The sequence below is a fragment of the Cryptomeria japonica genome, chromosome 5 (genome assembly GCF_030272615.1).
Source record: "Cryptomeria japonica chromosome 5, Sugi_1.0, whole genome shotgun sequence".
NCBI lineage: Eukaryota > Viridiplantae > Streptophyta > Pinopsida > Cupressales > Cupressaceae > Cryptomeria > Cryptomeria japonica.
In genome coordinates, this window is record NC_081409.1 from 350,152,788 (window position 1) to 350,224,876 (window position 72,089).

The following is a 72,089-nucleotide window of genomic DNA, read 5'->3' on the forward strand; positions in this document are numbered from 1 at the left end:
AAAATGGGGTAAGAAAGAAAATGAGATATATTATATGTATACAATACTATCATACCTATTTTGGTATACTACAAAGTAGTTTAATAGATATATGATAATTTATACTATACACTATCTACTATTATGAACTAATATACTATACACATTCTTGTTCTATATTTCGTCAAACTAATCTATAATTAACTACACAAGTCTAATATTCTTCTTACCCATCAAATTTACATCTCATCTAGAGAGTGTTATCAATTTTTTCTAGGTATTCAAATTATGGTGTTTAGGCTAGCTTAGGTTCCTTTGATAATTCAAAATTACTTTACAAATCTTTATGCTATCTTATGATGTTAGATTAAGTGTTATTATTGTTTTTATCATTAAATATATACTAATACTATTAGTTTAGTTAAATTATTCTACTTTCAAAATTTATTGTTAAGAAACATGTTTCATGAAATTTTAGGGAATAAGCTTAAAACTTATTTTTTCAATTTATAATTAATATCTATAAATTAATATATTAAATTTAACTAATTATTTTATGAAATTCAGTTTATAAAATTACTTTTTACTAGACAATTATACCTTATTGGGTCTTTAAGATGCTAAAATGCTTGTTTATGATTATTTACTTCTTATCTTCAGTTTTGAGTTTCATTTTTTATTCTTAATAAATTGTTATATTTTTATTGTTATTAACAAAAGTTATGGATATGGTTACTAACCTTAAAGAAACATAGAGAACCACTTTAGAGCACTTTGTATCCTTAGGACCACATTCAAGTTCGTTCTATATTTTAAATCATTAATTTTCCAAATTTAGGATCTTTTAGATACTCATGTGGTCTATGAAGTGATTCTCACTAGGAAAAGGGAAAGGCTAGCACAAGATTTCCTATATGACTCATATTATCAATTCAATTAAAAAAACAGAAATATAAATGTTATTTAAAACAATAAAAATAATACACCAAATACCTTTTCGCTATAAATAAAATAATTTATTAAAATATTTTTGAACCCTCTAAAAAAATATTTAATATAATTTATTTATTTTATAATCAAATGAAATCATTTTTTATTAATATAACTGAAATTAAATTTCTTCGTCAGAGTGTATCCATGCACAAGAAAATCTTTTTTAATTGTTTTATTCCATAGAAAACAATCTAAAAATATATTTAATATAATTTATTTATTAATAATCAAATGAAATCATTTTTTATTAATATAACTGAAATTAAATTTCTTTGTCAGAGTGTATCCATGCACAAGAAAATCTTTTTTAATTGTTTTATTCCACAGAAAACAATCCAATGTAAATATTCTAGTTTATTTAGTTTATAGTTTAGTTCTAGTTTGGGCGGCGAGAAACATGTTTATGTTAATTTTAGAAAACTCGAAAAGAATCATAGACGATGTAAACTAATGCAATGCTGGAAAAGCGAAAAACAAACAACCAAGTGTCGTAAAGTTTTAGGAACTTAACTGGGCTCATGGTATTTGTCTCTACTATTGAAAACCAAGTGTTGAAAATATCTGATATACTATAAAATCATCTCAGATCAGCATTAATTGAAACCTGCTAGATTCTCACTCTCTTACCGACGGAGTTATGGATTTTTAACTTGTCTGTGATGTTTACGGGCGTCGATCTTTAAGAATTATATTTGACGGACGACTCGAAACCCATTCGGGGACATATTTAACCTGTCTGTGATGTTTACGGGCGTCGATCTTCCATACTACACATCATAAAACGGACATCCCTTGTTATAACTCAGCCCAGCTTTCAAACTCCCTTAAATTATTAGTCCGAGAAGCCCATACCCATTTTGTAATTTGCCCACAAAGTTTTGCAATCGTTTGTCATTTCTCAAACTCTTTTTGTATATAAACTCTATCGCTCTGCCATTACAGAGCAAGTAGATTTTTGTTTTTTCCTTTGAATTCAAAGCTCTTGGCCAAACAGTTTCAGACATCAATGGAAAAGCACGCTGGAAAACGTGAGCGTTTTGAGGAGAGCGATGAAAGCGGGACGTTCTGTGAAGAACCAGAAGTCAGCCCACCTAAGCGGCTTTGCAAGGGTTCTAATATAGATGTTGCCTGTGAAGTCATGAGTAAGATGGATAATGAGGACCTGAGTTTGGGTTCTGAAGAAATAGAGGAAGAGATGGTTTGGGATATGATGGAGATGTTACAAGAAGAAATAGCTCCAAGCCCTTCCTGTAGTGATGATACACGAACAAGTAGTAATGTATCTGATGAATTAGAGTGTAGTGGGAATGAAGAATGTAGTTTTAATGCTAAGTTTGATTATTTGTTCAATGGCAATGATGATGAACTGGGTATTCCTGTTAGCCTTTCCGTGAACACTGTGAATGATTATTATTACGATTCATGTGGCTTCTTCGAATGCCTTGAAATGGAGGAGGCTGAACGGCAATTATTATTGCAGATTTGGCTGGGGTATGGTGATAGTGTGGAGCAGGATGGAAGTGATCTCTTCTCTGTCAGTTTCCAATCAAATTGAGTCTGGGTTTTGCAAGAGTTGGCATATGTAAAAAATTTGCTAGAATGAACCTTTTTTTATAGGACGTCAAATTTATTCCCCAAAGAAACTTGTACATGTTTATGAGGCATTTTTCAGCTATAACTTTAAGAATGATTAATATATAAACAAATTGTTGACTTTAACTTACTTTTGAAATGAAATTTATAGTGCAGCCAATTTCGTTTCCTTCCTCTCTCGTGCATGGACATCAAATTCAAACTAAAGATAAACTATTGACAGTTAAATTAGATCTTGTGAATTTCTTTCTCATCAATCATTGAACTATAATTTTATTATTAATATATTTTTAATTTTTTGTGGTTCGAGTTTGATATTATTATTACAACGTGAGAGTTTTACCTTATTACTTCCAGATTGACATTTTAGACGGTTTGATAGTTTTGCTTCTATAACAGTTTATAACATTTTTTCCCTACCAATTAGGATCTATCTTTTGCTCCTGTCAATATGCATTGTGAAGATTGAAGATTACAATGTGCTCAGAAGTTAAGTAAAATTTTTGGAAGGCTATTATTGGCCTCTGCAGAATGCCAGGGAAGGATTGCAGTTTTAGAGGGAAGATAACGCACATAGAACTAGGAATCTGTCACTGTGTTGCAGACTGTCAGAATACAATTAAAAAAGATGCCAGGTGCAGACATATTTGATTTTAGTTATTGATTCTCCCTAATTTATTTTTGACAATCGTCCACTAGATGATATGGTGAAGGCAGGGAACACTTGAAAAGTCTACGAAATGCCATCTTGGAAGCTCCATAGTGGATACTCCCTTTGCCAACGTCAGTTCCTCCTGGGATTTGAAAGATGGATGCAAATATGACGACTGTAGCTGTCTCTCATGCTATGTCCAATGCACTCATGCCTTCACCGTTTAGGGCATTTATATTTGCAACTGAATCTTGCATAAGAAGATCCAGTAGCTGCACTCACAACAAAAGCATGTTGTATTACATCTCTGATCATTCGAATAGTCCTCACAAGAACGAGCAAAGAATCGCTTTAGCTTAACCGGGGGATCCATAAAAAATGCTGTATACCTAAGGTTGGAAGGGAAACTAAAAACGGAGAGAAGGCATTCATCAGCGGGATCAATCAATAGATCATCGTGCCTTGCGTTACCCTATTCAACCAGCAGATCACACCCTGTACTATTAAAGAAGCACCTGCTATATATCTAGATCAAGATCCATGGTGGTGGTTGAACTACCAAAAGTAAGGGATGCGGTTAATTTCGTTTCAAAATGGTTGAGGGATGCGGTTAATTTTGTTTGGCACAATTGTGACATTTTCTGAACCAGATTTACTAAAGTCAAAAGCAAAGTTACTACATTTCTAAAATCTTATATAGTATAATAAAATTTTATATTAGAACTAACCAATTATAATTAAAAATAAAAGATTATAACAATAAAAAACATTTGAAATTTAAAATTTTTAAATATTTTATTGTAACATTATTTAAAATTTATATAGTTATTTCATTGGTCTTAATGATGGGATTATAAGTCTATTTTAAACAATGTCTTAATAATTTTGTAATTGATAAATGATATAATTTTATTGAAAATCAAACCTATTTTTATACCACATTTGCACATATTATAATACATTTATGTCGAGTACCTACCTTTCAATATTTTGATTAAACAATGCCCAGGGTATACTTATTTATTAAGATGTATATTATATGCTTTTAAATTCTAACAATTGATTAAATATTTTCTTTATTAATATTTGTAATCAAAGACATTATATGCTATAGACATTGTACTATATTACATGTCTAAGTGTATCTTATGCCATTGTAAAATACCTAAAGGAGTTAATGACGTCTTTGAATGTGTAAGACAATATAAGAGGGATGTTACATGGTATAATTGGCATGCTAACCAGCTTATAATATGTAAATATGGCATATCATAATGCATAGATAATGGAACAAAAATAGAGCACCAAACCGATAAGTTCATAAATTAGTTCTTATAGAGTTATGATCGATTATGACAATATAAGAATATCTACTAAAAATAGTATGATGAACCATCGTAAGACAAGACCTTGGAACATGATCCCGTTATTTGGGTATTATACTTAAGTCTTTATTTTTGCTTATGGTTTCTAATTTTTGACTACTAGAAATGAGGAAGGAAATACTTTCTTACTTGAAGTTGCCATTGGACAAGACTACAAGGTAGTAGATACTTTATAAAAGCATCATAGTGAAATGACAAATCCAACCCAGTTGTCCCACTTTTTTGTGATCTTATATATCTAACCAAAAATACAAAAACAATATTATCTTTTCTTTTGGAGGAATGTAGGTTAGTAGGTGAAAATTGAAGTTGTATCTATGCTTCTAGTTGAACCATTAAAGAATTGGTTATTTCATCTTATTTTGTCTTTAAAATATAATTATTTAACTTTATTAGTAATGTTTTTATTGCATAAAGTGAGAAATTTGTGTATAGGTTTCTGTGAAAGTTTTCTAGTATAAATTATAAGTTTAGCAATAAAATAGAATGGTTTATGCAAAATTTTAATCAAATTATATTATCAAATTTTAAAGTTGTTTTCCATTTGGTCACATATTTTGATCTTCTTTATCTCTATGCTTGATTGAGGAGGTAGTTCCACTTGGTTAACTATAATTAGATGTCGTGGTTTGTAGAATGTAATCATTTTTAATGTATAGTTTCTTTCTTTGTTTCTTAAATTTCACTTTCATGTTTCTGGATTTAATATGCTTTGTGTTCACAACATCGCCTTTTGTTTATAGTTTATTTATAGCAGGTCATTTCCCTATTATGAAGATCACGTGCGCCTATTTCGTATCTTCTTAACTTGAGGCTTTTCTTTCACGAGATTATTTTGTAATACATAGCTTTGAGTAGAATTTTTATGTAGTCTTTACTTCTCTTGCATTAGTTTTGTTTTTTCTTCCTTGATATAAATCTAGCTTTGATTTAATATTTTTTATGTTTTGGTTTAGAGTTATTTTAGCTTAACTGATTAGTAAATGTGACATTCTGTACTTTTAATTATTTTTTACCTGCTTGTGCTATTTTAGGACATTAGTATAATTAATTTCTAATTGAGGTCCAAAAAACCTATCCTAAACAATAGAGACCACAAAATTTCTCTTAATATAACACCAACTTAGAGACAAATTCTTTACAAAAGGTCATAAATGTATAACAACACAAAAATTCCAATCACAAGCCAAGATGAAAATTGACATTTTCAAGTAGCAACAACCTTCTAAGAGATAAGAAAGAATTTGAATAAAAATATTATCAAATGAAATAAACAATGAGTTTGTTCAGGGATTAAATACTTAATTTTTCTAATAGACATAAAATAACATGAAAAATATTGAAATAAATCATCTCTAGAAATAATACTCCCTCCATCATCCACAGCCACAAAGGCAAATGTATTAAGGCCCTCCACATCAACCTTGGTATAGCATCGAACAATGAAGCCGAGATGGAAGCAATTGTCGAGGGGTTAGAGATGTGCATAGAAGAAGGTGTTAGTAGTTTCCCAAAAGATGGAAGTCCTTAAATTTTAGGTTTGTAGTTTTACGTAGGTGAAAATGGGGCAGAGCTAGAAATTGCCCCATCAGCTTAAAAATATTTTATGCCATTTGTCAACTATCTCAAATTTAGAAAGAAAACTAAAATTATTTAGAGCCAACTTGCTTCAATTTAAACATTTAAACTTAAGATGGGACTACCAACACCCTTAAATTTAGGAACTTTAACTGTTAAGCTGAAATGCAACCTATTGGATTACAAGAACACAGACATTTTTAAGGAAGCTAACATGGCTGCGGATGCTCTCACCAACTTGCGTGTGGAAAGGAGTGGAATGAAAAATTCAGAGGATCCCTCTAGATTGAGCTTCGATGTACTGGACATAATTGAGCTAGACAGAGCCTTGGCTAGGAAAAACCGTGAAGCGATCAGTTGAACTTCTCAAACTATGAGGACAGGTCGGGTTCAATGGTGAGTCGTAGGACACTTTGGATACGAAACATATTCGACTGAGATGGCTACGCCCTTTCATGGGCTTTTGGAATTGGCGGCTCACATGTTTTCTATTTGAGCCTATAAATTCTGGCAGAAGAGACCTGAGGGGCATCCTCCAACGTTGGATCTCGGCTCATACTCGAGATATCCCCTTGGTTATAGGAATGATTTTAAGAAGAACCATCATTCCATTACTTTTAACAAGGTCGAGAGTGTTTGACGTACTATAAATGGCCATCACTATTCTGTGTGCAGACCAGCTATTGGAGAGTAGTCTCGCTGAGACTGGGTTGAGGACAGAGTGCAGAATGGGTTTTTCCTTCGGTGTTAGGTGCATTTGTTGACCGAAAACACTAGCAAAGTAGTTTGTTGGCTGTTCAGATGTTAAAATGGCGGCACCAGGAATGCTTTGAAGATGATAATGGAAGCCTGGTTCGATGGAACGTACCACCTTCATGATGAACAAATCTACACTGCTCTCTTCACAGGCATGGTCCAAACTTTGGGTTCATGGGAGAAAGGCTTTACCATCAGTAACGAGTTGTTTGTAGAGTACAAATGGCCCGTGGTGGCCAACGCCTTATTTTGAGGTGAAGTTGGGAGCTCTGCCATGTACTTTGACAATAGTAGCTCGGAAACAAAAGCTGTTTGGGATGCTTTCTGCGTGAGTGTTCAAAAGGAAGACTTTGGTTAACTCCTGAGCACCTTGAATGCCTAAACGGCACCGTATTCAGACAATAGTAAGAGGAGAATTGTGAACTTGGGCATCGACTCGATTTTCTTCTGCACACTACTTTCCCTGATGGTCGTGGTCTTATCGTTTGATATACAGATAGGATATCTAAAAGACATAAGGTTGTAATATAGGTTTCTCTTTCTTGTTCTTGCTTAAGAGGGGATAATTTTGTAAGCTAGATTTGCCAGGACTTTCGATCCCCAAGCAGTGTGGATATGTTTATGTAACTTCTGATTAAGAATATACGGAGCTAGCCCCATAAAGGTAGGACTTAACTTAAAAAGAGAAGTAACTAGCGGCTGGAAAATTGAAATGTCTTCTAATACATGTGCAATGGAAGAAATTTCCTTTAACAAAAAAAAATCCAGTAGTGTAGGTGAATCAATCATAATGAAAATTAATAGACATATCTATTTGTTACAGTAGAGTGTTTTACAATGGGTAAATATGTACATATAGGCGAGGGAGATCTATTAAAATATTTTTTTATTTAGGTGGATTAATTTTGAGAGCTTTTGAGAAAATTCAATATGGAATTTAAAAAAAAAATATACAAATCAGTTTTTGTAGATTACAAGATATATTGAGCATGTCTTGGAAATAATAGTAGATTTATATGAATGATGATATTGAATATAAAAATCCATTCTTGTCACCAAATTCAAAACCTTTACACTAGAGTCTATTAATAGAAGAAGAAAATCTCAAGTAAGTTCTAAATAGATATATTCATTGCAAGAAAAATGAATATATACAAGTTACCTATAATGAGTGTAAATAGGGACAACAAGGAAGAGGACACATTGATAAGTGTAGAAGAAAAGAGGTAATAGAAACAACAATGATGGAATATGAATAAATGAGATACATGGTATGTAATTCAAATTGTACTATACAAATAAGAGAAATAATATCACCTTAATTAACATAAATTAAAAAATAGTTTAATATTTATGCTATCTTATGATAGATATTATTTATCATTAAATGTATGGTAATTCCTCTAGTTTAGTTAAATGATTGTACTTTCAAAATTTATTGTTAATAAATATGTTCCATGAAATTTTAGCGCATGAGCCTAAAACTAATTTTTTTATGTTTATAATTTATATTTGCCAATTATTATCTTAAATTTTTTGAATTATTTGATGAAAACCATTTTATTAAATTACTTTTCACTAGAAAATTATACCATATCCAGTTTTTAAAAGGCTAAAAGTCTTGTTTATGATTATTTATTTCTTATCTTGGGATTTGAGCCTCATTCTTAATTCTTAATAAGGTTGTAGTATTTTAGTTAGTGCTAGAAAAATTTTTTGATGCGGTTACAAATGTTAAAAAAATATAGAGAGCCATTATTACTCTTAGGACCACATTCAAATTGGTTCTCTATTCAAGTTCATTAATTTTTCAATTTTAGGACCCCTTTTAGATACTCAAATGGTCCATCAAGTGACTCTCACTAGAAAAAAGGAAAAACTTAACACAAGATCTGTTTAGCGACCCAAATTATCGATTTCTTTAATACCAAAAAAATATTTTTTAAAAACATAAATGAAATTATTATTTAAAATACCCAAAATTATTACACCAAATTTCTTTGACTATAAATTAAATAAATTATTAAATTTTCTTCTAAAAATGATTTAATATAATTTATTTATTTTAAAATAAAAAAATGAATTTATTAATAATATAACTGAAATGAAATTTGTTATCAAATAATAAAGAAATTAGAGTATATCCAAGAACAAGAAAATCTTCTTTAATGTATCCAATGTAAATATTTTAATCTATTTAGTTTGTAGTTTAGTTCTACTTTGGCGGTGACAAACAGGTTTATATTGGAAAACTCAAAACAGAATCATAGACGATGTAATGTAATGCTGGGTAAAGCGAAAAACAAAGAGCTAATTGTCATAAAGTTGTGAGAACAAAAGTGGGCTCGTGGTATTTGTCTATTGAGAAGGAAGTGTTGAAAATATATTCTAAAATCATCGCAGATCGGCACTAATTCAAACATTCTACATTCTCTCTCGCTAAAAGACGGCGTCCTGGATGGAAAACAGGATATATTGAAAACAGGATATACATTATGTCTCGTGAAGCGGAAAAATCTAGGCGCTCTGAACCCAAAAAGGATGTTTTCGAAGCGCGCTTTTGAAAACATACCATTGGCAGCTATAAAACGTTAAAAAGAGTTTGCTTTATGTGTGTCTCGTTTCACATTGTTGCTTACGCTAAAGCGCATACAAAACCTCGCGTCCCCACTGCTTTAACGGACGAATCGAAACACATTTGGCTTACATTTCTAACTTGTCTGTGATCTTTACAGGCGTCGATCTTCCATACTACACATCATAAACAGACACGCCATAGTGTCTTGCCTGCCGAAATCCCTTGTTATCTCAGCCCATGCTTTTAAATTTCCTTTAAATTATCACAACGACAAGCCCAAAATTTATTTTGTAGTCGTTTGTCATTTCTCCAACTCCTTTTGTATATAAACTCCATCGCTGTGCCATTACATTCCATTAAACAACAGACAATGAAATAAAATCATTACACTTGAATTCCTCTATATTACATTATTCTTACAAATATTATTGGAAAATATTATACTTCTGGATTAGTTATTAGTTACTTTAGATTAATAAATTGCAGATTGGTTATCTTAGTTATGTAACAATTTTGGCTTGCTTGATTATTTTGTTTCATCAATTGTATGATCCTTTTAAAGGGGGGAGCTTCACATAGAATTATTTCATGTTTTCACAATTCTCTATCATATGGTATTAGAGTACGTTATAATATCTATGACCTTGCATCAAAATTTGCAATGATTAGAGTATTGAAATCTTATGCCTGTGCCTTAGAAGGTTAGGTTGTATGGTTGATGGATTGCATCATTCATCCCTTGCATAGAGATTTCAAAATTTGAGTATTTTGAGTGTGCAAGCAATCTTTCCTAAGTGTCATACATGAAAAATGACACTTTAATAAGTTCTATTTTTTATGTGTCCACAAGCATTTATCAAGTTATTAATGATCACTAAATCAATAGCAATTGAAAGATCTTGCATACAACTATAAAAAGGTTGCTATCATTATGTTGGGCATTTGCAATATTATCTACCAACACTATCTGGGGTTGATTAATGAAATGGTGTTAGAGAATGCAAATGAAAAAGGCAACATGATGCTAAGTTCTATGAAGTTTGTTTTGGGCAATTAAAACCTTACCAAGTATATAAAATCTGTTAGGACATAATATAGTTTAAAGAACCACTGAAAGTAGGTGTAACTTCTAAGGAGCATGCCATGAGAAATACATTTCTATTATGCCAAAACAAATGAAAAAATTTCCCATTATCCTCATTTCAATTTTGACAGTGTCCCATGAAATGTTCTATTGCAACATAAAAGCAATAGCACTAGATCGATGATCATTAATGTAGGGCAAGAGAAATATTCATCATTGCAATTATAGAGGATATTTAAAATACATGTAGCCAAGGATAATGAGTTAGCCAAGGAATTACAAATAGATATTTCTTTTTCAAGGGAAAAGATAAATGATTGATGAGTAAATATAGAGATGGGGTCTTTAATCTCAATAAATTTATGATAATGAAGAGAGTGCCCCTCATGTCAAACACATATTTTCCTCTCATAATGGTCCCACGTTTACAGAATAAATTAAAATAAGTAATGGATCCATTCATGGAGGTCAAAAGTTGGCCAAACTACAAACACAATGAATTTATATATGATGCTTTAATTGAAAAAATCTATGAAAGCAAAATATATGAAGATAGTATTTTTATTGTGCATTTGGTGCCTCTTGAGGTTACTATTATTGACATCATTATTCTATTTTTCATGAATGACTATTATTCAAAGGCTACACATATTGCTTGTATCTTTGAGAACTTTAATTTTAGACTCGATAGGAGTTTGAATGTTCTCAAAGCCTGGCATGTGGAATCAAGTGAATACACTATAACAAGATCATATCAGAGGATAGAGGCAATGAAGGTAGAAAGTGTTTTATCATCCCAAGTTGGTTTCTCTCTTAGGAATTATTCATTGTATGACAAAAAACCTATGTGTGTCTATCAAGAAAGGAATAGCTTGACATTATGTGTCCCTTAAAGACCAACGGGGGTTACATTTCTTGTGGGTACACTTGGTGTATTCACATTTGGTTGGTGATTTGTACAACACTTGAGGAGGCATTAGAGACACTCGAAGGAGATGCAAACTTTTGGAGGAAATATGTCTCATGTGCAGATGTTTGGTTGGTGATTTGGATAGCAAATGAGGGATTGTTTCCACAACAATCAAGGAGGAATTAGACACACTCAAAGGACATGTGGAATTTCCAAGGAGATGTGTCTCATTGTACATGGAGATTGGGAACACTTTTATGTTCTCTCATACTATGTAGATGGTTGCACGTTCTATAGTTAGGATATCCACTAATGTAGTTAGTTTGATGTTTCCTAGGTGAGCAAGGAGGATTGATGATGGTGCTTCATCAAAGTATCTAGAACGGTTGTGTTCAACCCTTTTTGTGTTCCACTCTTGTTCATATTAATGTAATAACGAGTGAAATGTTGGAGAATATTACATTTTTAGGTTAGTTATTAGTTATTTTAGACTAATAAATTGTCGCTTGATTGGTTATCACACTCATGGAACAATTTTACCTTTGTTGTTCTATTTGGTCAATTGTATCGCCATTTTAATGGCAAGAGCTTTGCATCAAATAAAATTAATCTTTTATGATTCTCTATCAAATACACTCTGGAAACAACTCAAACTTCACCTTGCCAAGAAACTTAGAGAGTATATCAAACATCTAAGAATCTATCAAGTAATTTTGGAGCTGAATATGGTGGAGTATCACCTATTGTCTAATGTAATTAGATTCAACCACAATGTGCTTTTTCCTCTCATTAAAAAGTAAATTACTCACAAGATTCTACTAACCAAATCACTTCACACATAGCTCCTCGCACAAAATGATATTCAATCTCAATTTAGATTTGACAAAAAAAATAAGATCATGGTTCTTATTAATCCACAAAATAGGTCCACATCCAAGATGAAAAAAATACCCTATCATTGATTTCCTATCATCAACAGATCCAACCTAATCTGAGTCACCATATCATTGCAAGAAGAAATAAGTTTTCTTCTTATATTCCAAACCATAATCAAGTGTATGTCAAACATATCTCAAATATTTCTGGTGTACAATCCAATAAAATTTATTTTGATCATGCATAAATCTTAATAGTTATCTAATGACCAAACATATATAAAGTTTGGTATAATTCATGTAAATGAGTCTTGAAAAAGGTACCTATAGAGAGCTGCATAAATTTGATGTGAAACCAAGAAGTGAGAAAGTTGGAAACCTTTCTCCATTAGAGTACAAGTAGGCTTACAATCAAATATTTCAAATTTTTTGAGGATCATATTGGCATATTTTAAAACTAAGGAGGCTTCTACTATATCTCCAAGCCAAGATAATAGTGAAGTAGCACCAAAATTTATGATGTCAAAGGATTTATTCAAATCATTCTTGATATTTTCAATGATATTGTTTAACATCCTTATAATAATAAGATCATCCACATACAATGCACGAGTGATAATCTGCATATTTTCCTTCTTAATATACAAATTTGAATCTAAGGATCAACAAGTGAAACCATGCTAAAAAAGGTGACCATCAATTTTTAGTTAACATATCCTAGGGACTTGCTTAAGCCCATAAAGTGACTTAATTAGATGGCATACCTTGTGAGGATGATTTTCATCAATGAAGCCTTATAAATGGATCATGTACACTTTTTCTTCTAAATCACCATTTAAAATATCACTCTTGATGTAGTTCTATTGAAGCTTACAACCTTACTATGTAGCTAATGCACAAACAACTCTTATAGTTCATCTTTGTAGTGGGTGCAAGGGCCTCCTCATAAACAATACCCTCATGCTAAGAATATCCCATTGCAATTATTTATGATTTATATTTGTTGATGGATCTAGTTACCTTGTATTTTCTTTTGGAACCTATTTGTATCACATGGGTTTTCTTCTGACAAGAAAATCAACAAGATCTTCTTATAAATACAGTAACTCTTAACTCCCGCTATCAACAATATCTCTTCCCTTCAACAAATATCTCTCCCCCTTTGATCTCAAGGACAAAGGCTGCATAGATACTCATCATTAGTCCAAAATTTTTATTTCTCCCATTTTATCATTATATTTCTATAATAGCAACAAACCAACCACCTATTCCCACTATGAGTATCACACAACATCAATCCAAGAATAAGGATATATCTTTGAATTATCACCCTACACAGGTGCACCAATCTATGCATGTTAGTTGGAAGGAGGGGGAAAAACCCATAGCTTCTATCAAAGATACTCAAAGGTATACTTTGGGAGTTCCTTAGTGAATATATCTACAATTTGACCTTTGTGGGCACATAATCTAATCTAACTTCTTTTCATACAACTCTCTCCATAAGAAGTGACTCTTAATAAAAATATGCTTCATTTTTTAATGTATCACAAGATTCTTTGAAATATTTATTACACTAGTATTGTCACACATAATATGAATAGACTCATTATAAACCACCTTGATATCTTTCAAATTTTTCTTTATCGACAACACCTGAGTGTAGCTAGAGATTGCAACAATATAATCTACTTTAATAGCAGATAGGGAAAAAAATATTTCTTCTTGTAGAACCAATGAATTTATCTCCCTCCTAACAAAAATGCATTACCATTGGTACTTATTTTGTCATCAATACAACAAACCCTATCAACATCTATGTAATCCATGAGAGATAAATCACTATCCTTTTTGTAACAATTTCTATAATTAGAAGTCGCTTTAAAATGTTCGAGTATCCTTTTGAATGCGACATCATGAGATTTCTTAGGACTTTCTTGATATCTAGCAACCATGCATTTTGCATGTATATATCCGGTCTAGAAATAGTTAAGTACAACAAACCACCTATCTTAAATCTATACTTAGTTTGATCAACCTCTAAAGATTCATCATCATTACTTAGATGAAAACTAATCACCATGGGGGATCTCACTAGTTTAGAAATCTCCATCCCAATCCTCTTTAACATCCCCTCAGCATACTTTGCTTGATAAATAAAGATTACATTATCTAACAAAATAAATTGAAGGCCAAGAAAGAAGGATAACTCACCAATCATTGACATCATAAATTCCTTCTACATATCTTTTGCAAATATTTTGCTTGCTTTATATTTTTATCTAATGATGATATCATCAACATATACAACTATTATCAACAAAATACCACCTTCAATTATGAAAGAAGGATTTCTCCTAGTTGTAACTCTCTTAAATTCTTGTTACATTAGATACTTGTCCAATCTAGCATAGAAAACCATAGCAGCTTGCATGAGAACATATAGTGAATTTTTCAATTTGTATACCATGTCTGGATGATTTGCCAATTTAAATCCAACAGGTTCCTCTATTTGGACTTACTCTCATTCACCATTGAAAAAGATGATTTGACATCCATCTATAATACCTTTAATTTTTTTGTCTAGAAAAGTATAAGACTATTTTGATTATATCTATTATATCCATTAGAGAAAAAGTCTCCTTAAAACCAATGCCTTCAATTTGTGAATTTTCTTTTACACACCAATTTAGCCTTGTTCTTTGTCGCTTTCCCTTCTTCATTCAATTTGTTCTAAAACATCCACTTCTTTCTAATGAAATTATTATAAGTAGGTCTAGCAACAAGTTACCATGTTTGATTCTTCTCAATTTGATCAAGTTCTGATTTCAAATATCTCTTCCATCCTTCCTCCTTACATGCATGAAAAACAAATTTAGGCTCAACTTCAACTACAAAATTTATATTTACCTATTCACTTGTCTTGGCAAGTCTCCCCTGGGTCTACACACAGTCATCCTTGTCACTAATAATTCAATATCTTTAGATCGATTCTTCTGAACATGTCACGTGGGAGTCTTATTAGTATTTTTTGATTTCTTTTCCTCTATTATCTTTTTTCCTTCTCGTATTTCTTCTTCTTCCTCTTCAATGCAAAGAGCAACATCAACTCCACAATCCTCATGTACTAGTTTAATAAAATCGCACTCTTCATCTTCTCTAACATATGCACTTTCAAATACCATTTGGAGTCTTTTATTGAAACATTTTTAGGCCTTTCTTCTTATTGAGTATTCAAGAAAGATTCCTTCACCAACTCTTGTATTAAACCTTCTAAGATCAAAATCATCTATTTTAATAAAACACTTACTTATAAATATTCTAAAGTACTTGATAGTAGTAGCTCTTTTATGCCAAAACTTATAAGAATTATTTGAATGATTAACCATCACCTTCACTCTATTTAGAATGCACATTGTAGTACGCACAAATTCCTTCCAATAAAAATATAGTAGATTAGCATCTTTTAACATTGTTCTATCCATATCTTGAACAATCCCATTTTTCCTTTCAACATTTCAATTCTATTATGGTGTACTAGGAGTAGAAAAATGTCTCCTAATTCCATGCTCTTCACAAAACATTTCAAACTCATTTTATGTAAATTCACTTCCTTTATCAAACCTTAAGCATTTGATCTTAACATCCATTTCATTTTTAATCATGGATTTGAACACTTTAAATCTATCTAAATCTTTTGATTTATCCTTTACAAAAGTAACCCATGTCATTCTAGAATAATCATCAACAAATATCATAAAGTACCTTTCACCATTTAGTGCCCTTATCTTGGTAAGTCTGCATAGATTGGTATGAATCAGCGCCAAAGGTTTTGAAGTAGAAAACTCCTTCATCTTGAATGTTGTCTATGCCTATTTTCCCATCTAACATTCCTTGCATGTTGTGTTTGTAGGTTTGGCAATCTTCGACAAAATCTCTAATATCTTGTGTGGAACTAATTACACAAAGTTATCAAAGTTTATGTGCCCCATCCTTTTATGCCAAAGCCAACATTCACTACTTTGAGAAATTAAATAGTTTCCAACTATAGCTTCCTTCGACTAGTGAATATTTCCATTAGTTCTTGTTCCTTCTATAATCATTCTTCTAGAGTTGCCTTTTTGTTGGGAAAATGGTGTCTCAACCTTGTATTTACATGAGGTTACTATTTATAGTCATTTTTTGTCTGAGCATGAAATGGCATGAAGTTTTCCCCAAAGCTTCAGATTGGATAGATAAGCATGCCAGTTAATTTTCGTTGTAAGATCATAAATAGTTTTGAAGATAGTGAAGTTTTTGGTTCTGAAAGTTGTAATGAAAGGTTTAAAATTAGTTTTGTTAATCAAACACCTGGTTCACAAGTTATGCCCTCTAGAAGTTTGGACTCTTGAAATAAGAAATATAAAAATGCGTCAAAAAGATAAATGAGCTATAAAAGGGAGGTACATTGGTTTTGGCACATCATAAGGAATCTAGGTTAGAGATAAGGTTGGCTCTACTTTATTGGGTGGTTTCCCCTCATGGTTTTTGTTGTTTAATAGATTTGACATTTGAATTTTATACTCTTTTACCCATGTTAATGACAATCTAACCAACTATTGAGTCACTTACAATGGTATTTGCAAGTGCTCTCCGCTTATTTTACAAGGTGCAACTACCTTCAAATGATATGCAATGAACGAAAACATAGGGTATGCTTTTCACCATAAAGTATAAAAGGCAAACTAAGACCTACCCATAACCATGAAAGAAGATGCGAAGGATTTTTTTTAGAATGAAGTGAATGTAGACAAACAACACAAAGTCTACTTATCCCACACTAACAACTAATATCCTGGAAAAGAAGAACATCAGACCCTTTTCAATGGATGATTTAATCTAAATTTAAAGCTTCGGAATTAAATACATACATAGTCAGATATAACAGAATGACACTGACAGTAATTACAAAGAAGCATAGTTCATTACAATTTTAAAAAGATATTAATAAATTCAAACTCATAAATATTCTCCTTATTCCTTCAATATCAAAATGTGAGTTCACAGACTCCACACATGTGTACAATAAAACTTTGCTAAAAAGAAAACTATTCTGCCTTTCCCTTTTTTTTCTTTTTTCTTAACAATTCTCTTAATTACATATTTAAAGAATCTTCAATCAGTCCTTTTCAATTTCTCTAAATGCTCCTTTTTAAAGAATGAAATAACCCTTTCACATTCCCATGAAATTGCTGCTCTAAAAATGATTTAAAACATCTTAAAATGTTATAAATAAACTATAGAGAAATTGAGAAATTTTTAATTTCTCCTGTAGCTACTTTTGAGTGAACTCACTACAGGTTAACTGGGCATCTTGGGATCATGAAAGTTTGCGAGTAGTTATTTTAAATAAAATAAAACATGGGTTTTTAACTGTGTTTGAATAACTCACAAAATTAAGGTACTTCTTTTATAAACTAGACATGCCAACCATGTCACTCCATAGATAAAATATTAAAATAACATATCTTAAGAGCTTGTATGGCCATAAAATTAAATCTCAGAGCATTTATGACCAAAATATTAGGTAGGTTGTCTTTAGATTTAAGAAATTTGTAACTTATTGTCAGATGCATTTTTAGACTTATGAATCGGTGCTGTTGAGAAATTGTAAAATTTTGGAAGTGTGAAAGTTGGAAAATTTTGGAAGTTGGGAAGCTGACCATTTTTATAAGTTTGTAAGTTGGGAAGTTACCATTTTTATGTTTGAAACTTAAAAACTTGAAAAAGGCCGACTATGAACTAGGACTTTGAAAGTTTAAATTTTGCCAAGTTAAAAAAAAGACCAACAAGAGGCTCTAATTGGGGACAATGAAAATAAAGGATGAATCAAGGGACCTATAATCTCAAGAAAGACCAGTGCTTTATCCATTGGGCAACATAGTCAAAGGAGTAGAGGACAGGGAGTTGCCTTGCAAACAGGTGGAGGAGAACTGGGCACACCAAAACCGGGAAGCCAAAACTGAAAGCAAAACTCAAACCAAAACCACCTAAATATATACATGGCCATTAATACCCCACCTCAAATCATGCCCACAGTGGATTAAGTGAAGCCATTGATGGGTTGGGAAAAATATTCGTCGGTGCAAAAAAGTGGCTGGTAAGCAAAAAGCATCGTTTTAATCTACTAGCTCGCAACTACGATGAAGAAAGACCTGGCGACAATTATCAACAAATTTTTTTCAAGTAAAACCTTTAATCCAAAGAACCATTCTGCATCATAAAGTTTTGAAACCAACTATAATGTGTCTATACCCTGATGGGCAGGCTGGTCTGAATCTACATTGAGAATCCTAGCATCATTTGTGTAATTATTTGAACAATAAATCAACCTCTAATAGGGAATCCTTCTTAAAGAATGTGAGGATGATGTGCAGGGACATTTTTATCCCAGTTCAAAATTGGATCCTTTGAATGTTTTCTCTCAAAGAATGCATCATCAAATTCATTTTCAAAATAAAAAGATACTGATATGGGATAGTTGCTAAATTATTTTAGGAATGGCCTGTCTTTGCAAACTTCATCACCAAATTTGAATACCTCAAAATCTGGTTGCATGTGGAATATTTCATCATTGGTGAATAATTCATTGCCCCTAACTTGTTTTCCAACATTTTCATAACTCCCCAAGCAATCAACCCATAGGAACTCTTTATTATGGCTACAAGCAAATAAGAATGATTCATAATCCATTTGCATATCATCACAAGAAACATCTCCTGGTTGTTCTTGATTACACATTTCTTCTTCATATTAATCTCTTACACTTGCCTGATTAAAATCATTTGTTGGGATGGCATCAAAAGTATCAAATGTGAAAGATTCAAAATTTGAAGAAAAATAATTTTCTAACAATTTTTTGTTTAATTCTTGATCACGCATGTTATGAAAATTTTGTTCTGCACTAGTTGAAGCTAGGCAAGTCACTAATTCCTCTGGTTGTGTAACACAACCACCTACACCTCTAGAGGAATCACTTTCATTATTGTAAAAATGATAAACTCTTGCACCATCAAAAGTGCCAACTTCATGTACAGGAGACACTTTAAAATATTTTTCACTAAACATCATTAGATCTTGACAGTAGGATATAGGTGACACTATCTCTTCTTTTTTTGCAACAAGGATTCTTTGCAAAGATTCATTTTTTGAATAAAAGTTATGACTTTGAAAGAGTACTTCGAATTCCAATATTTTAATAGCACTTTTATTTACATATTTCATTCTAGTTATGATCATATCATCCTCTATTTTGATATCTTCTTTTGTGCATCTCTCAAATTTTGAACCTTCATATGTTTCAACAAGAAATTAATCTTAGAATGTAATGCAACAACAAATATACATAACTGATTATTTTCAGTTAGTTGATACTCTTGAGGGATTTTTCCAAAACACCGACTAAATCTCTCAACAAAATTCCTAATAGGTTCATCCTCTTTCTTTTGTATTTAAAAGAATTTAAGAAATAGTTCATATGTATCAACCAAAGGTTTAAATCTTCCAAGAAACATTACCTTCAAATCATCCTAGCTAGTAATGCATCCATATTCCAAATTGTGAAACCATGCTGGAAAATCTCCAATGAGGCTTTCAACAAACAATTGCACAAAAAAATCTTCCTCTTGCACTCCAAGAATTCTTTAGATGAATGCTTTAAAATGATCTTTCAAATCTTTTGTTTTGTCTCCAGCAAATCTTGGAAAATGTTTTCTTGATTTTTCAAGAAAAGCTAAGTATTGAGGCAAAACCAAGGGTCCAATCTATGCTCCCCATGGCTGGGTTGCAACCAAATCCATAACATACACTAGAGTTATTCTATCAAGCGATTTATAAAGAAAAGATAGAGTCACTAACCTCCATTCTAAGGGAGGCACCTTCAAATTTCTAGGAGAACAAAGCACTAAACTTTCATTTCCCCAGTAGAACCGCTAAAAATCTATTGATTAACAAATTTGTCACTTCAATTTTATACACTTTTGCTGATGTTAATGACAATCTTACCAATTGTTGAGTCACTTGCAATGGTATTTGGAAGTGCTCTCTACTTATTTTACAAAGAGCAACTACGTTTGAATGATATATAATGAATGGAAACACAGGGTATGCTTTTCACCAAAAAATAGATGCAAAGGATTGATTTTAGAATGAAGTGAATGTAGACAAAAAACACAAAGTTTTCTTATCCAACACTCACAAATGATATTCAGGGAAAGAAAGAAGAATAGACCCTTTTCAGCTGATTATTTAATCTAAATTCAAAGCTTCAGAATTAAATACATACATAGTTTGATGTTAAAGAATGACACTGGAAGTAATTACAAAGAAGTACAGTTCATTGAAATTTAAAGAAAACATTAATAAATTCAAAGACTTAGAAATATCCTTTTTATTCCTTGAATGTCAAAATGTGAGTTCACAGACTCCACACTCCTATACAATAAAAATTTGCCAAAAAGAAAACTATGCTACCTTTACCTCCTTTTTATTTTTTCTTAATAATTCTCTTAATTACATATTTAAAGACTCTCCAATCAACCCTTTTCAGTTTCTATAACTGCTTCTTTTTAAAGCATGAAATAACCCTTTCATATTCCCATAGAATTGTTGCTCTCAAAATAATTTAAAACATCTTAAAATATTTTAAATAAACTATAGAGAAATTAAGAAATTTTTAATTTCTCTGCAACTACTTTTGAGTGAATTCACTGCAGGTTAACTAGGCATCCTAGGGCCATGAAAGTTTGTGAGCAAATATGATAATTAAAATAAAATATTGTTTTCAACCATTTTTGAATATCTCACAAAATTGAGGTACTTCCTTTATAAGCTGGACCTACCAACCATGTCGCTCCATAGAGAAAATTATAAAATAACATAACATATGAGCTTGTATGGCCATAAAATTAAAATTGGGGGCATTCAAGTGCAAGATACTAGGTGGGTTATCTTAAGATTTAAGAAATTTGTATATTTTTTCGGAAGCATTTTTAGACTTGTGAATATGTGATGTCAGGAAATTGGGAAATTTTGGAAGTTTGAAAGTCGAGAAATATTGGAAGTTGGGAAGTTGGCCATTTTTTGTAAGTTTTGAAGCTGGGAATTTGGCCCTTTTCATAAGTTTGGAAGTGAGGAAGTCGGCCATTTTTATAAGTTTGGAACTTAAAAACTTGAAAAAGGTCGACTATGAGCTATGACTTTAAAAGTTTAAATTTGTCCAAGTTCAAAAATGGACCAACAATTTTGTAATACTATTTGACAGATTCTTGTATTGTATCTCCTATATATGAGGTGCGTGAGATATAGGTTGTGTGTAAGAGATTTATGATTATTGGTTTAGCTTTCAATCTCTAGTTGATGGTACTCTTGTGAAGAGCTTACTCAACAAGTATATTGTAATCTGTTATTGATTTTTAGATATTATATTGGGTAGATTTTTAATTCTGGGGTTTTTATGTCGACATGGTTCTCCCCATGTAAATCACTATGTTGTGGTAAGCATACTATTATTTTGCTTTTTGTTAACTTTCTATAATTGTTATAATGATCTATTTAAGTTGTTGCATTACTCTCCTCTTAAGGTTAGAGCAGGAAGTTGTTTCATTACTTTACTTCCTTACACTTTCCAAATCTCACCATCTTTATAATTAAATGTAATTCTATATTCTTTACGACACATCTAAATAACATTAAGAAGATTGTGCTTCAAATCCTTAACATATAGAACATCCTCTGTGTTGATCTTCCCATCAATGGATATTATCCATTATCCATAAACTTGATAAAATTGTATACCAACAAACTTAACCAATCCACCATTTGTCTTTTAAAACTTGATTAAAAATTTTCTATCCCTTTTTATGTGGTTAGAGAAACCAATATCAATCAATCATTTATTAGACTCCTCTTTTGCATGCAGAGAAGACCACACAATTAATGATGTTTCATTGTTCTCATTAGACTATTTGAGATTGGTTTCCTCATCATCATCAAATATCAAACCCATAAACAATTTTTCTTCACTAGAATCTCCACAATCCCCATCTTTAGATGAATGACTACCCTCTTTGGAGTAAAAAAATATCTTAGGCTTATCCTCATCATCTCTAACATCTATCCTCTTGTTTATATCTGTTAGACAGTTCAAATAACTAGAAGACAACTGAGAGGGGGGGGGGGGTGAATTAGTTGTAATTACCAGAACCCAAAAGATCAATACCAAAATGCAGAAACCAATTACCGAGATAACAGATATATTAATTAAGTACATGAAATAATTAGAGAATAAATACCATCCACATGACACCAAGATTTGTATGTGGAAAACCTGATAAAGGAAAAAAACATGGTGGGAATCTTATCCACAATCAAATAATACTTGTGCAGTAAGTATGTGATTAAAAATGAGGGGCCTGCACTTCTACGAAGGATAACAACCTAGAGCACACTGCTCATTACAAAAGGAGTCTCACTAACTATGTAAAAAATTGAGACTACAATCTGGAAGAAGGAATGAACTACAATGATAACAACTCCTATGCTTGAGTATAGTTCTGGTTAAGCTCAATAACCGAGGACTAAACCCTCTTACATAAACCCAACTCAATCACCAATGATCGATGAATTCCTCTACCTGAATTGTTATTACATTATTTGCTCCCATACATCCTTTCCATATCCCATATATGATCTACAATGAGATCTTACATCATATATATAGAAACCCTTGACCATAAAGAATAAGGTTGGCCACCATACAATAAAAAAATTGCATAATTACAAAATGTTGGCCTGAGACCAAACAAATAATATCCAACTCATAAGACATCTCAGAAATATATCAAGAGGTCCAATCAACACATTACATTAAGTCAGTCCACAACCTAGATAAACCAGGACCCAATTTAGGTCCACACACGCTAAAGAAATGATCCCAATCAACAAAGTCTCAAACATGATCACCATTAGCATCCCGAATCTCTACTAGAAGCTGCACCAACACAACTTATGCATAACATCAAAGATCTTCAACAAAGCTCTGCCAGTGAAACCCAAACCAGATCAACAAACCAAGCTTACCAACATACAAGATAGCATCCAATCACCATATTAAAAAAAATGATTGAACATGAATCTAAGTAGCATATCCAAACCAATTCTAAAAGCCAAAGCATACTAGAGCATACCGAATCAACATGATCTAATTGAACCAGAAACCAAACAACCTATTGGGACTAGAAGGATATTGGTAAAGCAGCCAAAACAACTAGTGTTGACATCAATGACAAAACATCAATGCAACACATAATCAATTCCTCCAAATGGCCAACAATCTCCCCCTTTGGCATTGATGGCAACACTAGCTATGAAGAACATCCAAGTGCCAAGAAATGCCAAACAAATCTCCCACTCAAAAATATAGCAATGAAGTTCTGATCCATAATCTCCCTGTAGATGATATAACAATTAAATTCTGAAAATTTCTCCCCCTAATGTATACATCCCTTAAGTTTTTCACATGAATATCTCTCCCCCTTTGACATAAATACTAGCAATCTGACAAAAATTTCAAAGGAAAAACAAAAACCACTGAATAACAAAACTAACTACTCCCCCTAAGTAGTAGCATTCCCACATAAATTCAAAATGAATAATATATTTGATAATGCTTACCGGAATGATGCCAAATAGCATCAATCAGTTTTCTACCAGAGGGGTAGAAACCCCTAATCTTTCTCTAAGGTACTCAAATGATTCTTTAGGAAAAGGTTTATTGAAGATGTCTGCAACCTGCTCTTTAGTGTTCATGTAAACCAATCTAATGTCATTTTCTTCCACCTTCTCCTTCAAAAAGTTATACTTGATAGATATGTGCTTTGTCTTAGAGTGAAATACAATATTCTTTGATATGTCTATAGCAGCAGAGTTATCACAATGAATAGCTATTGGTCCAATGCAATACACTTTGATATCCTTCGACATTTGACTCATCCATAAAACTTGGGTACAATTAGTAGCAACAGCAACATACTCAGCTTTAGTAGTAGATAAAGAAGTACATGATTGTTTCTTGTTGATCCAAGAAATAAGTTTCTTTCCAGGAAAGAAAGCTCCCCTAGAAGTACTTTTCCAGTCATCGATATCACTTGCCCAATATTCATCTGTATATGCACATAAAGTAAAGTCATCATCCTTAGGGTACCTCAAACCATATTTGAATGCACCTTATAAGTATCTAAATATTCTTTTCACCGCACTCTCATGATTTTCTCTAAGATCACTTTGATATCTTGATGCAATGCAAAAAACATTCATTACACCAGGCCTAGTCTGAGTCAAGTATATTAGACCTCCAATCATAGACTTGTATCTTTTAGGATTTATTAGTGTAGATTCATCTTTCCTTGTCAATATCTCACTAGTAAACATAGGAGTACTTACCGATTTAGAGTCTTCCATACCAAATTTCTTCAACAATTCCCTAGCATACTTAGCTTGACAAATGAAAATACCTTTATCAGTTTGAGTAATCTGTAAACCTAAGAAAATTTTCATTTCCCCAATCATAGACATTACAAATTCTTTCTCCATATTGTTAGAATATTCCATGCACAACTTATATTCACCTCCAAAAATGATGTCATCAACAAAGACCTCAATAATCAATATACCATCATCGATGACTTTATAATATAGATTACTGTCAGCATTACCTTTAGTGAAACCAAGCTTCAAAATATATTCATCCAACCTTGCATACTAAGCTCTAGGTGCCTGTTCCAATCCATATAAAGCTTTCTTTAACCTCCAAATCATGTTTTTATCATTTGAAAGTGAAAAACCATCAATTTTCTCAATATAAACTTCCTCATCAATATCTCCATTCAAAAAGGAACACTTAACATCCATCTATTAAACCTTGTAGTTTTTATGTGCAGCATAGGGAAGATATAATCTTACAGCTGCAATCCTAGCTACAGGTGCAAAAGTTTCACCATAATCAATTCCTTCCTTTTGAGAATATCCTTTAAAAACCAATCTAGCTTTATTCCTAAAAATCCATTTAGTTCCAATAAAATTTTTATTTTCAGGTCAGGGAACCAAAATACATGTGTTATTCTTCTCCATTTGATCTAATTCTTCTTCCATAGCTCTCATCCGACATTCATCTTTACATGCTTCAATTACTGATATTGGTTCAACTTGAGAAATTAAACATACCTCATCAGTTGTCAATCTCCTTCGTGTCATCACTCCATTGTTCTTATGCCCAATGATCTGATCTTCTGAATGATTCAACCTTACATACCTAGGAGTCTTCTGACTCCCTATTCCTCTTTCCAGTTTCTCAGTTACTATTGAATTTTTTGATACTGCCAGAGTAACTAGTTCAACATTCTATTCCGGTAAAGGTGTTGCCAGTTCAGTTATGATCATTTCCACTGCCGATTCTTGCTCATAAATTTTGATTTGAATTTTATTCAGCTCATCCACCTTGACATTGTGCTCTCCACAATTCTCTGTAATCTGTTGTTATAACATATATATGCTTTTCTTTCATTAGAATAACCAAGAAATATTCCTTCATCACATCTAGGATCAAATTTGCCAATGAAATCATCTCTCCTAATATAAATTTACTACCAAAGATTCTGAAGTACTTAACTGTAGGTGAATTGCCAAACAATAATTCATAAGGTATCTTATCGGTTTCTCCTTTGATATGTACTTTATTGGATGTATTGACTATTGTGCTTACTACTTCTCTCTAGTAGATATGAGGTAGATTATCTTCCATCATCATGGTTCTAGTAGCATCCAAGATAGTTTTGTTCTTCCTTTCCACAACTCCATTCTGCTGAGGTATCTGGGGAGCAGAAAATTGTCTCATTATGCCATGCTTCTCACAAAAGTTATTAAACTCACCAGATATGAATTCTCCACCATGCCTTAAACATTTAATCTTCAATCCTATCTTAGTTTCAACTTTATCTTTAAAGATTTTAAACTTTTCAAAAGCCTCGGATTTCTCCCTTAGAAAAGTAACCCACATCATTATAGAATAATCATCAATGATTAGCATAAAATGTCTATCACCTTGAATTTTTTTAACTCTAGCAGGACCACACAGATGAGTATGAATAAGATCAAATCATCATTATATTTGTCTTGTATACTCTTAAAATAGGTTCTAACCTATTTTCCCATTTTACATTCTTGACATACCGGACTATAGGGCTTCACAATCTTAGGTATATCTCTAACTACCTTAGTTGAACTGATCTTTACCATGCAATCAAAATTCACATGACGTAGCAAACTCTCATCAATTTGTGCAATCAAACATGTCTTCTCACTGGAATTCAAATGAAATATATTACCTTTTGTCTAAGTACCGATTTCAATCTCCAAACTTGATCTATTAATGATATTGCATTTTCCATCCTTGAATTGTAATTGAAATCCCTTATCCACCAATTGTCCTACACTCAAAAGATTATGCCTCAAACCTTCAACATAATAAACATTATCCATATTGTGATTACCATCTAATTATATAGTTCCTTTTCCTTTGATCATACATTCTTTGTCATCTTCAAAACTAACCAGACCGCCATCAAAATATTGCAAAGATAGAAACTTCCTTTTATCTCTAGTCATATGATGTGAACATCCACTGTCAATTACCCATTCATCCTTATCTTCAATGTTAGTAGCAAGTACCTTCTCTTCAAGTACATTCTCTTCCAATGCTGGATCATCTTCCTTGATAGCCAAGAACACCCATTCCTTTCCATTGCCGGAACCACTAGCAGAGTCTTGTGTCGGTTCATCATTAGAATCAATCACACCTTCATCCGCAATGTAGCATGATTTATCTTTTTTTTTCCTATACTTATACTTGTTCTGATATCCAAGGTTAGGCTTAAAATATCTTCTATCTCTTTCTTCAAATCTTGAATTCTTTTTAGGACATCTAGATGCGAAATGACCTACCTTATTTCATGCAAAAAATTTAAAAGGTGCTTTAACTTCATACTTACTTCCTACCCGTCCCTTAGGTACTCTTCTAGAAAATAGGGCTTCAAGTTACTCAAATTCTTCATATTCTCTCCTCATATCATCCAATTCCTTTACATACAAATATTTCCAATCTTGCTTGCTGGTTGATGATGTAAATGCATGAAAAGCAGGTTCAGACTTCATAGCTCTAGAAGGTCCAAATTCTTCAAGCTCAAAAGAAAATAATTTCCTAACCAAGGTATCTCTATTGAAAGAAGCATTAGCTATTATTCTTAATTCATTAATTGTAGTAGCCTTCATCTTATAAGCCGGTGGTAAAGCTCTCAGAACTTTAGAAACTATTTCATTTTCACTCAAAGATCCACAACAACATTGAATTCCCATTACAATTTCATTTACCCTTTCCATGAATGGAGTAATCATTTCATCTTCTTCCATCTCTAGGATTTCATATCTCACCCGGTAACCATTAAGTTTAGAAATCTTAATAGTAGGGTCACCTTCATTAAGAGTCTCCAACTTGTCCCATTCAACCTTTGCTGATGATTTGTCGGTTAATCCCATTATTTCTTGATCTGAAAATGCACACAAGAGGGCTTCTCTTGCTTTACAATCATTCTCAAGCTCCTTATCAAAAAATTTCAGAGGACGATTGCCATATGAGGGATTAAAAGGAGTAACCCTATTCTCTATGATTTCCCAAATTTCCTTGCCAAGACATCTCATATGAGTCTCCATCCGAATATTCCATACTCTGTAATTTGTTCCATCAAGCCTAGGAATATCTTTCTGAAAGATAGTAGCAAATGACCTAGATGAACTGGAACTTCTAGTTTCCATAGGATCTTCCTCAAGCGGTTAAGCTTCTAGAGAGAGGACCAGAGCTCTGATACCAATTGTTAGAAAATTCAAATAACTAGAAGACAACTAAAAGGGGGAGGGGGAGGGTCGGGGAAATCAGTTGTCACCAAATTAGGATAACCTTAAGCAATTAAAACTTTAATACCAGAATCCAAAAGATCAATACCAGAATGCATAAACCAATTAATGAGATAGCAGATATATCAATTAAGTACAAGCAACAATTAGAGAATAAACACCATCCACATGACACCAAGATTTGTATGTGGAAAACCCGGTAAAGGAAAAAACCATGGTGGGAAACCTACCCATAGTCAGATAATACTTTTGTAGTAAGTATGTGATTACAAATGAGGGGCCTCCACTTGCAGGAAGGCCAAAATCCTAGAGCACACTACTCATTACAAAAGGAGTCTCATTGACTACATAAAAAATCCTGACTACAATCCAGAAGAAGGAATGAACTCCAATGATAGCATCTCCTATACTTGAGTACAATTCTGGTTAAGCTCAATACCGAAGGACTAAATCCTCTTACATAAACTCAACTCAATCAGCAATGATCGACCAAATCCTATGCATGAATGATTATTACATTATTCGCTCCTATACATGCTTTCCATATCCCATATATGATCTACAATGAGATCCTACATGATATATATACAAATCCTCAACCACAAACAATAAGGTCAGCCACCAAATAATAAAATAATTACATAATTACAAAATATGTCATCCCAAGACCAAACAAATAATATCCAACCCATAAGACATCCCAAAAACACATTGAGAGGTCCAATCAACGCGTTACATTAAGCCAGTCCATAACTTAGATAAACCGAGACCCAATTTAGGTCCACACATGCTAAAGCAATGATCCCAATCAACCAAGTCTCAAAAATCACAACCATCAGCATCCTGAATCTCTACTAGAAGCCACACCAACACCACTTATGCATAACATCAAAGATCTTCAACAAAGCTCTACCAGTGAAACCCTCATCAGATCAACAAACTAAGCTTACTAGCATACAGGATAGCATCCGATCATTGTATCAAAACCAATTGAATGAACATGAATCTGAGTAGCATATCTAAGCCAATTCCAAAATCAAAAGCATATCGTAGCATACTGGATCAACATGATCTAATCCAACTAGAAACCAAATAACCTACCGAGATTAGAAAGAAATGGATAAAGTAGCCAAAACAACTAGTGTTCACATCTGTGAAATTTTATCGAGATCAAGGGCACAATGAAAAGCACAAAAGCGAGACAATAGTAAAACAAAAACAAACTATATTCTCACCGATATACAAATGATCAACTGGATTAACCAATACAATGAATATAGGCCTACATATATAGGCAAGGCCAAATGGATATGTGAGCACACTATCATGAGATGTGGCTCAATGAGAAATAAGGGTAGGTAAGAAAAAGTAGGGGTAGGTAGGAGAAATAATATAATATTCTACAAGATGTGGATCACCCACTGAATGCGGAGTGTAACAACAAGATAAGACCACAAAAGGTGGAATTTCTCCTAGAAGCTACATCCCTATGTGCACACTTCCCTTAGTGTCTCATATCCAAACTATGATGAGATGCATTATCCTAAGTTAACTTAAGTGAAGTGTAATTATAGCCTAAGAATAAATAACTACACCAACACCCCCCTTAAGTGCAATGTTAGGGGAATGAAGACTCAAGTCAACAATGCATGATGGGTCCCAGCTACTAGGCCATTATAGGTATCCATGTAGAATATGCAAATGCAAGCAAACCTATGCAATGCAATCTGTCACAAACAGAGAAAGGGAGAAAACCCAGTGGGGAAAAAATTCCCCCCAAAAGAGAGATAAATGTACAAAGAGAGTCTCAAAGAAGAAGGAAAAAACTTCAAAGAGGAGAAACTCCCCCCATAAGAGACGAAGGAGAAGTCAGCTGATCCCCCTAATGAAATGTCTCGCACCCCTAAGAGAGCTTGCAACTACTGGAACTTACTCTTAGTGAAGGGTTTGGTTAATATGTTTGCAACCTGTTCCGCTATAGGACAATACTACAAATCAATGGCCTACTCCTGAATCAGCTCTTGAATGTAGTGGATATGAATCTCAATGTGTTTGGTCTGCTAATACTGAATTGGGTTCTTTGAGATTGCAATAGCACTCTGATTGTCACAATGTAGAACTATTAGTCGTGGAGTCAAGAACCCAAACTCTGTGAGAATATGCTGAAGCAAAATAGTCTCAGTCACTACATTAACAACCCTGCGATACTCAGCCTTAGTCAAAGAGAGAGAAATAGCATGCTTCTTCTTGCTCTGCCAACAAATGGGGCCTGAACCAAGGTGGAAGCTGTAACCAGAAGTAGAATTATGATCATCAAGATCACCAGCCCAATCGAAGTATATGTAACCAACCAAGCGAAGTCCTATGCCTGCAGCATAGTGGATCCCATAATGATGTGTACCTTAGATGTAGTGTAGGATGCATTTGGTGGCTTTCCAATGGAGCTCATATGGTTCCTGCATGAAGTGGGAGACCATGCCAACCGCAAATGAAATGTCAAGGAGTGTGTGAGTCAAGTAGATGAGACTACCCACAAGTTGACGATACAATGTGACATCAACTGGTGGAGAAGAACACCTAGCCTCAAGATTGACTCCTAAAAGATGAGGAATCGATGCAGGCTTACAATCAGCCATATGAAAGCGTGCAAGTAGATCAAGATCATACTTGGGCTGTGAAAGAGAAATCCCATAAGATGAATGTGAAATCTCTATCCTGAGAAAGTAGTGCAAAAGACCCAAGTCATAGAAAATCTGTCATGCAAAGCAGATTTGACACTGCTAATGATGGATGTGGTGCTCCCTGTAATGATCAAATCATAAATTTAGAGCAAAGGTATCAAGTGTGAGTCATCCTGTTGCAAAATGTAGACATTTAGATCAAAATGATACTTGGTGAACCCTGCTGAGAGAAGAAAGGAATCCATCTTGGTGTACCAAGCCTTGGGGGCCTTCTTAAGGCCATAGAGATATTTCCTCAGTCTGCAAACCAAGGAAGAATCCTGGATGACACCCTGTGGATGCTCCATATATATCTCCTCATCAAGATCCCCATGAAGAAAAGCACTCTTCACATCCATCTGATGTACAACCCAACCATGAGCTGCAACAATAGCAAGTGTCAAGCAAATGGAGTTCATCTTGGCTATGGGTGCAAAGGTCTAAGTATATTCAACACTTGGAACCTGAGAGAAACCTTTTGCAACAAGTTGAGCCTTATACTTATATACACTACTATCCACTACAAAATTGGTCTGATAGATCCACTTACATCAAACCATCTTTCTCCCCATAGGGAGAAGGACTAACTCCCACCTGTTGTTCCTCATCAAGGAACTATACTCTTCCTCCATAGCATGGTCCCACTCGAGAACCCCTGATGCTTCCTGAAATGTCTATGGATCAGAAGTAGTAGCAATGTATGCATGTGGAAGGTCATGATGCTATGATCGAGTCCTCCATGTATTTGAAGGATCCTCAACAAGAGAACACGCTAACTCAAGTGTCTGTCCAGCCCAATGAGGTCTAGGTGGAGGTGGAGAATGAGGCTCCTCAACTGCAAGTGGAACCTATAGAGGTGTAACCTCGCAAGTCAGAGTTGAAGGAGTCTCATCATCTGAATCACTTGCATCACTATCCTTAATGGAGGAAGGTAGAGGAGGAAGGGAAGCTAAGCTAGGAGAGATTTCCTCAAAATGAACACTCCTCTCAATAAACACCTCACATGTCTTAGGATCCATCAATCAATATGCCTTAACACCCACATGATATCCAACAAAAATACAGGGCTCACTCTGAGGTTCCAATGCCTTGCATTTCTGCAGAGGAATGCAAGCCCATGTTGGACACTCAAAGACTATGAAATGTATCACAATTGGGTTCCTACCAGCCCAAGCCTCAAAAGGAGTAATGCCTCTCAAATATTTGTGAGGAAACCAATTTTGGATGTGTGTGGCACAACTGATAGCCTCTGCCCAAAAAGCATGATCAAGAAAATGTGCATGTATCATACAACTAGTCATTTCTTTGAGAGTTTTATCCTTGCATTTTGCAACTCCGTTCTGCTATTGAGTGTAAGCAACAAAATGCTGAAGATCAATCCCATCAAATATAAAATAATCCTCAAGTCTTTTGTTCACATATTCCCTTCCATTATCTATGCAAAGAATCTTGACCACTTTCCCCGACCCTAGTAGGAGAGAGAAGAAACGTTTCCCATCGGGATCTCTCCTTCTTGATCAGATCTCTTTATATCTCCCTCCTCCCACCCTACCTTATCTAACCCTTCCAAATGAGAACTATAATCCCCACCCAACCCTAGCCATTTGGGTTCGGAGTGATTGATCTCTCTCTCTCAGGGCTCCACAAGAGCCTTGAAGTCTAGAAATATGTCAAACACTTCACTCTTATGAATAAGAAAATAGACCCAAGTGAAGTGGGAGTAATCATCAATGAAGGTGACATAGCAGGCCCTACTAAATGAAAGTGATGGAAATGGACCTGCAACATCGTTGTGAACAAGTTGAAGAACTTCCAAAGCTCTCCAAGCATTCCCTTTATCAAAATTCTCCTTGAGATGCTTGCCCATGGAACACCTTGAACATACACCCTCTAAAAAACTGATTCGAGGTAGACATATGACCATGTCTTTAGTGCCAAGCTGCTGAAGATAGCGGTAGTTGAGATGACCAAACCACTCATGCCATAGCTTCCTTTCTGAATTTGAATGAGTAAGGAAGGCCCTAGAAGGAGAACTTGGCACAAAGTGGGAGAATGAATAAAGTCTTGAGTTGTCATTAACTTGTCTCACTGCTACCAAGGCATCATTATCAAGTTCTTTTACCACAACTGAATTAGGTGTAAACTCAACCTTTTTCCCATTCCTATAGTGAGTGATTTGGTAGATAGAGAGAAGATTGGTAGACAAGTTAGGAACATAAAGAGTATTCTCAAATGTTTCATCATCCATGTCAACTGAACCTTTCCCTTCAACCTCAACTTGTGTGTCATCTTCTATGTAAATGTGAGGTACCTTTGATGGCTCCAATGAAGAAAACTTCTCCATTGTAGAACCCATGTGATAAGAGGCACTCAAGTCAAGTATCCACTGCTATGAAGAACTTGTTTTAGCCACAAATGCTTTCACTTTTCCCTTAGACTATGAGTTAGAAGGAGATAATTCCTTCTTGTTGTAGGTAGATGGAAAATTGATTTTGTTCTTCTTAAGAAGATGTGTCAGCTCATCAAATTTCTTGGTGTGGCATCGATGCTCATCATGACCATACTTCTTGCAATAAGCACAAGTTGGTTTATCCTTCTTAGGTGGAGTCCCCTTCTTGGAAGAGGATGATTGTCCTTTTTCCTGTTATGGCTTTGACTTAGATTGCTTCTTCTTCTTGTTTGAATCTTTGCCTTGACTCCTTGACTCCCTTGATTAGCCACCAAATCCTTAGACTTTGAAGACTTGAGAATCCACATGTTCAACAATTTATATTGTTCCAACATCAACATTTCTGTGAAAGCATCAAATGAAGGCGTAGTGTAGGAACTCCCCACTCTCAAACGATGAGTTGGAAGCTAGAAACAAATGCTGCATATTTAGGTGAAAGCTTGTCCAACAAGTTGAATATCAACTGAGCATCATTTTCGTCAATTCCACAATCCTTAAGCTTTTCTCTTAGCTCATTTACTTTGGTGACATAATCTTGGATTGTATCAAAAATCTTGGGATCCAAGTTGGTGAGCTCATTGTCAATCTTATAGCCTCTGATTTCATCAACTTGACCATACAATTTTTGAAAGATATCCCAAGCCTCGTTGATTGTAGAACACTTCTCAATGTGAAATATGAGGTCATTTGATACATACTAATGCAAAGTTCCAAGAGCTATGCAATTCTTAGTTATCCATTCTAACTGAGCACTAGGATCAACCTTAGGAAGAGGTGGTGCTGCTATTGTTCCATCTATGTAATGCATGAGTCCTTTTTCCATTAGTTTACTCCATGCTTTAATTGTCTATGATGCATAATTATGAGGAGTTAAAGGTGGAAATTTATGAGGACTCATAGAAACAAAAATGAAAGAGCATAAGGAAAGAGTGGTACAATCACACAAGACACCCCCCCCAAAATGATGATTTGGCAGTTTATACTTAGTGTGTGTACAATTGGCGACTTGCAAAAAATGGCAAAGTGGACTTCTGATTTCAAATTTACAACTACCTCAAAGAGGCCAAAGGAGACTCAAGCTGAAAATGCAAAACATCTAAACTAAGATCCAAGCAAATTACAAGTACCAAGTAGGCCAAAAAGGACCAATATCTGAAATAATAATATCCACTCAAAATATCTAAAAAGTGATCATAGATTATGAAAGTAGATGAGAAAAAGTACACTTTAAAAACAAATGAAACCTGAAAAGGAGGTTGTATGAGCCCAAACAAAGTGGTTGAAGTTGAGAAATTGAGGAGTGGATAGGTACAACTGAGAGAATCTACAAATTTTGAAAAACATGTGCACCAAAATCAGAAAATAATCACACCACTTTGGAGAGAATGAAAAATTAGCCTAAATAAAAAAAAAATTGCACCCAAAAAACAACAAAATTGAGTAAGTTATGAGTCTTCAAAGTTGACCCAAAAAACTAATCTACTCAATGGAGAGGAGTCTAAAGTTTTCAAAAAACTCCTGATGCATGCTGACGTCAGCAAAACACTGTGTTAAATTTGATGGTCATATGACCGTCAAAATGGTTGTCGCACCCCTTGGCTGACCATACAGAAATGTTGGCGTGGCACTAACCTTACTATACAATAGAGATGACATGTTAGCAAGTTTGTCCACGAGCCAATGGCCTCCTGCTACATGCCAGACGTTCGTTTGTAAAGGGGGTTAAGGTGCCTAACGTGGTGGTTGCTGCTAGTGCCAGAGTCGATGACTAGGCATTAAGCTGTAGGTTGCTGGAGCTGGTGGGGTGCCGGTTGCTAGTGGCAGTGGCGTTCACCAATGGTGGTGTCAGAGCCGTTATCGCTGGTGGCCGGCAATTGTAGGGTGTTGGGCTAGCAAGAGGCGGTCGGGTCGGCAAATTGTCGGTTAGGCCGGTGTCGAAAGACTTTGGTGGTGCTGGGGAGATCTATGAAGCCAGAGGGGAAGCCGAGGATGAGGTATGGTGGGCAGTGTTCCAATAGGTGATACGGCCCTGCGTGTTGCCCAGGGTACGACCCCTGCAAAAAGACTTTTCCTCTTTTATTTTTTTAAGAAAAAAAAAATCTGCAACAATTTAATTTATTTTTTCAAATAAATAAAATTTTTTTGCAGAATAAAAATATATTCTCCAAAAATCCGTACCATACTACCCAAATTGGGTGAAAAATTTCTTCAACACCCAAAATTCAACTTTCGCCAAAATAGGTCGAGTTTATACTCGATGTTTATGGAAATGGCCTCTTGGATGCAATGGTGAGGTTGAAAACACTCTAGAATACCTCCAAAACATGTAGTACCTCAGATCCAAAAAATAGAAGCCTTCCAAGATGTCTCCCAAAACCAATCAATGAAGCCCCAATCACTCTGATACCATGTGAGATTTTGCCAAGAACAAGGGAAAAATGTAAAGCATAAAAGAGAGACAATAGTATGACAAGAACAAACTATATTCTCATCAATATACAAATGATCAACTAGATTAACCAATACAATGAATATAGGCCTGCATATATAGGCAAGGCCAAATGGGCATGTGAGCACACAATCATGACATGTGGCTTAATGAGAAACAAGGGTAGCTAAGAAAAATTAGGGGTAGGTATGAGAAATAATATAGTATTCTACAAGAGGTGGATCACCCACCGAATGTGGAGTGTAATAGCAGGATAAGACCACAAAAGGTGGAATTTCACCTACAAGCTACATCCCTATGTGCACAATTCCCTAAGTGTCTCATATCTAAACTACGATGAGATGCATTATCCTAAGTTAACTTAGGTAAAGTATAATTATATCCTATAAAAATAAATAATTACACCAGCAACATCAATGACAAAAAATCAATGCAACACATAATCAATTCCTCTAAATTCCCAACAATATCATCTCTCCTATTACTTTCTTCTATATAAGAACATCTAGCTGAAAATGACCAATCCTACCACAACTAAAACTTATCAAATGTAACTTACCTTTGTATTTACCAATTTCCTTCAACAATATTCTCACAAAGTTTTCATCTGCATCATCTAGGTCAGCATAATCTTCAACCTTTTTACTTGTGTTGAGCACAACTTCCTTCTTTGGTTTATTCAATTTAGTATCTCTCATATCAAATGTAGTAAGGGCTCCATAGAATTGATCAATAATATAAGTATCCAAATTTCTACTTTCTTGAAGGGACCTGAAACCCTCAATAGAATGCCACAGTAAGATACAACATAGACTTTCAATAGTCGAATCACAACCTAAAAAATGTAGATTAAGCATTAAAGAACTAGTGGCAAAAGTTGAAGACCAAAGCCAACAACAAAGATCTCAGATGGGCATGAACATAGGGAATGAGGTTCCCTCAACCATAACCATGGGTTTTTTTCACACTCCCAAAACCTTATCCTTGAGAATGAACACCACTAAGAATAAATTTCTTTTAAAGATCTCTACCTCCATAGGAGATAAAGGAAAAAATTCTCTAAAATGGCCATCATCAACTCCCTTGCAGCCAAACAAAAGAGCTTCACCAGTCCCCCAACAATACTTCTAGGCATAACCACTCCACCTGAATAGGAGAATAGTCACCTCTAGTCACATCCATCTCCCCCTCAATAGAAGATACAACCACCTCTATAGTAAAAAATAGAGTAACCAAAAGATGTAGAAAATGAAGCACAAAGAGAAAAGCCATGAAACCAAGAAAGAGTGTGACAAGATAACCCTCACCATAGAGAGACTGGGGAGTTAGAAAATATAAATAGAGAAAACTAGACCCCATCATTAATAAAATTGCATACAAAAGAGAGATGAAAGGAATTCAAAACAAGAAAACTCTCCCAAAAGATCAAAATAAACATAGGAGCACAAGGAGAGAAGAGAACTAGAAAAACCACCATATTTCTACCTCAAGGGAAGAGAAGAAGTTGAGATGTCCAAAGAATTCCTCAAAGAAACAAATGTGAAGCTTTCTGAGTTGGGTTAGAAATAGCTTCCACACAACCCCTCATAAATATGAGCAACAATGAAACCCCATAAGAAAAAAATGAAACCCAAAAAGTGCAAGGGCTAAAGATTAGGCAAAAACAAACCCTCATGTGATTTAAGACCTCCATTAGGAAACCAATCAAGAGCCAAGCCCCATAAGAGAATCTATCACAATTATAAACAAAAAGAGGAAAAAAAGTACCCATGAAATCATCCACCAAAGCCATCATCTCTTGAGGAAAAGAGTCCTCAAGCCAGAACGATGTAGAATACGTAAACCTCAACCTAAAGAAAACCCAAAAGTTGAACTAATCCAACATGCCAAGGAGAGAAAATCTCTAGAGAAGATGGCCTCCAAGAGTGCACAAAAACAATATGGAGAGTACACCAGACAAGATCTTCCTCTAGAAAGTGAAACAGAGGAGTAGCCACCTACTCGAGATATCCTTCCACACACTACAAGCTAGAAGGAATGGGGTAAGTAGAGCTTGGTAGAGAAAAATAACAACCTCCCCAATACAAACACAATCCACTCAATCACCAAAATTGACACTGACACCTATGTCCTCCATAACCTTAGATGGAACCCTCAAACCACTCTTGCACCCTATACAAGAAACCAACCATGAGATGGGGTTGGGAAAGGGAAGGAATAAGGTGAAGCATTCCATACCCTCTACTTCTCCATCGAGATCTCCCTCATCTTTGTCATCTTCACCACCTGTATCTTCCCCTACAGTCCTATCCAAATCTGCACTGCATGCATGCTCTTCCATTCAAAATCTTGAGTAGCCCTAACGACTCATTCACCTTGCACATGCTCTTCTATGTAATAGTAATATAAAATTACTTTAGTTACTCATTGCATGTAGCTATTAATACTTTCATCTTCTGCAATAACTAATCTTTGAAATTTACTTTTGAGATTTTGTAATTTGACCTATTTTATCTTTTTGTCTCCTTCATAAATACTACTATGATTCTCCCAAAAATCCTTAGTAGATTTGTAGTCCATCATCTTTTAGAATTCATCTTCAGATATTGCACTAATTATTGCATTCTTTTCTTTTCCATTATTCACATGTGTTCTAATCTCAAGTGTAGTAAACAGACTAGAGAGATGAGTATAACCTTCTATAATACAGTTCAGATGTGATTTTATTATCATCTTCTAGAAAGAGTATTTTGATCGATCAATTTTGATAATCTTGTAAGATCAATCTTGTGTCATCCCGAATCTACCTCAAGTAGTTAAGCTTCTTCTAGAGGAACTCAAATCTGATACCAATTTTTGAACACACCTTAGGAATGAGAGAGGGAAAGTGAATCAATTTAGACCTTAAAATATGTAATCTTAAACTTTATCTTTTCAAAAAATAATTTACTTATCTTTCACTTTATTAGTAAAAAGTGTCTACGCCCGTCCTCTATTCTACCAACCTAATTGATGATGGTAATGAAGAATTTAATGTATATAGAACATAACTTTGAAGTTGTTAAAAGTAGGTGTTATCATGTGAGAACATCTAAATTATAATATCTATGAATGTACATTGATGGTCATATCATTTGCATAGTTGTGATGCGAAGACAATGACAATGTGTTGGTGACTATTTTTAGAGTTCGCTAATTAATATAGCGGTTCAAGTGCAACTTCATTTTGGAGAAGACTTTATCCTACTAATTTAGATATTGTGATATTGTATCTCTAGCTATATAAGTCATATTCCACATGAAAGTCATTTTGTATCTTCCTCTAGAGTAGTAAGCTTTAGCCGACAAGTCCTTATCTTGCCCTAGAGCAATGAGCTTCAACCTACAAGTCCTTGGGTATCATGCCCTAGGATAGTGCATCTTTCCCTGTAGGTATTTTAGGTAGCATTGTGCTTCCTTGCTAGTGAGCCTAAAATATATTTGTTATCATTTTATATATTGTGACTTTACTCTCACCATGGTTTTCCACTATTTGAGCTTTACATGTAAATCTAGTATTTTCTTGTGCATTTTATTTCTTTTCTTTATTCTCCAAAGCCAACCACAAATATAATTTTGGTGAATGTATTCTAATCCATGAGATCGATAGAGGGGACCTAAAAAAATCATATTACACTTCTCTAAGTAGATCCAAGTGATGTACATGTTGGCACACATCATCTAAGGACAACAAGTAGGTAAAATGTAGATAAAAAATGTAGCATATAATCAGTCAACCCAATAACATAGAAACCAAATGAATAAAATCAATGTGGTTCCATAGAGGCCAAAGGTGTAAGAAAAATACAAATTAAGACACTCTCAAACATGGCATATGTAAATAAGATAAAAACTCTATTAGCCAAACTATAGTAACTCCCTAGAAAATAAAACATTAGACACAATATAGAACCAGTTAGAAAATTCAGCATCATGCAAAGAACATAAGGTCATTCCCATAAAATCCAACATCATTCCCAAATATTTCTTTCTCACTGTCACATCTATAGATCTTGGTGCAACACAATAGACATTAAAAACTTCATTTCATTAATGCCAAGAAACACAATCCTGAATAAAACATCCACAAATATTCTTGCAACATAATTGAACACTTGAAACTAGAACTAAGACAATGCACAAACATTGCAGTAATTTCCTACAAGTTAGAACACGCAAAACACAAATGTGAAGAAATGTAGAGCATTCTCTAGACCAATCAAATCCAATCCTGATAAATAAGTAGATAGTCAGAAAACAACAATTACAAGCTACATCAAGTGCAACATCAGGAGCCCAAAAAATATAGAAAAATGATGTCAATCTAGCATAAATAGTGTATCTAAATTTGCAAGACCAAATTCTCAAATGTGGAGGAATGTAAACCATTCTTCTAGACCAAATCACTAAAGACAAAGGCTAACACTTGCAACAAATAAAATGTTATCCTCTTTCTGTAGAACTAAGGTGTTGGATACTTGGTCCACCCAAAAAGGGTCCTTTTAAAGGAAAAACCAAGTATCATGTCCCTTAACATAAGTGGTGCAGGAGCACCTAGTTTTTAACTTGTTTTGTTGATGAATTTCAAAATTTTGGAGTGATTGATCATGTTTGGGATCAATGAATGAATAATGGATTGTGGTTAGATCCACAAGTATGTTTTATATTAATTTGAAGTGTATTTGTCATTAGGGTTTGTTTGTTTTCTCAGTTTTGGTCAATGTGCTCTTGTAAGCCTAAAATGGCATTATTTTGCAAAATAGGGAAAAAATAATTGTAAGGAATTATCAGGAATTGGGTAATTTTTTTTTTATGTTAGGGAACCATCCTAGGGGCCTTGGAATGTAGAGAAATGCCTAAGTTATAAAAATGCAAAATGGAGCAAAAGTTGTCATTGTTGCTTGACAACTTTTTGCAACTTTTTGAGCAACTTTGCAAAATTGAGCAAATCGGTGGTTAGGAAACCTATGAGGAGTTGGTTATGACCAAGGAATCATATAAAATTATATTTCAATGATTTTACATGGTTTGGAAGATCTAGGAGAATGTTCGAATAGAATTTGAAGACAATTTCTAGATTTTTGCCTTATATCTTGTCATTTTGGTAGCAGTAGTCTGTAACAAATAGATTAACCTTGTTAATGTTATCTCATGGTGGTTTAGTGGATGATATTTTGTTTATCAAGAAGTTTTTATATCATTTTTTGTTGCAGGTTTGATCTGTGTTTACTATTTATCTCTTACTGCACTGCTCTCAGTCTGAGCAATGGTTTAAGACCTTAGACATGGTTCCAACTTGAAATCCCATCGTTTTTATTCAATGGCCCTTGGGATTAAAGTCATGGAACCTTTTTATAGTATATATATTTTTTGGAATGGCCTGGAGGTTGTTTGGAAGCAACTTTCTATCATATCCTAGGTGAGCTCTACCATAGCCCGACTAGGAATATGACTGCCAATTTTGTCTTTACTTCTAGGGAAGAACAAATGTGAATGAGCCAAGTGTTTGGAATGGGATAATGATGCATAGAAGAGTCTTAGTGAAGAGATGGAGGTGTGATATGTGTATAAGGCAACAAACTCTATTGGTGAAGATTGTTAGCTCTAAAACCCTCAAAAGTGCCATTTTTGGGATCCGTACTGGTACAGTCAAACCAGATAGCCTATCCTAGTGAATCCAAAAGATTTTCTAAAATGGTACTCAGATCACCAAAGATTTTGTGAGGTCCTTTAAATTTTTTCTGAGTAATTGCACAAAAATCGGTAAGGTAGGGCTAGTAGGGGCTTTAGGGCTACTAGGCCTAGAAAATAGGAAGAAGAGGAAGTGACAGGAAAATGGAGAGAAACCAAATGAAGAACCACTTGAATGGAGTTGAAACACTTACTAAACACCCCCTGACACCCCTGCAAGTGTGTGTTGGAGGTTTATATGTTCTAATGGTTGGATTTACTCCAATGAATCCTAGCCATGCTTGAGAGCAACTGTAGAAAACAAACTGATAGGGAGCACTAAAAGGGAGTTTAAGTCTTTGACTTGGTAATGGAAAAGTGAAGTGTGATGGAATCCCATTAGAACATTATTTACCTACCTACTGAGCCAGGTGTAACTCCTTTGTGAGAATCTCCCCACCAAAGTGGTATCAGAGCAAGTTAAGATTTGGGAAGAAACCAGTTCATGTCAGAGAGTGATTCAGTAGGAGAAAATAGCCTCAGGATGGTGACCAATGCAGAGTTAGCCAAAAAGGTAGAAGATCAAGAGGAAGAGAATATACTCCTCAGGATAAGATTGCAATAGTTGGAGAGAAAACTAGGCGAAGTTGAAGAAAAGACTAAGAAGGTAAAAATCCAAATCAATGAAGGGAAGGGTAAAGAAGTAGTAGAAGAAGATGGCACACGTGAACCATAACCTATTCTACCTAAAGAATCTTTCCTTAGAGCCGTCAAAGCCTTAGGAGGGAAGTCCCTAGAAGGAGTGCCACTTTTTTGTGGAAAAATGGAACCAGAAGTGGTCATGGAGTGGATTGAAGGATTGGTGCTTCACTTTGAATGTGATGGAATTAGTGAAGCACAAAAGGTGAAGGTCGCTAAATCTAGATTGAGAGGAGAAACCTTGATTTGGTGGAAGTTCATTCAAGAGGAGAGGCAAAAGGAGGGTAATAACCCAGTTGCCACTTGGAAAGGAATGCTAGCCAAGGTGAGAGAATCATATATCCATGAAGACTATGAAATTCAATTACACAAGATGAGACAAAATTTGAGACAAAGAGAACTAGATGTGAGCAGCTACACTGAGAAATTTCAGAAGTTGTGTTTGAGCTCTAAGGTGGTGGAAGACGAAAGCATCAAGGTAGCAAGGTATTTGAATGGTTTGAGATGAAATATACAAGAAGAGATAAGTTTGTTGTGTCCTAGTATTGTCCACAAGTGCTATCAATTAGAACTCAATGTAGAAGAGAAGAGTAAAAAGAAACAAGAGTAGAGCAACAAAGGTAGAGGCAAGGGAAGAGATGTAAGAGATCATAGAGGTAGCTATGGTGGAAGAAGTGTAGACCAAAGATCCCAAGGGGAATCCAAGTTGGTAGAGTAGAGTGGGGATTCCAATAGCAAGAGAAGCTATAGAGGAAGGGGATCTAGCAACTCTAGTAGAGGAAGGTCTAGTGGATCAAGAAGAGTGTCCTATTTCACCACAATGAAGTGTTATGATTGCCATAAAATTGGACACCTGGCCTATAGATGTCCTAATAATTCTTCTTCATCCCAAGGAGGTGAGAGGAGAATAAATTATATTCAAGAAGATGTAGAAAATGTGAAGGCATCAAAAGCGACTTTAGATTCTAAGGTTGGATACAATCTCATGGTGAGAAGAGTCTTGATCAAAGAACTGGTGAAGGAGGAACCTAGCCAAAGAAGATCCTTGCTTAGGATAAAGTGCAAGATTATGGGTAAAGTATGTAAAGTGGTAGTGGATTCCGGTTCCACTAATAATACAGTGTCAGAAGAAGTAGTAAGTAAACTATACCTACAAAGAATCCCACACAGTGATCTTTATAGAGTTACTTGGCTCAACAAGGGGCAATATGTTCTAATGAATGAAAAAAATTGGGTGGAGTTCACTATAGGAGGCTACAAGGAAAAAATATTGTGTGACATCTTGCCAATGGATGCATTCCACCTACTCCTAGGTAGGCCTTGGATATTTGATAGGAAGGCAATACACCATGGGGAAAAGAATTCCTATACTTTTCAAAAAGATGGGATTACCTTTAAAATTTAGTCCATAGGAGATCAAGAAGAGGGCAGATCTAAAGGTTCCAATGTGCTGCTAGTTGGTGAGAAGGAGTTCATTAAAACTCTAAAGGAAGGAGAAGGAGTGGGGTTTTCAGTTGTCGTGAAACCAAAAGAAGAAAGAAAGGATAAGAAAGTATGCATTCCCAATGAAGTGCAATAGATCCTAAATCAGTTCAAGGACATTATAAGTGATGGAACACTTGCAACCTTGCCTCCTCAACATGCCATAGGTCACCAAATTGACTTCATACTCGGAGGTTCATTGCCTCATAAGTTATCTTACAAAATGACACCGAAGCAGAATAAGGAGGTAGCTAAACAAATCCAAGAACTCTTGGGTAATGGTTTGATAAGGAAGAGCATCAGCCCATGTGTAGTTCCCACCATTTTGTCACCAAAGAAGGGAGGTACTTGGATATTTTTCACTGATTCTAGAGCCATCAATCGGATTACAATCAGGTATAGGTTTCCCATTCCAAGAATTGAAGATTTGATGGATTGTTTAGGAGGTGCTAAGTACTTTACCAAGATAGACGTCAAGAGTGGCTACCACCAAATCAGAATCAAGGAGGGAGATGAATGGAAGACAACATTCAAGACCACAGAAGGACTTTATGAATGGCTTGTTATGTCATTTGGACTCACAAATTCCCCTAGCACATTCATGAGACTCATGAATGAAGTACTCAAGGATTATATTGGTAAATTTGTTTATGATTATTTAGATGACATCTTGACTTTTAGTAAGTTTAAAGATGAATATATTAAGCATATAGAGATTGTATTGAAGATATTATGTGATGAGCAACTAACTATCAATTTGGAAAAATGTGAGTTCATGATACAGGATTTCGTATATTTCGGGTTTGTAATCTCAAGGGGTGATTTGAAGATGGATACCTCCAAGGTGGAAGCCATAATTAGTTGGCCTACACCTAAGACAACAAGTGAAGTGAAGAGTTTTCATGGCTTCGTACAATTTTATAGGAAGTTAATGAGAGGGTTCGGTGAGGTATGTGCACCTATGCTTAACACAATCAATGGAGGCGTGAGGATTAAGTTTCAATGGATAAAAGAATCACAAAGAGGATTTGATCTGTTAAAAACAAATGTGGTTACTCAACCGACACTAGTTCTTACAAGCTTTTACAAGATCTTCACCATAGAATGTGATGCAAGCAACATAGCAGTTGGAGCGGTACTAAGTCAAGACAATAGACCAGTTGCATTTTTCAGTAAAAAGCTCAGTGATGCCAAGAAAAGGTATTCTTCCTATGATTTGGAGTTATATGCACTTGTAAAATCACTTAGAAAATGGAGGCATTATTTACTGCCTAAAGAATTTGTGGTTTATCCTGATAATCAAGCTCTTAATTTTCTCAATTCACAAGAAAAGTTGAATCATAGGCATATCAAATGGGTAGAGTATTTGTAGTCCTATACTTTCACCATTAAACATAAGAAAGGTCAATGCAATAAAGTTGATGATGCATTAAGTAGAAGGTTGCTAACAGTTCAAGAAGTGCAGCTCAAGAGCATTGGAGTGGATAGTTTCAAGGGGTTATACCAAGATGATGAAGACTTTTCTACCATCTACAAGGTTTGTGAAGATTTTAGAAATCATTTTCATGGTGAATATGCAAATTTTACCTTACAAGATGGTCTTTTGTTCAAAGGAGGACAACTTTGTGTACCTAGAGGGTCCATGAGAGAAAATTTGATGCAAGAGAAGAACAATGGTTGTTTAAGTGGGCATTTTGGATTGAATAAGACTTTGGAACTTGTCCAAAGATTCAAGTATTTTCCAAAGAGGCAAAGGGATATCAAAAAATGTGTGGAGCAATGTGTCATTTGTCAAAGAGCCAAAGGTACTTCTTCTAGTGTTGGTCTCTATCAGCCTTTACCTATCCCAAACGAGCCATGGGAGTATGTAAGTATGTATTTTGTTGTTGGTTTGCCCAAGACCAAATCAGGATTTGATAGAATCTATGTTGTGGTAGATAGATTTAGCAAAATGGCCCATTTTATTCCATGTAAGGTGACTCATGATGCTAGTAATATTGGTCACTTTTTTTTCAAGGAAGTCATTAGGATTCATGGCTTACCTGTCAGTATAGTATCAGATAGAGATGCAAAATTTATTGTTCATTTTTGGAAGACTTTATGGCAAAGATTGGGTATTAACTTGTCTTTCAGCTCAGTCGACCATCCCCAAACAAATGGCCAAACAGAGGTGGTAAATAGAAAACTTGGGAACCTTCTTAGATGTTTGACTAAGGAGTATGGATAAGCTTGGGATCAGATCATCCATCAAGTTGAATTTGCCTACAATGACAATGTGAATAGATCAACCAGTAAGAGCCCTTTTGAGGTAGTTTATGGCCTTCATCCCAAAGATGTGTTGGAGCTCAAAGATATTGGGAAGATGGAATAGAAGAGTGTAAATTCTATTGACATGGCTCAATCCATGAAAGATATTCATGAGTAGGTTAGGAAAGCCATACTAGACACCTCTCAAAGGATTAAAGATAAAGTAGATGAAAACATAAGGGATAGTCAATTTGCTGTTGGGGACTTGGTCATGGTTCATTTGAACAAAGAAAGGCTTCAGAAAGGTGTCCCTAAAAAGCTTTAGATGAGGAGGATTGGACCTTATAAGGTCTTCGCTAGGTATGGGCAAAATTCCTACAAACTTTATCTACCCGAAGACATGGCCTTATCTCCTACATTTAATGTTGCAGACTTGGTGCATTATAAAGGCATACTTCTAGAGGAATGCAGTAGAGTCTCAGAGGTCCCTCAATCACTTTCAAAGCTTCCTTTACCATTGGTACCCAATTTTCAAGCCGAGAAGGTGTTAGACACAAGGATTCTCAAGAGGACTAGGGATACCGCCTATATGGAACATTTGGTCAAGTGGCAGCATCTTCCAAACTCTGCAGCCACTTGGGTACCTGAAGAAGACTTTCCTAAGCTTGGAATTCCCCTCTATTTTTTTCCTTGAGGAGTCACTTGACTTCTTTCTCATTGGGGGAGTATGGTGCAGGAGCACCTAGTTTTTAACTAGTTTTGTTGATGCATTTCCAATTTTTGGAGTGATTGATCATGTTTGGGATCAGTGAATGGACAATGGATTGTTTTTAGATCCAAAAGTGTGGTTTAGAGTAATTTTAAGTGTATCTATCATCAAGGTTTATTTGTTTTCTCAGTTTTGGCCAATGTGCTCTTGTAAGCCTAAAATGGCATTATTTTGCAAAATAGGGAAAAAACCATTGTAAGGCCTTATTATTCATTTGTTCATGTTTGTTTGATGTTAGGTAACCATCCTAGGGGGATTGGAATGTAGATAAATGCCTAAGTTGTAAAAATGCAAAATGGAGCAAAAGTTGTCATTGTTGTTTGACAACTTTGCAAAATTGAGAAAATCGGTGGTTAGGAAACTGATGAGGAGTTCTTTATTACCAAGGAAGAATATAAAATTATTTTTCAATTATTTTACATGGGTTGGAAGATCCAGGAGCAAGTTTGAATAGAATTTGAAGACAATTTCCAGATTTTTGCCTTATATCTTTTCATTTTGGTCGCAACAGTTTGTAGCAAATGGATTGACCTTGTTCCTATTCTTTCATGGTGGTTTAGTGAATGATATTGTGTTTCTTAGGAAGTGTTTATATCTTTTCTTAGTGCATGTTTGGTGTGTGTTTACTATTTATCTCTTACTGCACTGCTCTCGGTCTGAGCAAGGGTTTAAGACCTTAGACATGGTTCCAACTTGAAATCCCATTGTGTTTGTTCAATGGCCCTTGGGATTAAAGTAATGGAACCCTTTTATAGTGTACATTTTCTTTGGAGTTTATTGGAGGTTGTTTGGAAGCAACTTTCTATCAGATCCTTAGCGAGCTCTACCATAGCTCGACTCGGAATATGATTGCCAATTTTGTCATTACTTGCATGGATGAAAAAATATGAATGAGCCAAGTATTTTTCATGGGAGAATGATAAATAGTAGAGTCTCAATGAAGAGATGGAGGTGTGATAGGGTGTAGAAGGCCACAAACTCTATTGGTGAAGAATGTTAACTCTAAAACTCTCAAAAGTGCCATTTTTGGGATCTATATTGGTACGGTCAGACCAAAAAACCTACCCTAGTGAATCCAAAAGTTTATCCAAAAGGGTACTCAAATAACCATATCTTTTGTGAGGTTCTTTTAAGGTTTTCTGAGTAATTGCAAAGAAATCGGTAAGGTAGGGCTAATAGGGGCTCTAGGGCTACTAGGCCTAGAAAATAGGAAGAAGAGGAAGCGTTGGGAAAATGGAGAGAAAAAAATTGAAGAACCACTTGAATGGAGTTGAAACACTTACTGAACACCCCCTGAAACCCCTGAAAGTGTGTGTTGGAGGTTTGGATGATCTAATGGTTGGATTTACTCTAGTGAATCCTAGCCATGCTTGAGAGAAACTATAGAAAATAGAATGATAGGGAGCACTCCAAGGGAGTTTAACTGTTTGACTTGGTCATGGACAAGTGAAGTGTGAAGGAAGCCCACTAAAACATTTTTAACCTACCTATTGAGCTAGGTGTAAATCCTTTGTGAGAATCTCCCAATCAATAAGACCTTTTGAATTTGACAAATATTTAAGTGTAGGATCATTAGTAAAGTATTTGGGGAGCATAGATCATAAAGGGTATTTGAATGAACATACATTTGTATGATATAAACCTAAAATAAATGTAGAAATATATCATATGAGAGGTGTGAAAAAGCACAAAATATGACATACAACTTCACTAGTATAATATAAACCTACATGTATTTTAAGGTCATGTAGTATGTTGGATCCCACTTTCAAACATGGGGTGCTATTATCTCACTAGTTAAGATAGTTTACACAATCTCATTGTCATGTTTATAACCTCTCATAAATAGGTTCCTCATTATAAGTATAAAATATATGTGGTAAAGTATTTGGGAGATAGAAGTCATAATGGTCTCCATGTGTAAAATAGAGGATCCCTATTAACAAATGGATTCCCTCCAAATTGGATTATTTACCTATGGCTGCATCAAAAAAACTGAAATTCTTCCTTATTTCATTAATAAATGATATTATACATTTTGGATCCTCCATTTGTCAATTCATCTATATAACAAACAACATTCCCATGGTAGTTTTTTGATACTCAATAATAGTTATCTTCTTTTTATGCACATATCAATCATTGAATTCTCAAGACCATCATGGTGCCCCATCCTTGAAGATTTGTATTGTCCATTTTAAACTATATTGAAATTGTGTAACACTCCTATATTAAAATTTTAATAAGTAAATCATATTTTCCTTTCATATAACTATACAATGATAATATTGAGGCAACATTATCAAGTTTTTTAATAGAAACATTAAGTTTAAATTCCTATTCATTGTAGTGAAAACCACATTTAAGACCCTAACAATTTAAAAATTTCCTAATAAAACATATATTTATTCAATCTAATAGCTCTTCTCAAGAATAAAAGATAATAAATAATGTATAAGACTACAATTGCAGTAAAATTAACTATGGATGAAACATAAACAATTCTACTAATAAAGGTATTCAAATTGTTTGCTACAACTAAACTTAATGTTAAGATTGCCAATAAGATCATTTTTTTCTTAGGTATATCTATTATCTATATATCACTTTCATGGCATTTAATAGTTAAAAAAATAGAGTGTTAGGAAAGAAACCATAAAGGCTTAAAAAAAAGGCCTATAACTATAGATAGCTAAGGATATATATAAAAAAAAAACTAAAGAAAATATAGATAATATTACCTACAAGTAGAGACAAAGAAAGAATAGAAGAAAAAAGGAAAAAATAAAAAAGTAAACCACATAACATATTAATATTATAAGATGTTAAATTACATAAGAAACCGTTATATTATACACAACATGATGAACACATAGAAAGAAAGATGGAAAAGGGGCTCAAGAAAGGAATAAAAAGAGGTAGAGGTGGAAGCCAACAAAAAAATCACTAACAAGATTTTCTTGTAAATTCCTACATCATATCACTTTATAGAACTTGTGTTAAGATCATTGATATAATTTATTTTAAAAATTAGTTGCAACCTAAAGTTACATTACTAAAGATTTCTCCAACTTATATTTTAATGTATAAACACCAACTAGGCTATAAGTGAGTTTATTAAAGATTTCTCCAACTCATATTTTTATAGATTAAAGATATCTAATAATATAGTGATAGTGAGAGACTCTTGAAACAATATATTAAAATCAATGAATCTTCATAATAGATAGTGGATGATATTTATTATTAATTACTATAGCTATTTGTGTATCATTTTGTCCAAAAAGATCAACAATTAGGATTAATTATTAGCAATTGTTGGTGTAAATAAATATTCATTTTGGATATTATTACACTTACTTAAGTTAACTTAGGATAATGCATCTCATCGTAATTTGGAATTGAGACACTTAGGGAAGTGTGCACTTAGGGATAGAGCTTGTAGGAGAAATTCCACCTTTTGTGGTCTTATTTTGTTGTTACACTCCACATTCGGTGGGTCATCCACCTCTTGTGGAATATTATATTATTTCTCCTACCTACCCTTAGTATTTCTTACCTACCCTTGTTTCTCATTGAGCCACATGTCATATTTGTGTGCTCATACATCCATATGGCCTTGCCTATATAAGAAGGCCTCTATTCATTGTATTGGTTAATCCAGTTGATCATTTTGTATATTGATGAGAATACAGTTTGTTCTTGTCATTCTATTGTCTCTTTTATGCTTTTCATTGTGCCCTTGATCTTAGCAAAATCCAACATGGTATCAGAGCTATTGGGGCTTCATTGATTGGTTTTTGGAGACATCGTGGAAGGCTTCTATTTTTGGATTTGGGGATCTTCATTTTTTGGGGCATCATACAGCGATTTGGACATCACCGTTGAATCCAGGAGGCCATTTCCATAAATTTTGACTATAAAGTCGACCTATTTTGGTGAGAAATTTTTTTTTTCCCAATTTTGCCTATTTTCGTACGGATTTCAGATTTTTTTTCAAAAAAAAATTTATTTTTTCAAAAAAAAGAGGAATTTCGGAAAAATTTCAAAAAAAAAAAAAAATATCAAAAAGTTTGGGGGTCCGCAGACCCCACCCATACTCTGTCCGTGCGTGTCGCAGGTTTTGCAGCGACCGTACCTGCAGGTTCCGCCGCAGACTGTCTTGGTTCCCGCGCCCCACTCGCTGCCGCCGCCGCCGACCATGCCGTCTTGTCCCGTCCACGCAGCTTTCTCCGTGCAACTGACGCGCAGACCATAGACCCCGACGGCGATGCTCAGACCCTGCCAGCCTCCGGCTACCGTGATCCCGCCGGCCAAAAAACCCTCCGGCACGGCCCAGTCAATCCGACAATGCCACATGGCCAGAAACAGCCATCCGTACGCCACGTCAGCGCCAAATAAACCGTATGATCTACCCAGTCACAGAGCCACGCAAGCATCCGTACAGTGCCACGTCATCTGTACGGCCTGCACAGTCAGTCGCCCAGTCAGTAGTCCGTACAGTACGGATGCCCAGTCAGCAGGGAGCCAAAGTTTTTGCGATAGTCATACAGTCGTCAAATTTAACATAGTGACTTGCTGACATCAGTGCCACATCAGCATTTTTTGAAATTTTTTTGACCCCTCTCCATTGAGCTTTTCAGTTTTGCAGTCCAACTTTGAAAGGCCATATCTTGCTCATTTTTGCTCCTTTTTTAGTGCAATTTTTTTTGAAATGGGCTAAAATTTCATGGTCTTCACAGTGGTGTGGTTATTTTCTGATTTTGATGCACAAGTTTTTTGGAATTTTTGGATTCTCTCAGCTGTACCTATCCAATCCTTAATTTTGCAACTTCAAAGGCCTCGTTTGAGCTCATACGACCTCTTTTTCAGGTGCCGTTTTTTTTGAAAGTGCTTATTTTTTTGTCTACTTTCAGAATATATGATTAGATTTCAGAGATTTTGAGTGAAAATTGTACTTTCAGATATTGGTCTTGCATTATCAGGTTGAGACTCTTTTGGCCTTATTGAGGCAGTAGTAAAATTATAAATCAGAAGTCCACTTTGCCATTTTTTGCAAGTGGCCCATTGTATATGCACTACTTATAAAGTGCGAAAAACATCACATTGGGGGGGTTCTTTGATTGAGTGAATTTTGGGGGTGTCTTGTGTGATTGTGCCTCTCTTTGTGCTCTTTCCATTCTTGTTGCAATGAGTCCTAATAAGTTTCCACCATTAACTCCACATAATTATGCATCATGGAAAACTAAAGTATGGAGTAAACTAATGGAAAAGGGTCTCACACACTACATAGATGGAACAATAATAGTACCACCTGATCCTAAGGCTGATCCAAATGCTCAATTAGAATGGCTCACAAAGAATTGCATGGCTCTTGGAACCTTACGCAAGTATGTATTAGATGACCTCATTTTCCACATTGAGAAGTGTAAAAAAATTAAAGATGCTTGGGATATGTTTCAAAAATTGTATGGACAAGTTGATGAAATCAGAGGCTATCAGATTGATAATGAGCTCACCAACTTAGATCCCAAGAATTTTGATACAAGCCAAGATTATGTAACCAAAGCAAATGAGCTAAGAGCAAAGCTAAAGGATTGTGGAATTGACAAGAAGGATGCTCAATTGATATTCAACTTGTTGGACAAGCTTGCACCAGAATATGCAGCATTTGTATCTAGCTTCCAAACTCATCGTTTGACAGTGGGGAGTTCTTATGTTATGCCTTCATTTGATGCTTTCACAGAAATGTTGATATTGGAACAATCTAAGTTGTTGAACATGGGGTTTCTCAAGTCTTCAAAGTCCAAGGCTTTGGTAGCAAATCAAGGAAATCAAGGAAGTCAAGGCAAAGATTCCAACAAGAAGAAGAAGCAATCTAAGTCTCAACCACATCAGGAAAAGGGACAATCATCCTCTCAATCACAAGGCAGTTTTCAATCCTCTTCCAAGAAGAGGACACCACCTAAGAAGGATAAACCAACTTGTGCATATTGCAAAAAGTATGGTCATGATGAGCATCAATGCCACGGAAAGCAAGTTGATGAGTTAACCAATCTTCTCAAGAAAAACAACATCAACTTGCCATCCGCCTACACAAAAAAGGATTCAACTCCTTCCTCTTCCTCATAGTCTAAGGGAAAAGGGCAAGCATTTGTGGCTACAACGGGTTCTTCACAGCAATGGATACTTGACTCAGGTGCCTCATATCACATGGGTTCTACAAACGAGCAGTGTTCTTCATTGGAGCCATCTAAGGTACCTCACATTTACATAGGTGATGACACAAAAGTAGAGGTTGAAGGGAAAGGTTCAGTTGACATGGATGATGGAACATTTGAGAATGTTCTCTATGTTCCTAACTTGTCTACCAACCTTCTCTCCATCTACCAAATCACTCACTATGGGAATGGGAAAAAGGTTGAGTTTACCCCAGATTTAGTTGTGGTAAAGGAACTTGATGATGATGCCTTGGTAGCAGTGGGACAAGTCAATGACAACTCTAGACTTTATTCATTCTCCCACTTTGTGCCAAGTTCACCTTCTAGGGCCTTGCTTACTCATTCAAATTCAAAAAGTAAGCTATGGCATGAGCGGTTTGGTCACCTCAACTACCGCTATCTTCAGCAGCTAAGCACTAAAGACATGGTCACAGGTCTTCCTCGAATCAGTTTTTCAGAGGGTATATGTTCAGGTTGTTCCATGGGCAAGCATCCCGAAGAGAAGTTTGATAAAGAGAAAACTTGGAGAGCTTTGGAAGTTCTTCAACTTGTTCACAGTGATGTAGCAGGTCCATTTCTAGCACCTTCATTCAGTAAGGCCCGCTATGTTCTTACCTTCATTGATGACTACTCCCGCTTCACTTGGGTCTACTTTCTCATTCATAAGAGTGAAGTATTTGACAGATTTTAGGACTTCAAGACTCGTGTGGAGAAGCAATCAGGGAAAGTGGTCAAGATTCTTCGCACAGATAATGGAAGGGAATATGTGAACAAGAGACTTGAGGATTTTTGTACCTTTGAGGGGATTGATCTTCAGCATTCTGTTGCATACACTCCATGATAGAATGGGGTTGCAGAACACAAGAATAGAACTCTCAAAGAAATGGCTAGCTGTATGATTCATGCACGTTCTCTTGATCCCGCCTTTTGGGCAGAGGCTATCAGTTGTGCCACACACATCCAGAACCAGGTTCCTCACAAAGCTTTGCAAGGTATTACTCCTTTTGAAGCTTGGGCTGGTAGGAAACCGATTGTAAGACATTTCAGAGTCTTTGGGTGTCCAGCATGGGCTCGCATACCTCCACAAAAATGCAAGCCATTGGAACCACAGAGTCGGCCTTGCATATTTGTTGGATATCCTGAGGGTGTTAAGGCATACAGATTGATGGATCTAGAGACACATGAGGTATTCATTGAGAGGAGTGTTCACTTTGAGGAAAGCTCTCCTAGCTTAGCCTCTCTACCTCCTCCACCTTCCTCCATTATGGATAGTGATGTTAGTGATTCAGATGATGAGACTCCCTCAACTCCGACTCGCAGGGTTCCACCTCCGCAGGGTCCACTTGCAGTTGAGGAGCCTCGTTCTCCACCTCCACCCAGACCTCGTTGGCCTCGCCAGACACTTGTGTCTGCGGGTTCTCTTGTTGGGGATCCTTCGGATACACGGAGAACTCGATCACAACATCAAGATCTTTCACATGCATTCATTGCTACCGCTTCCGATCCACAGACATTTAGGGAAGCATCAGGGGTTCCTAAGTGGGACCAAGCTATGGAGGAAGAGTATAGTTCCTTGATGAGGAACAACACATGGGATCTAGTTCATCTCCCTAAGGGGAGAAAGATGGTTCGATGTAAGTGGATCTATCGGACCAAGTTTGTAGTGGATGGTAGTGTGGATAAGTATAAGGCTCGGCTTGTTGCAAAAGGTTTCTCGCAGGTTGCAGGTGTTGACTATACTGAGACCTTTGCACCCGTAGCCAAGATGAACTCCATTCGTTTGACACATGCTATTGCTACAGCTCATGGTTGGGTTGTACATTAGATGGATGTGAAGAGTGCTTTTCTTCATGGTGATCTTGATGAGGAGATTTATATGGAGTAGCCACAGGGTTTCATCCAGGATACTTCCTTGGTTTGCAGACTAAGGAAATCTCTCTATGGCCTTAAGCAGGCCCCCAGGGCTTGGTACGCCAAGATGGATTCCTTTCTTCTCTCCGCAGGGTTCACCAGGTGTCATTCCGATCCAAATGTCTACATTTTGCGACAGGATGACTCTCACTTGCTACTTGTGCTCTACGTTGATGACTTTATCATTACTGGGAGTACTTCATTCATCATTAGCAGGGTCAAATCTGCTTTGCATGACAGATTTTCTATGACTGACTTTGGTCTTTTGCACTACTTTCTCGGGATAGAGATTTCACAGTCCCCTTCCGGGATCACACTATCGCAGCCCAATTATGCTCTTGATCTACTTGCACGCTTTCATATGGCCGATTGTAAGCCTGCCCCAACTCCCTTTCTTTCAAGAGTCAAGCTTGAGGCTCAGTGTTCTTCTCCACCAGTTGATGCCACTTTGTATCGTCAGCTTGTGGGTAGTCTCATCTACTTGACTCATACATGCCCTGATATTTCATTTGCAGTTGGCATGGTTTCCTACTTCATGCAGGAACCACATGAGCTTCATTGGAAAGCTGCCAAACGCATTCTACATTACATCCAGGATACACATCACTATGGGATTCACTATGCAGCAGGCACAGGACTTCGCTTGGTTGGTTACACAGACTCCGATTGGGCTAGCGATCTAGTTGATCGTAAGTCTACTTTTGGTTACAGTTTTCACCTTGGTTCGAGCCCCATTTGTTGGCAGAGCAAGAAGCAACATGCTATTGCTCTCTCTTCGACTGAGGCTGAGTATCGAGGCTATTTGTTATGCTATTTTGGATATTATTACACTTACTTAAGTTAACTTAGGATAATGCATCTCATCGTAATTTGGAATTGAGACACTTAGGGAAGTGTGCACTTAGGGATAGAGCTTGTAGGAGAAATTCCACCTTTTGTGGTCTTATTTTGTTGTTACACTCCACATTCGATGGGTCATCCACCTCTTGTGGAATATTATATTATTTCTCCTACCTACCCTTAGTATTTCTTACCTACCCTTGTTTCTCATTGAGCCACATGTCATATTTGTGTGCTCATACATCCATATGGCCTTGCCTATATAAGGAGGCCTCTATTCATTGTATTGGTTAATCCAGTTGATCATTTTGTATATTGATGACAATACAGTTTGTTCTTGTCATTCTATTGTCTCTTTTATGCTTTTCATTGTGCCCTTGATCTTGGCAAAATCCAACAGCAATGTTAGTGGATAATTATAAACTTCAGAGTTTCACTAAGATAAAAATACATAAATAAAAGTAAAATAAGAGAAACTAAAAATAGGATATTTACAAAAACTTCATCACAACACAAATAAACCTGAATAGTTAATTAAAAAATATATAACATACTTAAATTAATGTAAATAAACTATATGAAATCTATGTGCAACAACTCAATAATATATTTTATAGTATATTTAGAAAATAGTATTATAAAAATATAGCAATCCTCAAACTCATAAAGCAAAATGTCGGATTTGAATGTAAATATTTGGTTTGGATTAATGAAATATATGAAACATATATGAGACATGGTTAACTAGTGGCTATAAAATTGTAAGGTCTTCATGTGCAATGGAAGAAACCTTCTTAGAAAACCTTCTTTAAAAAAATTAGATTCCATTAGTGTAGGTGAATCAATCATAATGAAAAATAGTAGATGTATCCATATGATATACTAGAATATTTTACAATGGGTAAACATGTACACATAGTTGAGGGAGATCTATAGAAATTTTTTTATTTAGGTGGAGTAATTTTGATACCGCTTGAGAAAATTCAATATGTCAGAAAAAAAACCATACAAGTCATCGTTTTGTGGATTACAAGATATAGTGGACATGTATTGAAAATTACAATAGATTTATATGAGTGAGGATAATGGAAATAAAAATTGATGTTATTGCCATGAAATTCAAAACCCTTACATTATAGTCTATTAGTAGAAGAAATAACCCTCAAGTAAGTTTCAAATAGATATATTCATTGCAAGACAATTTACCTACAATGAGAGTAAATAGGGATGATGGAGAGAACACATTAATAAATGTCAAATCTCACATATATGTACCACATATAGGAAACATAGAGAGAAATAAATATATAGAGAAGAGAAAGGAGAGATACAAAGAAGAAAATAGGTAATAGAAAGAACATTGACAAAATATGAATAAATGAGATAGGTGATATGTACTTCAAATAGTACTATACAAATAAGAGAAATGCTATCATACTATATTTTTTTTTAGATATTTCATGGTTTATACTATACATTTATGTGAGTTTTGATAGATATTTCATGGTTTATACGATACATTTATGTGAGTATGATGAATGTATATATATTCTATTTTATATTCCTCCTAAATAATCTATAGTTAACCACGCAAGCTCTAATTTTCTTCTTACCCCTCATTTTTACACCTCATCCAAAGAACATGTTATCATGTTTTTCTTGGTATTCAAGTTATGATGCTTACCCTAGCTTAGATTTGTTTGATAATTCAAAATTATTTAACAAATATTTATTCTATCTTATGATGTTAGCTATTATTTATCATTAAATGCATGATGGTATGTACTTAGTTTGGTTAAATGATTGTACTTTCAAAATTTATTATTAATAAAAATGTTTCGTTAAATTTTAGTGCATTAGACTAAAACAAAAGTTTTCATTTTTATAATTTATACCTATCAATTAATATCTTAAATTTAACTAATTATTTGATGAAAATCATTTTATAAAATTAGTTTTTACCAGGAAATTATACCTTATCCAGTGTTTAAGATGCGAAGAGTCTTGTTTATGATTATTTATTCCTTGCCTTGGGTTTTGAGCCTCATTCATTATTCTTAATAATGTTGTAGTATTTTTATTAGTGTAAAAAAAATGTTATAGATGTGGTTATGAATGTTACAAAAATATAAAGTCATTACGAAAATTTTTGTACTCTTAAGACCAACCAAATTCAAGTTGGTTCTCTATTTGAGATCATTAATTTTTCAAATTTAAGAAATTTTAGATACCTCTATAGTACAACAAGTGAATTTCATTAGAAAAAGGATAAAACCTAGCACAAGATTTACTAGCTGACTTAAATTATATCTCATTAGCGGAAAAATCTACGCGCTCCGAACAAAGATTGATGTACCCAAAGCGCACTATTGAGCTAGCTATAACATCAAGAAAGGTTGTTTTATGTGCGTCCCGTTTCACATTGTTGACTACGCTGAACCGCAGACAAAACCTCGCGTCACCACGTATCTGACGGACAACTCGAAACACATTTGGCTTACATTTCTAACTTGTCTGTGATGTTTACAGGCGTGGATCTTCCATAGTACTCATTATAAACAGACACGCCATAGTGTCTTGCCTGCCGAAATCCCTTGTTATCTCAGCCCATGCTTTTAAATTTCCTTTAAATTATTAGTCCCAGAAGTTCAAACCATTTTGTATTTTGCTCACGGAGTTTTGCAGTCGTTTGTCATGTCTCCAACTCTTTTTGTATATTAACTCTATCGCTCTGCCATTACATTCCATTGCACAACAAAGTAGTACATTCTAGTTGTTTTCTTTGAATTCAATGGATAAGCACGGTGGAAAACGTCAACGGATTGAGGAGAGTAATGAAAGCGGGAGGTTCTGTGAAGAACCAGAAGCTAGTCCGCCAAAGCGGCTTTGCAAGGATTCCAATATAGGTGTTGCGTGTGAAATCATGAGTGAGATTGATAATGAGGACGTGGGTTTGGGTGCAGAAGATATAGAGGACGAAATGGTGTGGGATATGATGAAGATGTTACAAGAACAAATAGCTCTGAACCCTTGCTGTTCTGATGATACAGGAACAAGTAGTAATGGGTCTGATGAATTAGAGTCTAGTGGGGATGAAGGTTGTAGTTTCAATGCTGAGCTTGATTATTTGTTCCGTGCCAGTGATGATGAATTGGGTATTCCTTGTAGCCCTTCTGTGGACACTGTGATTGATTATGATACCGATTGATATGACTTCCTCGAATGCCTTGAAGTGGAAGAGTTTGAACAACAATTATTGTTGCAGATTTCATTGGGTTATTGTGAGAGTGTGGAGGAAGGAAGTTGTCTTTTGTCTGTCCATGATCTTCATATAGTTTCCAATCAAATTGAGTCTGGGTTTTGCAAGGTTTGACATATATGAAAATTTTGCTGGAGTGATTAAATTTAATAGCACTTAAAATTTGTTTCGGAAAGAAACCTCTAAATGTTTTGAGTTCAAGCTAGGGAGCATTTTGCAGTGATAGCGTTAAGATTGATTAACATATTAGCAGTAGCACTCTAATCAGGTGCAATGGTTACATCAATAATAAAAAATATATAAAATAATTACATCTTGGTGATACCTTGAAATTTTTTGTAGTAATAGTTTTATCATATTTATACAAAATATGATTGTAAATAAATTTCAATTTTGAGTAATAATTAGATTTGGTACTTTATAGTGTTTAAAGAGACATTTATTTTAATTGTGCTTCTCCTTTTTTCCTCATATTTGTGTACGGATTGTTTTGCATTTTAGAGTATCATTCGAAGGAGAACATTAGTTCAATGCGAAGAAATGACCTGACTCCTGATAGAGCTGTAGATGTTAGTCCTTGTCTCTCTTTTCTTCCAATATCAATTGTTTCTTTTTGTACTGTGAGCCCTTGAGATTTTTGTATAGTAATAGCCCATGGCATGGTGAGTGGAATCTACGTCCAGCTGCCTAGCATTATAGGTATTGTTGGTATTTTTTGGGGGTTCTCTTGGTTACACGTCAGGCCATTATAATTATCAATTCTTGCTACAACATACAATGGAACGTTTGGTGGTTTACAACCTAACTTGTAAACGATGTCAATAACTTCGCCTAGAGCTCCAATTACAAGCCCTACTTCTATCCATATGTTGGTTGTAAGCATAATGTGTTGGCCTTTGCAAAGTAGTACTTGTTTTCCAAGGTGTTCATCATTAGTTGCATTAGCTATACCACTCCTGGTGCTTGTCGATGTACTTATTGCAATTGGATGGTTTAATAATGTTAGCGTTCTCCAATTGTGTAGTCTAGCTAAATCATTCATAGCGAATAGGTGCATGGATATTTCAAATTGTTCCTCCTTACTTATTGTAAGGTGTTCATCTGTGTTCATCAGCAAAAGTTCCCAATCTTCTTTTGTTGGCTCTGCATCTCATGTATTTTGCAATAGTTGAGGAAATTGTGCTTGTGTTACACTTTCACCTTGTTCTCAAAACATTGCATGTAAGGTAACAATTGTTGTAAATTAGTCCCACAATATCTTGCATTTGAATGTGATGTGTAGATTGATTTTTCCATCACAGGCGGTAGTTGTGCAAGGTCATTGACTAATATTATAGATACTCCACCAAAGTGTATAGGTTGTCGATGGGAGAAAGCCTCATGTACAGTCTATTGTCATATTTTAAGTAGTAGCTTTGGGCCTATGAAGCTCATATCATCAAGAGGATGTCTCTTATGTGTTTCAACTCTTCTTGGAATGTTGTTAATACTTGACCTTGTAACAGTTGCATTTCTTTGATAGGGATCCTAAGTGTTGAATGTATAGTTGATGTATGTACATTGAACGTAGTGACCCTTGTGGGAGCTAGTACGAGTAACTGGGCTTTTTGTTGAGGTGGCTTACTTTTTAGTGCATCTCTTATGCAAGCAATTAGGTATGATTTTCCTATATCTATTGTTCCTTGAATGATTATATGTAGTGGTTTGATTAATGGGCATTTTCTATGGTCCATAATTATTATGAGTGCTAGTTTTTGCTTTGGTGACAATGTACATAGCCAAGATGCTCAAAATTAGTTAGCATGTTTTCATTATGGATGCATTTTTTCTTTATGTTTATAAATTGTGTGACAATTACATGTAAATATTGAGGTATTGTAATCTAATCCCATTTATTTTTATAACCCGATCTTCTTATTATGCAGTGGCGTACCTTTGTCCAACATTTAAAGATGTGAAAAGTCAATTACAAACAAGGGGTAAATTTTTAAGCATGACATATTTTGTGCACTCATATATCATGCTCTGTATTTTTTATGAATTTTTTATATGTTGTTAGGGCTAGATCATCATTTTTTTAGTTTGTAGATATTATTTTTAGCATATCAACACATGTCTTAGATCTTCTCTACTTTTCATGAATACTTTGCAATATATTTCAGAACAAGCACTCGAGAGATGACAAGCTGACAATCTATGTTGGCTCTCCAAATCAAGATCATCTCTAGGTTGTATACTTTTAACCTATTACCATTCCTTATAGGTTTATACAATTTATTCCTAGTATTAAATTCCATGACAAGGTATATATAATTTTCTCTTTCCATGGATCTTTGTATCAACATTATAGTTTTAATTTTTTTTTTTTCTTCTGTTCTATAACAATTGTGTAATGGCACAAAGAGGAAATTTGAATTTTCATTTAGGCGGGAAGTCCAGTGTTGGCCCTGCAATCCAAGATGCAGGCGATAAGGAAGGATCACAGGATGCACCTGAGACTGCAAATCGTCAGGTAGATGGCAAGGATCCAATCATTGGGGACCCACAAGGGGGCAACAAATCCTTGGATCTAGGTGGAGGGGGAATGACACATGTTGGTGGTATCCCAAGATAGGAACCCAATTAGGTGGATGTTTCTCACCCTTGGTCCTCTTTGTTTGGTGTTAAACCAAATTGGAAATCTTCTTTCCTTAGGGTACGTAATATTTCCAACCTTGTACAGGGTAGATTTGCAATAAAATTTCTGGATCCTTTGATTGATCACAATATCGCTTTTATGGCCATGACTTTGGTTGGTAAATTCCTGGGTCCTAGACCTAACATTGATATATTTAGGGAATTTTCTAGAAAAAAGTGGGCTCTTAAGGGATAGGTTGAGATTACTGCTATACCGAAAGGAGCTCTTTCCCTCACTTTTTCTTGCGAGGAAGAAATGACTAAGATTATTTGTGATGACCCTTGGATGATAGGGAAAACTGCTCTGGTGCTTCAAAAGTGGTCATTGTTGTTGGATCTTAATGCATCCTTTTTTTCTCAGCCTACTGTGTGGGTAAGACGCCCGAGTCTTCCCCTAGAATTCTAGGTTGAAGATGTCATTAATGGACTGGCAAGCTCTTTTGGTGAACTCCTATCCAATGATCTAAAAACACCTGCTAGAAGAAGACTCACCTTTGCAAGAATCCGTGTGGGTGTCTCACAAGGATTGAATATTCCTCTCTCAATAAAGATTAACTCTAGGCTTGGGAAAGGGATCCAACAACTGGAATATGAGAGTGTCCCTTTCACATGCTTCCATTACAAAAAGGATGGACATATTGCTAATAAATGTCCATTGCAGGTTGAAAATGAGAGAGCCAAAATAGAGAGAAAGATGCAATGGAAAGATTAAAATCCTAGTAAGAAGGCCAAAGAAGAGATACAAAATGTTATCATTCCTCATACCTTTGAGAAAAAGGAAAATCCAAATAAAGAAGGTACAGAGGAATGAAAGATAGAAGATAAAGAAGGAGCCTAGAGTAGATCAGATGAAGGAGAAAAGCTAAGCCCCAATGGTGAAGAACAAAAGGAAGAAGAACTGGAGGAAGGGGAAATCCATGTGGCTCTACAAGTGAATAATGAGTAGGATTTGATCTTAGTCATAAAGGACTCTAATTGTGAGAACTTTCTTCCCAGTTTTGAAGATGCCCAACAATGCAATATTATTTGAGGGGGTTCTTCCTCTGAGTTCTAGAAGTCAATTGAGTATGTTAAGACTACCTTTCCGCCGTCAGCAACAACTTCTCTTCTCAACATAAGCACTGAATGGGCAAATGAAGAAGGAAAAATTCCTACTATGCATAAAATTGTTGCCCAGATCACTATGGATGATGAAATCCATCATAATGATGTCACATAGAGAAAGCGGAGATGGAAAAAGGGCTCTAAATATACTCCCCAAACTACTCCTGTGAAAACTAGAGGAAGAGCCAAAGCTAATGTTGGCTCAAACCCATTAATGCCAAGAAGGAAATCTGCAACTCAAATAAGGGAATTGGAAGCCAATAAGAATATTGTAGATGGTACCTAGCTGATCATCCCAGAGGTATGCTCTCTTAAACGAATATGAAGATTATTTCACGGAACATATGTAGAATTAATGGTCTACATAAACAGGAGGTTCTTAGGAACCTTGTTATGGATCACAAACCTAATATTGTTCTGATTCAAGAAACAAAAATATCTAAAGATAAATTGGGAAAAATCAAAATGTTTAAGAATTGTGGAGCTTTAGGTGGTAGCTCAGATGGCACCTTTGGTGGCATAGTTCTCTTTTGGAACCTCCATAATGTACAGGGGAATCTTATTTGGTTAGATATTACTATGACGTTTGTTAGATTTCACTACATTAAAGATGGAACATCTTAGCTTTTATCAAATATCTATGCTTCGAATACTAGATAAGGGAGAAGAAAATTTTGGAAAAAGTTAGAATCTATCAAAGCTCAATTCAATACTGAAGGATGGATGTTCATGGGAGAATTCAACATGTCTATCAAAGAGAATGACAAATTTGGCGGGATTCCTTCTCAGCTCAAGAGTAGATTGGATCCGATGAACTTCATTGATAGCTAGGCACTACATGATGTGGATCTTTGAGGTGCTAATTACACTTGGACTAATAAAAGGATTGGATATGATCTTATACAGGTGATACTTGACAGGGCCCTTATCTCCAATGATTGGCTTAACCATTACAATTGCTCCTTGAATTCTCTTTCCTGTATAGGATCTGATCACTATCCGATTTAGATTTTGTGGTGGACCCTATCTCTCGGAGGAGAAATTTCCATTTTAGATTCAAAAAAATGTGGATTTCCAACCCCAATATTGATGAGGAAATTATGGAATGGTGGAATATCTCAATGGATGGTTCTGCCATGTTTAGGGTGGCAAAAAAGATAAAGCATGTTAAGAACAAGGTCAAGAAATGGAATAAGGAAGCCTTTGGTGATATTTTTGACTACAAATCTGCGATCCAGCTAGATCTCAAGGACATTCAAGCTAAAATCCAAGCTAATGGGTATGATGAGGTCTCTATCACCTTTGAGAATGAGATCCTATCTAAATATCATGATATCATAAGAAAAGAAGAGGAATTCTGGAAGCAACGCTCCCGTTCTCTTTGCCTTAAGGAGGGAGATAAAAATACAAGATTCTTCCATATGACTACCATGAAACACAAAGTAGCCAATAGAATCTCTAAAATGTCTATAGCGGGGGACCTATCCTTTGAGAAAGAGGAAATAAGGAAGGAAGCTAGATCTTATTTCTCTTCTCTTTTATCGGCTGACTGCAATCTTGATAATGGTACTCAAGATTTACTCCTTGATGCGATCCCAAATATTATTAGGCGAGACCAGAATAAATTCATCTCTGCTATCCCCTCTGAGCTTGAGATAAAGAACGTGGTCTTCTCCTTTGAAGGCAATAAAGCCACCAGACTAGATGGTTTCCCGATGTTCTTCTTTCAGACTTTTTGGCCTATTATTAGCGAGGATATTGTCAAGGGAGTAAAATAATTTTTTGGCTCTAAGCAAATTCTAAAGGAGATCAATGCTATTTTTCTTGTTCTCATCCCTAAGGTCCCAAGTGCTAATGCTATGGATCTTTTTAGACCTATTAGCCTTTGTAATTTCTTTTATAAGATCATTTCTAAGGTTCTCACCTTAAGACTGCTTTCCCTTCTTCTAGAAATCATTTCTCCTCATCAAAATGGATTTATTCCTTAAAGGCAGAATCTTGACTCCATCATCATGGTCCATGAGAATATTCATTATTTGAAAGTATAAAAAAATCAAGGATTTCTAATGCAAACAGATCTGTCAAAGGCCTATGATCAAGTGGAATGGAATTTTCTTCTCAGAATCCTTAAAGCTTTTGATTTTGGTGAGAGAGTGCTTCAACTGATTTTCCAAATGATCTCTACCTCCTTGCTCTCTATTATTGTTAATGGTTCTCCTACCTCCTTCAAGTCTTCAAGGGGCCTCAGACAAGGGGATCCTATATTCCCTATTATGTTTGTTCTTTTGGTTGAATGTTTGGGTAAATACATCAGCAAGCTTGTTTCTGAAGGTCATTTGCAAGGTGTCAGACCATCATCAACTGATAGGGTTTTCTCCCGTCAACAATTTGTCAATGACGTGGTTCTGCTAGTGTAGACACCCAAAATTGTCTAGTCTAATTAAATAAATATTTTATTTATTTAATTACTTTAGCCTAATTCTTCTATTAATTAAATAAATCTTTATTTATTTAATTAATTCATTTATCCTCTTCTAGACTTATTTCTCATTTAAATAAATACATTTATTTATTTAAAATATCCTTTTCCTAAATTAAATAAATATTTTATTTATTTAATTATCCCACTTCTTCTATTAATTAAATAAATCTTTATTTATTTAATTAATTCATTAGCTTTTTCTACCCATGACACATGTCATTCATCTCTTAATTCCTACACTACCTACCCCTTTCATTATTTTATTATTTCCTGTACCTACCCTCTAATCATAGCTGACCTCCTTTTACACCTCTCAATCTTATCCCTCCATTTCATATAGTGTCTTCTATATAAGGAGATGCTTCCTTCATTATCAAACCCTAATCGTTCTATGCATTCTAATCATCTCTTATGCAATTTACTACACTACGATCCTACTTGCAACCACATTCCGTTCTTTGTTGAGCTCTTGTGCACATAAAATCTGAGAGCAAATATATCAAGCAAGATCAATGGAGATAGGAAGAATGGAGATCAAAACCCTATTAGACATGTGATGGTATAATCTTTGTGATTTCGTTTGATTTGCATTGTCTTAGGTAATCTTCATATGTTATGGTGGATCTTTGTTGTTGTTAGGTTAGGGTTTTGTGGTTGGATTCATTTAGCCTTTCAATATTGTTATTATTGTTGTCCATTTTCACCATATACATTTTGGCATGCCTGGTGGGACTCTTGTCCCTTCTGTATTTAACATTTTGTTGCAGATTTTGTAATGTGAAGTTGCAGATCGGACGTTTTTGACAACATTTTGATATTTCTGCGTCTGCGTACTTTTGGATCGCTTTTTTTATTTTCTGGCGCATCTGTGACATCTGGAATCGCGTTTGTGTCACTGGCAATATTTTATTTTGCAGGTTCCAGGAAAGCGCGTTTGTGTTCTAAAGGCGCGTCTGTGATGTTTTTAGCTGCGTCTGTGTCCAGGAAGTGCGTCTGCGTTATGTAGTCACGTCTGTGCATCACAGAACCGTGTCTGTGCCACAAAGGTGCATCTGTGTGGAAGGTAACCATGTCTATGTTCATCAGTTTTGAATTTTGGGTTTTTATTGATTCAGTTTTTCGGATTTTGCATTTAGGGTTTCAGATCTGGTTTATTTTGAGCTAACATTTTCAGATCTAGCTAATGAAATTGGTGCAGCTTGTCTTGGAAGGCTAAATCGTTTGGTTGAAGGCCCCTATTTTCGCAAAGTCTTTTGGGTTTAAAATTTACCTAACTTGTGTGCTTGCAGGAAGGGGTGATTATTTCAAACAACCCAAACTACTAACAACTCTTTGTTGCAGGTCCTTGGCAAGGGTTTTTAGGTTTTTATTGTGTGCCTTGTTTTCATAGACTAGCAAACACTTCAATTGGTGCACTAAAATTGAATCATTGTCTTTTGTGTCTTGAGCAATAGGCTCTTTTTGTTTAATCTTTAGAAGGCTTGTCTTCTCGTGTGGTCATTAGGACTACTAGCGAGAAGAGAATGACCCAAGTGGTAGCAAAAGAAAAGCCATCTTCTTCCAAACCACTATAAATAACTGTATTCATGGTGAACACTATGAATAACGTGTGCTGATTAGTTCATACCGACACTATGTCTCCCCATAAACCCGTTTGATCAAATTTATTTGATCAGTTGTAGGGCATAACCCCTACTGGCTGGGAGCCTTTTGTATTTACAGAGCTGAAAGTGCCACATGTATGGCCACACGAGCGGATGCCCTTACTAGCACCTTTTTGTTTTAGAAGCCCAAATCCTTCTAGTTGTTGGGGTAGGAGGTCGGACCTCTGGTAGCGGCCCACACACATACGGTTCTTAGTAGAGATACAAAGTTCTCTACGGGGAGTTTTCATGGGGACTGATACTTGGCTGACCCAAGAAGTGAGTGCCGAGGGTGGAGCCAGTGAGGTCAAGCATCTAAGTATCCACTCTAAATAGTGTAGCCTCGAGGGTAAAACCCCATGTGGGATCAACAACTATTGTCTTGGCCAGCCATAAGAATTGTGCTTGACTTATGTTAAACATTCAAAACATTCAAGACCAAATAGCAAAACATTGTGTCTTTTGTGTCTTCAAGTGTATGCAAAACATTTTTACATCAAACAACACACTTTTCTTGGAGTCATTTTGAGTCTAGACACTTGCAAACATTGAGTCCTCATCAACACTGTGTCCTCTTGTCACGAAAAACAGTCAAACAGTTAGATTTGGTCATAACAAAACAACTTCACAGATTGGAAAAATTGCACAAAATTTGCAGAAATAAGTCTGTGTCGGGCATAATAGTGTCTGTGTCATTTAGCCACGTCTGTGAAGGGTAGAACTGTGTCTGTGCTCCAACAGAAAACATTACACTTTGCAAAATTCTCATAAGCGCGTCTGTGTTAAACAAAGAAGTGTTTGTGTTGAGAAATCGCGTCTGTGAAGTATACAGGCACGTCTATGTCCAGAATTGAAAAAAAAAAACTGTTACAGTCCAGCAAATAAACAGAGTCAGTTTCGAAATTGTTGAGCTTCCTAGGTCATTTCTCTAGGGTTTCATTTAGCATTCAACCTGTCCTTGGGTCTCACAAAGTCCATCATTGCTTTACATCTCTCATTACATACACAATTGTCTAAACTTGAGTCAAAAGGTCACTTGCTTTTCCTCACTATACTTTGTCAACACACTATATACAACAACACTTTGCTAAGTGGTCCCTCATCAAGGTTTCTTATCTTTGGGTCTCATTTGGTCTTACTTAGAGTCAAGGTCAACTTACCTCATCAAGAGAAACTATCCTCTCTTTGGAAGTCACACCTACTCTACTACATACATACTTGGTCTTACACTTTGGACATTGCAAGTACACTTCATATTCATTTACATTTCATCCAACTCTTGGTCTTCCATACTCTTTGCATTTTTCATCTAGTCTCACACATCTTGGTCAATACCTAGTTCATGGTTGAAACCCGTCTTCAAAAATCTAGGAGAGAAACTAAAGAGGCTCAAGAGTCTGCAAACATGAGTTCTTATGAGTATGACAATGAGATCTTTTTCAATTCTGATCATACTACATTACCTGACATGGATGCCTATAGAAACATTCCAAATGTTGAGAACATGGACACTACAAACAACAATGCTATACACAATGACAATGTGGACAACTTTTCAGTACATTCAGCAGATGTGGAAGAATCCATTATGAATCCCCATTTCAATCACTTGGTTGAGGAAATAATGAGGAGGGATAGACAATACTTTTTACAAATGATGGCAAAAAGTGGAGCCAAGATACCTCATGATTTTGACATGTCTCAAATAATGGAAAATCAACCTTTGCAACAACCTCACTCCAACATGGATCAAAGGAGACCTAATAGTGGAGGAAATAGAGGACCATATATGGTACCTGAATCACCATCAGCTTTGCTTCAAAAACCAGAGGTCCCACATACACATGGTCAAACATATGATACTCACCTTCATAGACCATTATGGAGGTCTTATGGAGAAAAATATGCTTAATCACATATCAATGCTAAGGATCAACCACCAAAGCAATGGGATATTCAAAGGCATGCTCAAAATTTGGATACAAGGAAACCCCGCGTCAAATTTGGGGGCAATACAATAAAACATGACATGCCTATAGAGTATGGTATACATGCACAAAATAGATGTGGTGTTCCTCAACATGAATCTATACCAAGTGGTCCATATACGCAGCATCATTACAGACCTCCTCCATATGAACATGTGTATGATCAATATCATCCATATAGTCAACATGCTTCTCCTCCAATGGGTACCTCAAACATAGGATATGGTCCAAGAAGTCGATCTCCACCTAAGAACAATTTGGAGCAACAAATCAGGGACTTACAAAAGAAAATGGAGGACATAAATACACTGAAGCCAACATACACAATGAGAGATATATGTCCTTATCCATTTGACAAGAGCATTCGAATGCCTCCTTTTCCTACACACTTTGTAACGCCTAAATTTGATAAGTATAGAGGAAAAGGGGATCCTAAGGCACACATAAGACAATTTTTCACAGCTTGCATTGAGGTAGCAGCAGAAGAGACATATTTGATGAGATTATTCCCACAAAGCTTAGGTGATCAAGCTATGGAATGGTTCTCCCAACTTCCACCTGGAATTAAGTCATGGGGTGACTTAGCAGAGGCATTTATTCAACATTTCTCCTACAACATAGAGACAGACATATCAGTCACTACTTTGTACAACACTAAGCAAAAAGAGGGAGAATATTTTGCATCATTCTTACAAAGATGGAGAAATCAAGCCAGCAAATGCTCTTGTGAAATTCCACAAAAACAAATGGTAGAAATTTTCACCCAGAATGTTAACAAAGAAATTGGCTATGATCTAAGGAAAGCTTGTTTGTCCACCTTCAAGGATATTATTGAAAAAGGCTTAGCTACAGAAAAGGTTCTAATTGAACAAGGAGTCATCAAGATATTTAAGGAAAACAAAGATGACTTTAAAGGAAAAGACAAGCCAAGATTTTGGAATAAAAACAAGAACACAGTCAATGATGGTGTTGTTGATGCCAACACAGTGCGACCCAAATTCATCTTTTCAGGATCAAGTTCTACAAACAATCAAGTGAATACTCAAACAACTTCCAAATCACAAAGAAAGTACACTCTATTGGGAGAACCACTTGAGTCATTTTTCAAGAAGCTTGTGGCAAACAAGGTAATCACAGTTCCAGATTTTCCTCCATATGAACCAAAGGTTAAACCAAATTGGTGGAACGATGATGAGTATTGTGAATTTCATAAGAGCAAAGGTCATAAGACAGGAAATTGTCATCGACTAAAGAACATCATACAAGATCTCATTGATAGAGGTGATATTGAGATTGAGGGACATTAGTCTAATCAAGAACATGAGATGTTTAAGGAACCATTCCCAAAACATGACAAGGGAAAAGCTAAAGCCACAGAGGATCAAACCAACTATACTAGAGCATCGTACAACTATGATTCAACCATCAATCACATCTCGATGGACAATTATGTCTCTACCATTATCATCAAGGATAAAACGTCTGAGAATTCTACCCAGAGACCCAAAATTGTCCTAAAAGGTGTTGGATCTTCTTCTGAACCTACCTCTAAATGTGATGTTACAACTCATCAGGGTAGAATCACTTTGCAAGGTGCTCCAGCCAAAAACACTGCTTCTTCATCAACCAAACCTGAGTATGACCTTGTAGAACAACTAGGGAAGACACTCGCACTCATCTCCATCCTTGAACTATCACGCATATCTCCCACACATAAAGCCATTCTTGACAAAATATTGAGAGATACTGTCGTTCCTACTGATCTGAACGTGGACCAGTTTCAAGCAATGGTGGGATACCTTTCCATTCCACACTCCCTTACATTCACAGAAGCTGATGATGCCTCCGTAAGTCAGCCACATAATGCACCATTACACATTGAAGCCTTCATACACAAACATAGAATCAAACGAGTCCTGATAGATGGAGGAGCAAGTCTAAACATTTGCACATTAAGCACTATTACACAATTGGGATATTCTGATAAAGCTGTGAATTCTACAAATCAAATCACCATTAAGGCATATGATGACAAAGAGCGTTCATCCAAGGGCATAGTCACCTTACCTCTCAAAGTTGGGCCAGTTACAAAAGATGTGGTTTGTCAAGTCCTAGATTTAAATCTCACTTATAACATATTGCTAGGACATCCTTGGATTCATGAAATGAGGGCAGTCCCATCCACATATCACCAATGCATTAAGTTTCCTCATAATGGAGTGGAAGTAATAGTTAACGGTGATCCAAATCCATTCATATACTGCAATAACCTGAAATCAAAGACTGAGACTATCATTCCCAGTAATCGTGAGGCTATTCCTTCGTTAGCATACATTGATCCTGAGTCGTTAAAACCTTCAACATCAAAACAAAGTGAGCTTAAAGGCAAGTTTCAAGACAAAGGCATGGGGGAATATACTTTAAATCAGACCATGTACTTACGACAAGTCATGAACTCTCCAAAAGAATATGGAAGACCACATCCTAACAAGCAAATCTCCATCATGATGCTCAAATGGGACCCTACTACCTTTCAAAGATGGGGTGAACTAGAAGAGGAAGATTTATACCAAATGCTTTTTAGAGACAATGAAGAGGAAACACAAGATCACATCAAGCTACCATGTGAGAAATATGCCAAAGGCTTCAAAATTCTGCAAAAATTCAGGTATGATGGAAAAAGCCCTTTGGGATTATGAATGGAAGGCATCATTGAACCTTTACAACCTGAATTGACTCTCAAGAAGGAATGCTTGAAAGGACTTGGTTTCTCAACTTCCAAGGTCCACACCCAAAGGAAAAAAGAAGCCTTACAAATCAAAGCTACCAAAATCCAATAAGAGGATCGCTATTCCATAGATTCCAATGAATGGGAATGGGGTTCCGACAAGTCTTCCAGTGACTACGAGCTCACCGAGACATTCAGAGAGCTAGATGAACCAACAGAAGAAGAGGAATTTTATAACAAGTTCAGAGTTGGTCAAGAAACAACCCATGAGGAGTCTACACAGTCCTTGTCTCAAGGTTCTAGGTTGAAATCACATAGGATGAAAACA